Source organism: Electrona antarctica (genome assembly GCF_951216825.1).
Source record: "Electrona antarctica genome assembly, chromosome: 10".
Lineage (NCBI taxonomy): Eukaryota > Metazoa > Chordata > Actinopteri > Myctophiformes > Myctophidae > Electrona > Electrona antarctica.
The window spans coordinates 28,478,738-28,550,826 of NC_136791.1; the positions used below are offsets into that span (position 1 = coordinate 28,478,738).

The 72,089-nt window shown below is 42.2% G+C and overlaps 5 protein-coding genes across 8 annotated transcripts in view; 1 reads left to right on the forward strand and 4 right to left on the reverse strand.

The window, feature by feature from the left end:
• Positions 1-1,528, reverse strand: part of slc30a6 (solute carrier family 30 member 6) — a 90,264-nt gene extending 88,736 nt beyond the window's left edge. Inside the window, exon 1 of one of the 2 annotated variants that reach the window (XM_079511553.1) lies at positions 1,391-1,528. The gene's annotated coding sequence lies outside the window, so the exon portion shown is untranslated. The remainder of the gene's footprint in view (positions 1-1,390) is intronic. The other variant, XM_079511554.1, reaches the window with a different exon arrangement.
• A 13,594-nt stretch (positions 1,529-15,122) lies between these two features.
• On the forward strand, positions 15,123-20,637 carry LOC306931442 (uncharacterized protein; the record flags this gene model as incomplete). Its single annotated transcript, XM_079512844.1, has 5 exons — positions 15,123-15,438; positions 16,087-16,365; positions 16,980-17,051; positions 19,551-19,679; positions 20,342-20,637. 5 exons carry the CDS (start codon positions 15,123-15,125, stop codon positions 20,620-20,622), a joined length of 1,077 nt encoding a protein of 358 aa, XP_079368970.1. The 3' UTR covers positions 20,623-20,637.
• Positions 20,638-25,126: 4,489 nt separating this feature from the next.
• LOC306930533 (uncharacterized protein) lies at positions 25,127-38,387 on the reverse strand. 3 transcript variants are annotated; one of them, XM_079511552.1, is made up of 4 exons: positions 38,274-38,387; positions 33,458-33,581; positions 30,031-30,145; positions 25,127-28,393 (listed from the first exon to the last, which is right to left on the reverse strand). In XM_079511552.1, the coding sequence occupies exons 3-4, from the start codon at positions 30,116-30,118 to the stop codon at positions 26,556-26,558; spliced, it is 1,926 nt and encodes a 641-aa protein (XP_079367678.1). In that variant the 5' UTR covers positions 30,119-30,145; positions 33,458-33,581; positions 38,274-38,387; the 3' UTR covers positions 25,127-26,555. The 3 variants fall into 3 exon arrangements, with proteins under 3 accessions (XP_079367678.1, XP_079367676.1, XP_079367677.1); XM_079511550.1 differs by having other exon boundaries at positions 30,031-30,150; XM_079511551.1 differs by lacking the exon at positions 30,031-30,145.
• A 4,481-nt stretch (positions 38,388-42,868) lies between these two features.
• Positions 42,869-60,418, reverse strand: polr1b (RNA polymerase I subunit B). The gene is made up of 15 exons (XM_079512458.1): positions 60,132-60,418; positions 57,713-57,880; positions 57,079-57,225; positions 56,853-56,985; positions 56,615-56,751; positions 54,901-55,124; positions 54,324-54,495; positions 53,756-53,927; positions 49,958-50,239; positions 49,231-49,364; positions 48,107-48,277; positions 47,383-47,544; positions 46,868-47,059; positions 45,210-45,460; positions 42,869-44,005 (listed from the first exon to the last, which is right to left on the reverse strand). The coding sequence occupies exons 1-15, from the start codon at positions 60,306-60,308 to the stop codon at positions 43,123-43,125; spliced, it is 3,405 nt and encodes a 1,134-aa protein (XP_079368584.1). The 5' UTR covers positions 60,309-60,418; the 3' UTR covers positions 42,869-43,122.
• A 1,772-nt stretch (positions 60,419-62,190) lies between these two features.
• Positions 62,191-72,089, reverse strand: part of ret (ret proto-oncogene receptor tyrosine kinase) — a gene marked incomplete at both ends in the record, with an annotated part of 39,056 nt that continues 29,157 nt past the window's right edge. Inside the window, 9 exons of the mRNA XM_079511896.1 lie at positions 62,191-62,348; positions 64,202-64,349; positions 67,378-67,477; positions 68,214-68,351; positions 68,477-68,547; positions 69,709-69,831; positions 70,108-70,328; positions 70,422-70,529; positions 71,141-71,288. Of these exons, the coding sequence (XP_079368022.1) occupies positions 62,191-62,348; positions 64,202-64,349; positions 67,378-67,477; positions 68,214-68,351; positions 68,477-68,547; positions 69,709-69,831; positions 70,108-70,328; positions 70,422-70,529; positions 71,141-71,288 (1,215 nt within the window). The remainder of the gene's footprint in view (positions 62,349-64,201; positions 64,350-67,377; positions 67,478-68,213; positions 68,352-68,476; positions 68,548-69,708; positions 69,832-70,107; positions 70,329-70,421; positions 70,530-71,140; positions 71,289-72,089) is intronic.

Sequence of the window (72,089 nt, forward strand, 5' to 3'; positions counted from 1 at the left end):
GGATTTTTATGAAAAACAAGCTTGGCAGATTGAAAGAGGATAATTCAAGCTTGGACTACAGCTGCAATGTTGGTGAGTTTAACGTTGTTTAAGACCAGCAGATCGCAAACCCAATATGATGAGTGGGGAGTCAATGGAGGGTATTGCAACTCTATATTCATCCTAGCCCTGAAACATGACTGCCATGATAATCATGACAGTCATGACGCAACTGCAGCCTGTTTTACGCGATCGCTACATTTACAGTCCAAACGTGTATATAAACATTCCGTTTTCAAATATAAAGTACTCACAATTTGTCCCACGGGTGTTATAAATTTGCTGGTACAGCGATTAGCATTGCTGCATCCCGCGTTGTTTAATAAAAAGCATTTTTATCCGAGCTCCCCGGCTACTTTTCTCAAACGGGGTTCGTTTGGGAAATACAAAGTTGCACACCGGGAGCGCACTCGCCTATTAGTCTGTATTGGCAGTGCTGTCAGCGTGCCTATATCGAACACACCCAGTGTTTCAGACTGCCACACTCCTCCTGACCGATAGGGGCGCGTAGTTGAAAGCCAATGGCAAAAAAACAGCTCGGATAAAAATGCTTTTTATTAAACAACGCGGGATGCAGCAATGCTAATCGCTGTACCAACAAATCTCTAACACCCGTGGGACAAATTGTGAGTACTTTATATTTGAAAACGGAATGTTTATATACACGTTTGGACTGTAAATGTAGCGATCGCGTAAAACAGGCTGCAGTTGCGTCATGACTGTCATGATGATTATCATGGCAGTCATGTTTCAGGGCTATATTCATCCCATTGTAAAAAAATATAGAGTTGCAAATTGCGGCTATGATCTACCTGAATCTACAGAAACTCTTTTCACTGCATCTCTATCTTTCATCCAGCTTCTCAGCATTGTCAGCTTTTCATCTACTATTTTAAATATGCTTTGAAAATAACCTGAAATAATTATGAAAGTTTAAATTGTGTTGAAACATTGTAACAATACAAATGTTCTCTCATGGGGTCTATGCTGTCACAGACGGGGGTCCACAGACAAATAGATCATTTTGGGGTCCTTGACATGAACATGTTTGAGAAGCATTACGTTAAAGAGCCTCCATAATGTTCATATCCATCCTGTCAATAAACACATTGAAAAGCATTGTTGTCTGTTGTATGTTTTACTTTACAGGTGACACACATACTACAAACACAGTGTTCTATGTCACCAACAGTCTGTGTTGGATTTTACAGTTACTTGTATTGTAAATTAAAGAGCCTGTTGTATTATGCAAATCACAGAGCAGAGGCTAGACGGTCAATGACACATTTTAACAGCCCATTTCTGCACGGCGGCAGAAGCAGCAACAGCAAAACAATAATGTATGTCTTACCTATATTTGGGAGAAAGTGCCTTCCCTTTCCCCATGAATTAATCCAACCGAGCAATAGTTTATTAAATGAGTTTGCAACATGCTCTGCAGCTCATGTGAACAGAGGTGCAACCATTAACAGGTTCCTGTGTCACACAGTACCTGTTACAAAGGTTCCTACTACCTAAGCAACAGACAACCATATATTACATAGGCCTATTATTCTTTGTCAACATCTATTTTATTCCCCAAAGATAAATACATTATTGGTGTAATAGATATATTTGTGGATAACAAACAAAAAATGAAATAGAAATCTACAAAAAATATGCTTTTTACAGCCACCACCACCACCAGGGGGTGCTGCAGTGGCCTCAGCACCCCACTTCCCGATAACCTGTATAGTCTTTGGCTGTAGTGTATAGGCCTACTCTTTAGTCTAAGTGCTTGAGGGTGAGAGGCTGCAAGAGCTCCACATTGTAGTGAAAGGAATGGGACAACACTTTGAAGATGAGTCCGTCATTCATGACTTCACTTTGAAAACCCTTACGGCCCTTATTTACACTTAGTGCTTTAAACATATACAGAGGTAACAGTGAAAAGGTGTAGGCTGAAGCCCAGGCTTTATTATGCCTACCCAAGAGTAACTTTCTTACTTACAAAACCAGGGGGTCCCTAGCCAAATGATTGATTGTTGGGAACCAAATGGACCCTTAATGTAAATAAATTTGAATTGAATTGAAACTCAGCGTACAAAAGGAACCAAATGGACCCTTATATGAAGTTACGGGTCCATTTGGTTCCGTTTGCACGTTCGATACTACAGCATACAGGGTCTTCGATATCAAAACGGTATCAAATGAGGGTCCGTGGCCGCCTCAGCCTATGGCCTCTGTCTGTCTGTCTGTCTGAAATGAAATGAAATGAAATCTATATTTACCCAGGGTATCTGGGCTAAGCTCTAAGAACTTGTTTCCAGCCAGGCCCTGCTCATAGAACACATTTCATCGTAGTGGTTGATGCCTTGTTCAAGGGCATTTCAGCGGTGGTAATTTTAACGTGTCGGACGGCTGGTTCGAACTGGGAACCTTCCGGTATCTAGACCGCGCCGCTATCCGTTCGGCCACCGCTGCCACTGTCTGTCTGTCTGCCTGTCTGTCTGTCTTCATGCCCTCATTTTAATGCAAACAAAAGTGAAAAGACAGAACACATCTTAAAAGATACAAAATAAAGAAAAACAGCATATACGTACATGCTGTCAAAAAGTGGAGTGATAGAACATTGTGTGCAGGGTGGCAGCATGGCCTCTAGGTGGTGCTATAGTGAGGGATTTTACACTAGACTGCAGGTTCCCAAACGTTTCCATGTGAAGCCCTTTTACAGTCTATGGTGAAGCCCCAAATAGCCCCAGGCCCAAAGCATCAGGCTCTATGAATTCATTTATTTTCATAGAGCCATTTAAACATTCATCTTGTGGCTCTTGTGTTTTATGAAGCATCATAATTATATCCCTGGACTTCAGAGTTCAAAGTCTGAGCTTCAGAAACAGCTGTGTGTTCAGCTCTTTCCTGCCCAGAGTACAGCTCAGCTCACTGACATGACGTCCAGATAGTGGACCTTCTGCTCTCGGTGGCAGCTGTCTGCGTTGGCTTTGCTGTTTGCAGCAGCAGAAAAAGGTAAGAAACACATTATAGGCCTATGCAGAGTTACACACGCACGCACAAGTGAGCTTGTAGATCTGCTATTTGCACCAAAGGGTATAGTTAACTTAAAACCAGCTTGTGACAGAATGCACAAACTGCACGTTAGATCGAGCCAGGAAATGTCATTCCCACACCCCCACACTTCACAGTAGGCTGCTACTGCCACCCTACTGTACACGACTTTAAGCACTATTTTCACATCACGTTCAACATAAATGACATGACCAAAATTGGGATGCTTGATCAGATGTGGGGATTTAGTAGAAGTTTAAACCAAAGCCTTGTTGCCATTAATGTTTGTGTTTTATGAAGTGTGGATGCATTAATGGAGAGTATTGTCTATACCAGGCTGTATATGTTGCTGTGTTTATTGTGTGTTTCTGTGTAGAATGGCCTGATGTGGAAACTAATATATAGGCTGGGACGATAAAGTGCAGCTGTGTTTTGGTACGAAGTTGATTCATGTGGGCGAGACACGCATGAAGGGGGGGGGGGGGGGGGGGGGGGATATTGTCAAGTGGAAACACTGCATGTCTGTCCAAAAACCTTCATTTGTTTTGTAGTTATTGTACAGTAGTAATAGTTATCATTTAAGCATACAAGCTCTTGCTAATACTTTTCTTTTATTAAACATTTATAAAACACACAGGCACACTGAACCACTTTCAACGTCCTATTTTGGGCATGTCATTATTATTATTGTTATTATTATTATTTACATTTACTTTGCCTGGTAGCATAATAGATTCACTTGTAGATCTGCTACTTTTGTTTGACGCTGTAGTGTGATCAAGTAGGACGGACGTTAATTTACGAAAAAACACAAGTTCAAATATGGAGATAAGTAATTCTCTCTCTCTCTCTCTCTGAGTGCGTGCATGGTGCATCAGGTTTCAACTGGATCTTTGGCATTGTGGGGAAGATGGCAGCTGCAGCTACAGGTGCTGATGCAATTCTTCGGACCAGAGCTCCTGAAAGTATACCGTGTGTGTGTGTGTGTGTGTGTGTGTGTGTGTGTGTGTGTGTGTGTGTGTGTGTGTGTGTGTGTGTGTGTGTGTGTGTGTGTGTGTGTGTGTGTGTGTGTGTGTGTGTGTGTGTGTGTGTTAAATTTGAAAAGAAGGCCTGTACACCATCAGAAGCATGCTTTGAGCCCTGTGAGTATAGTGCACTCACATTGTGATGCACTCAGTCAGCCCAAAGGGCTCTATTTTCCTTACCCCTTACATTTCAATTCAAAAGGCTTGATTGGCATGAGAAAACATACGTTTACATTACCAAAGCAAAAAAGTGGAACAATACAATCAAAACTAAATGTATGTACAATTGAAAGTCAGAATCTCCAATAAATCAATTTCTATGTACCAAGATCACTCGATGCACACAATGATAGTCTTAGGGTTCCATTTGATAACTTATTTGATAACTTATCCCTAAACTTCTTTGCCTTTTTTTACTATAAAAAAAACATTTTGGAATAGTTCAAATAGACAATCTAAGCTCACAAAACGTGTCGATGTAGATCGGTTGGTCGTCTCTCAGCTGTCTCCTACACTGTCTCCTACACTGTGTCCTACACTAATCTGTCTCCTACACTGTGTCCTACACTGTCTCCTACACTGCTTCTTAAGCCCTAACCACACCAAATGGTGGAGACGGTTTTAGCGTTGTCCCAGCGGTGTGATGTGTCTTGTTGCACGTTGACCCACGTCGTCCCAAGTGATTCAACTGGTTGAATTCAATGGCCCAACCACACCAAAGGGTCACCAAGCGACTCCTCGCAACCGTTTTGACCCAAGGAGTTGCATGATGACCCTTTGTTGTGGTTTGGGCTTTACACTGTGTCCTACACGGTGTCCTACACTGTCTCCTACACTGTGTCCTACACTGTGTCCTACACTGTCTCCTACACTGTGTCCTACACTGTGTCTTACACTGTGTCCTACACTGTCACCTAAACTGTGTCCTACACTGTCTCCTACACTGTGTCCTACACTGTCTCCTACACTGTGTCCTACACTGTCACCTAAACTGTGTCCTACACTGTGTCCTACACTGTCTCCTACACTGTGTCCTACACTGTGTCCTACACTGTCTCCTACACTGTCTCCTACACTGTGTCCCACTGTCTCCTACACTGTGTCCTACACTGTGTCCTACACTGTCTCCTACACTGTGTTCTACACTGTCTCCTACACTGTGTCCCACTGTCTCCTACACTGTGTCCCACTGTCTCCTACACTGTGTCCCTCTCAGCTTGCTCTCTGTCCGTGTCTCTGTGCTGCAGGTGAGCTGGAGACTGGAGGAGGAGACACTTCACAGCAGAACAGAGTCTAGGAGGTGAGCTAGGAGACTGGAGGAGGAGACACTTCACAGCAGAACAGAGTCTAGGGGGTGAGCTAGGAGACTGGAGGAGGAGACACTTCACAGCAGAACAGAGTCTAGGAGGTGAGCTAGGAGACTGGAGGAGGAGACACTTCACAGCAGAACAGAGTCTAGGGGGTGAGCTAGGAGACTGGAGGAGGAGACACTTCACAGCAGAACAGAGTGCTGAGATGGAGCGGCTCTTCAACAACACCTGACAGGAAACAGGCTGGGAGACAAAGTCAACCAGCAGCTCCACTGTCAGTAGGGAACTCCAGGTCCAGAAGAAAGACATATTACACTTTGGTTTTTAACCACATTGACTCTATAGCAGGGCTACTTAACTTAAGACGGCTCAGGCGACACTCAGCAACTATAGCAGGGCTACTTAACTTAAGATGGCTCAGAGGCCACACAGCAAAATTCCAAAAGTCCAAGGGCCTTATGCTAAAAATGTCAGTATTGTTTTGAAATGTTTACACATTTATTTTGTAACAGACTACACGACTAGTCTAAAAATTAAGGAACCCCACAGTAAAAAGCCACATTTCCATCTCTATGGCACAACCCTCAATGAACAAAAACATGCTGATTAATGATGAAGTTACAAAATGAGGCTGTGAAGAGAACATATAATGAACAGATTATCACTGATAAATATTAATAAATAAGAAAAGTGTTTAATACTCAATTATCTTGGAACAAACAATTACAACAACAGTAGTGAGTAGTAGGGTGGAAGTAGATCATGGTGGGCCTTTATTAACAACTCGTATCGCTTTCTTTTGTAGCAGGATAAGGAAGGATAGAGCAGTGTTACTCAACCCGCAGCCCGTGGGCCACATGCGACCCCTGCTTAATGTGATCAGATGTCGTTGTTATATAAAATAATACGGTTGTGGTGAGTTTAAAATGTGTCTTGAGGTTTTCAGGTAAATGAAATGATCACTTAATAATATAGATCATTTCTTCAACAGACATAAAGCACAATGTTTTGTGTTCATGTACAACTTCTCTGTCTAAAGGTGTTTGTGTCGACACCAGTATTTATTCTGTCCACTGATTATTATTTTTTAATTAGTAAATATTATTGAAAAATCTAATACATAAATATCCCTAAATATAGATATATGCATTTATTATTTAATAAATAGCAAAAGGTACTATGGTTGGTATGAGTCTCTGTTCTTTACTATACTATATATCTATTTCTTTAAACAAGTATCTACCAGTGTAGTGTAGTTTGGCGGAGCCTGGTGGTGATACTATCATATTGCTACGTTGCGCAGGTCTATATTGACACTCAAAATGTATGAAATGAAATGATTACTATATTTACCCAGGGTATCTGGGCTAAGCTCAAGAACTATGCAATCCACATGTCCTTGTTTGTACTTTTCACACTTGGACTAGCAAACATAAGCAAACATAATTCGTTTTTCAGTTACTGCTAAATCAAAGTTTTGTTTAGGACCTTTTAAGACCGTTATTTTCTAAATTACCTTTTTGTTATGTTATGTACTGTAATGCATTGTTTTTAAAAGGATCAAAATAAACTAAAGTACTATTCTGGGGCAAATATTCAGAAAATAAATTAGCAGATCAACAAGCTTGTACAACTTGTAGGTTCACTATTTCTGACAACAAGAGTTTAGTGTTTAGAGAAAAAAGGAGCAAATCTAGTAAGGAGCCATGGGGGACCCCGGTTAACTATGTATACAAATTAATAATTTCTTATGATGACAGAACGACAGTACAAATTATTAATGCTGTAACCATGCACGCACGCACGCACGCACGCACGCACGCACGCACGCACGCACGCACGCACGCACGCACGCACGCACGCACACACACACACACACACACACACACACACACACACACACACACACACACACACACACACACACACACACACACACACACACACACACACACACACCTAATAGATGTACCTATAACCCTTTACATCCTGCACTGTGCAATTGATATTACACTGTAATTTTAGTATACTATTTAGTTTACTGTTTCTGTATTGCTATTATTTGGCTGTTCCTCTTGTTGGTGTGATGTCTAGGAACTGAAAGTCCAAGAATTCTACTCTTTATGCTCATAATATAATGGAATGTAACAATACACTCTCTCAGTAACATAAAATGGAAAAATAAATGACTTTAAAAAAGATGCACCTTTTACATTGTCTAATATTCAGTGGACAGAATAAATACTGGTGTCGACACAAACACCTTTAGACAGAGAAGATGTACATGAACACAAAACATTGTGTCTGTTGAAGAAATTATCTATATTATTAAATTTCATTTACCTGAAAACCTCAAGAGACATTTTAAACTCACTTTAAACCACACCATAAAAAACAACCCTATTATTTTATATAACAGCTGATCACATTAAACATATTCTCAGCCACTCTGTTCAGTGTTGTCAGATCTTATCAAAGCACACGTTGGAACTCTCAGGTAGTCCTTGACTTTATTTAGTGTCCAGTCATCGTGTAAGCGTGACTTTCCACTGGGCACTATGACCTAGATTTGATACCACTATTCTTCCACTGTTCCACGTGTGTGTGTGTGTGTGACATCTAAGGGTCCATTTGGTTCTATTTCTACGCACGCACGCACGCACGCACGCACGCACGCACACGCACACGCACACGCACACACACACACCTAATAGATGCACCTATAACACTTTACATCCTGCACTGTGCAATTGATATTACACTGTAATTTTAGTATACTATTTAGTTTACTGTTTCTGTTGTGATTGTATTGCTATTATTTGGCTGTTCCTCTTGTTGGTGTAATGTCTAGGAACTGAAAGTCCAAGAATTCTACTCTTTATGCTCATAATATAATGGAATGTAACAATACACTCTCTCAGTAACATAAAATGGAAAAAGAAATGACTTTAAAAAGATGCACCTTTTACATTGTCTAATATTCAGTGGACAGAATAAACAACCCTATTATTTTATATAACAACGACAGCTGATCACATTAAACATATTCTCAGCCACTCTGTTCAGTGTTGTCAGATCTTATCAAAGCACACGTTGGAACTCTCAGGTAGTCCTTGACTTTATTTAGTGTCCAGCGTCTAGCTACTGTAGCTGACCCCTGGGCACAATGACCTAGATTTGTTACCACTATTCTTCCACTGTTCTGTGTGTGTGTGTGTGTGTGAGAGACATCTAAGGGTCCATTTGGTTATATTTCTACGTTCTCAGCTGAGTTCAAATACATGGGACTTTACAGTAGCCTATAGACTGGGGTCCCTGGGATAAACATGGTATCAAATGGTTAGGTCTGTGGTCTTATGCATATCACACTGAGGGTCATAGAAATTCAAAGGGTTGAAAATGACTGCTGTAGACCAGGGCTTCTCACAGTGGGTGCTGTGACACCCTGTAGGCTAGGGCTTCTCACAGTGGGTGCTGTGACACCCTGTATAGGCCAGCTAGGGCTTCTCACAGTGGGTGTTGTGACACCCTGTAGGCCAGGGCTTCTCACAGTGGGTGCTGTGACACCCTGTAGGCCAGCTAGGGCTTCTCACAGTGGGTGCTGTGACACCCTGTAGGCCAGGGCTTCTCACAGTGGGTGCTGTGACACCCTGTAGGCCAGGGCTTCTCACAGTGGGTGCTGTGACACCCTGTAGGCCAGCTAGGGCTTCTCACAGTGGGTGTTGTGACACCCTGTAGGCCAGGGCTTCTCACAGTGGGTGTTGTGACACCCTGTAGGCCAGGGCTTCTCACAGTGGGTGCTGTGACACCCTGTAGGCCAGGGCTTCTCACAGTGGGTGTTGTGACACCCTGTAGACCAGGGCTTCTCACAGTGGGTGCTGTGACACCCTGTAGACCAGGGCTTCTCACAGTGGGTGCTGTGACACCCTGTAGACCAGGGCTTCTCACAGTGGGTGTTGTGACACCCTGTAGACCAGGGCTTCTCACAGTTGGTGCTGTGACACCCTGTAGGCCAGGGCTTCTCACAGTGGGTGCTGTGACACCCTGTAGGCCAGGGGTCGGCAACCTTTTTGACTTGAAAGGTCAGCGACCATTCATAGTCATAGTCAGTCTGCCATATCCACATTCAATTTAATTATGACAGCACATCAAAATTAAAAATTTCCAAATGATTTTCAGTTGATAGGCTATACATAACTTTTATTTTATTTTTCTTCTTCTTTATAAAGATTCTCTTTGATGATCGTTAGACTCAGCAATAACCCCACCTACCTCCTGGACTCTCTCTTCAGTCACAGTTAGGACTTTGAATGAATGTAGAATTATGTGCAGGATGGAATTCCTATATAGATGTGAGGGGACTTCATTTAACTGACTAAACCATTTTTAATATTTAATTTAGGAAGAAAAATCCTCTCTCTCACACATGTGGCAGTGATCACCATCCCCTGTGCCAGTGTGCCAGTGATCACCCTCCCCTGTGCCAGTGTGCCAGTGACCACCCTCCCCTGTGCCAGTGTTGGCACCATGCCTAAGGTTGCCTACCCCTGCCCTAGGGCGCCATGACACAAGTCCAGTCCAGGTCTGTCTCAGAATACTGTGATCATTTATTTGAAACATATCAATGTCACTTCAGTTTAACCACTTATATAGGCCTACTGTGTGTTCTTTTATACTTAGGACCCGAGTTAAACTGTAGGCCTACTGTGTGTTCTTTTATACTTAGGACCAGAGTTAAACTGTAGGCCTACTGTGTGTTCTTTTATACTTAGCACCAGAGTTAAACTGTAGGCCTACTGTGGGTTATTTTATACTTAGGACCAGAGTTAAACTGTAGGCCTACTGTGTGTTCTTTTATACTTAGGACCAGAGTTAAACTGTAGGCCTACTGTGTGTTCTTTTATACTTAGCACCAGAGTTAAACTGTAGGCCTACTGTGGGTTATTTTATACTTAGGACCAGAGTTAAACTGTAGGCCTACTGTGTGTTCTTTAATACTTAGGACCGGAGTTAAACTGTAGGCCTACTGTGGGTTCTTTAATACTTAGGACTAGAGTTAAACTGTAGGCCTACTGTGTGTTCTTTTATACTTAGGACCAGAGTTAAACTGTAGGCCTACTGTGTGTTCTTTTATACTTAGGACCAGAGTTAAACTGTAGGCCTACTGTGTGTTCTTTTTCAGCCTCATCAAAACGTGACGCTTTGTGAGCTTGTAGATCTGCTATTTTTGGTGAATGTTCCCCCCAGAATATAGGAATGCTGGGGCTTTAGCGGTTAAACACCAAGTATAAAAGTTGTTTTCAGTGTCCTAAATGGAAACAAATATTCTCTCCAGTTTTCATCGTGACATAAACTGTATCTTTGGGGGAAGGATTTACATATTTACATACCGTTAGTATGACAATAAAGTGCTATAAATTAACATTTCTGTTGAAGCCTTAAATGTATCAACTAAACAAGACTGAATGCTATTCACTTCACAGCAGAACAGTAGGTGCGTTTCCATAAAGCCTTTTTTTTGCGCATTAAGGTTCTTTCGCAAAATCTCCTGGATGGAAACACCTCAAAATGCGCATAAGTCTACATTTTTCGCAAAAACACTTTTTCGCTAGAAGGTGGCGGATTTTGGGGCTATATCGAAAAAGTGAAATGCGCAAATGGGTTATGGAAACACTTGCGGAAAATATTTCTAATTAGAAAGCATTGAACTCGCATTATATCGCTTTTAACAGTTGGAAAAGAAAAATAACACACGCGATGGTGAGTATAGTGGACTTGTGGAGTGATCGAACGGGAGGGTGGGTGGGATGTGGATACATAAATTATTAAATTTACACACTCGAGTCTCAAAGCCTCTGTTTGCAGGCTGAGGCTCTTTTGCTCTCCCCGGTGAGGGCGTTCGCCGTTGATCATGAAGTTAGATCGGTGATATTTCTCCTAAACAGCTCGGAACGAAACGGACGAGAGGAGACTATAGTCAAAATGGAAATGTACTGTCAAGTCGCAGGGCAGGGGTCCCGATCGTCCCTGTACTTTGAAAACGAAACTATACCAGCCCCTGTCTAGACAAAAACACACGCCTATTTATTTAACAGACAGCCTGTTTGAAAGACAGCCTGTCCCAGTGGCCCATCTGGACAGCGGACTTCATGCAGACCAACTTGAATAGCCTAAAAGAACGTCAAATGCACCGTAGTGAAGAACAAATCAGAGAAGTGTGTGTGTGTGTGTGTGTGTGTGTGTGACATGATCAAATAATCGTGTAAGATTATCCTGTAGTGTGTGATGCAGATGCTATCAGATTTCAGACATCAAACGGTAAAATAAATGTCAGATAATATGCGCCTCTCTGCGCGTCTCACTTGACTGGCAAAATAGCGCCATCTAGGCCTACTGCTTATTTAATATCTCCAAAGAAGCGCATTTTGTCAGTGGATGGAAACAAGAAAAATACGCTTTTCTTTTTTCGAATTACTTACTTATTCGCATCCTATTTTCGAAATGTTTTGATGGAAACCCACCTAGTGTCTCTGTGCTGTAGGTGAGCTAGGAGACTGGAGGAGGAGACACTTCACAGCAGAACAGAGTCTAGGAGGTGAGCTAGGAGACTGGAGGAGGAGACACTTCACAGCAGAACAGAGTCTAGGAGGTGAGCTAGGAGACTGGAGGAGGAGACACTTCACAGCAGAACAGAGTCTAGGAGGTGAGCTAGGTGACTGGAGGAGGAGACACTTCACAGCAGAACAGAGTCTAGGACAGGCCTGTCGAACTCAACTTGGGGTGAGGGCCGCATTGGTCAAAAGGTCACTTGATGGGGGCCACAGCCAGTTGCGGACGCGCGCTCGATGTCTCAGTCAGTCACTGCTATAACTACATATATGTGTGTGTGTGTGTGTGTGTGTGTGTATATATATATATATATATATATATATATATATATATAAATATATATATATATATATATATATATATATATACATATACATTCTACTGTAATTATTAAACAATGCAATAAGGATCCCCAACAAAACATTTGAAAGTAAAACATTTCAATTTGAAGTAAAGACATTACTTGTCAACCAAACATTTACATCTGCAAATATGCAAAGTATCTGAAGTTTCTGTTCAGTAATGTGTGGCTTTTGTTATGTTTCAGCTGTTGATCACCTGAGAGCTATTACTTAGCTAGGAGACTGGAGGAGGAGACACTTCACAGCAGAACAGAGTCTAGGAGGTGAGCTAGGAGACTGGAGGAGGAGACACTTCACAGCAGAACAGAGTGCTGAGATGGAGCGGCTCTTCAACACCTGACAGGAACCAGGCTGGGAGACAACCAGCAGCTCCACTGTCAGTCAAGGTATATGAAATGAAGGTAAGGTCACCAACGTCATTTTCGCTATCACGCAATTCCAGATTTGTCGCACCATGGGAGCCAAACTGCACCCGGAAGTACGTCAGAATGCACTGGAGTCAATGAGAGCACAGTGACCAGCTCATGAACAAACACTATTTCTGAATGACATTATTATTTTGTAAAGTAATCGCTTCTGGCAAATAACAGAAGACATATAACACATTATTGTCTGCTGTGTTGCTTTTCGATGTGTACACCGTGTAATTTTATAGAGGTATCTAAAGAGCAAAAAGTACGTTTCTGAACGTGCCAAGTATCGCGAGACTGTCCACCATTTCCTGTCTGGCAGCCAAATCTTGCGATACCCCCGGGACAGAAACCTGCTGCTGTTTAAATCCTCAAATAAAATGATGTAGCCTACTGTGCACTCATCGAAAAGCAAGTGATTAGAAAACAAACTGTGATATGTCTTCTTTTATATGCCTGAACCGATTATATGACACAGGTCTCAATAGTTCATAAATAATGTTTGTTATGAGCTGATCAATTTGTATTCATGTAACTTCCGGTGCGAGATTTGGCTCCCATGAAAGTGTCCTTCTCTAAACTTCTTTGCTGTCAGTAGGGAACTCCAGGTCCAGAGGAAAGACATATTACACTTTGGTTTTTAACCACATGTACTCTATAGGCCTACCAGGGCTACTTAACTTAAGATGGCTCAGGGGCCACTCAGCAAAATTCCAAAAGTCCAAGGGCCTTATGCTAAAAATGTCAGTATTGTTTTTAAATGTTTACAAATGTTTTTTTGTAACAGAGACTACACGAAAAAATTAAGGAAACCCACAGTAAAAAGCCACATTTCCAGATATAAGGCAAAACCTAAATGAACAAAAACATTGTGATTATCCACATGTCCTTGTTTGTACTTTTCACACTTGGACTAGCAAACACAATTAGTTTTTCAGTTATTGCTAAATCAAAGTTTAAGTTTTGTTCATTGATTTTGTGATATTTTATTTTGTATTCAAGTGACAACTTGTAGGTTGACTATTTCTGACAACTAGAGTTTAGTGTTTAGAGAAAAAAGGAGCGTATCTAGTAAGGAGCCGTGGGGGACCCCGGTCAACTATGTATATTACAAATTACTTATGACAGAATGACACACACACACACACACACACTTTACATCATGACACACACACACACACACACACACACACACACACACACACACACACACACACACACACACACACACACACACACACACACACACACACACACACACACACACACACACACACACACACACAACATCCTACATTGTGCAATTGATATGATACTGTAATTTTAGTATACTACTACTACTACTACTGAGCTTGTAGATTTGCTATTTGTTGTGAATGTTCCCCCCAGAATAGGAATGCTGGGGTTTAAGTGGTTAAACACCAAGTATAAAAGTTATTTTCAGTGTCCTAAATGGAACCAAATATTCTCCCCAGTTTTCATCGTGACATAAACTGTATCTTTGGGGGAAGGATTTACATATTTAGATACCGTTAATATGACAATAAAGTGCTATAAAGTAACATTTCTGTTGAAGCCTTAAATTTAACAACTAAACAAGACTGAATGCTATTTTAATTGTTGGTGTTTGGTTGACATATTGTATCAAAGACAACATTATAACATGAAATCTTAATGATTGTAGGATAAACTATTACAACTACTGTACCAGCATCACATCTCAGCAAAGCTACACTTTCCATTTTAAACTGGGTTTCTTGTTCGTATTAAATGTTTATATTAATATTGAATCAGTTCAGAGTGTTTCCACTGACAATGGATTGGTTCAGAACCCTAAAAGACTTGTGTTATATAAATAAACTTGTCTCGTCTTGTAGTGGCTATCCATCATACTATTGTACATACTATTGTACTATTGGATCCACCACACCTGGTGGATCAAACACCTTTAGACAGAGACAGAGAAATTGTGCTTCATGTCTGGTGGAGAAATAATCTATTTTTAATTGATCATTTCAGTTATATAATATCTCAAGGCACATTTTAACCACATGGAGCACATCACACCATACTCTTACTTTAAAACAACGACAGCTGATAACATTACACATATTCACAGCCACTCTTTTCAGAACCAGGATATGCAACGTTGCCAGATCTTATCAAAGCACATGTTACAGTTCTCAGGTGGTCCTTGACACCATTTACTGTCCAGTACACTAACTTTCCACTGGGCACGGTGACGTGTCTAGTGTTGGTGGACGAGCAGGTAGGGGATATAAAAAGCAGGTGCACGATATCAAATAGTGACTCGGCTTCAGGATGAAGGGCTGTGTGGCTTTGCTTGTTTTACTGTTCTGTCTGTCTGGGGCTGCTGGGGCTCCGGGAGAGAACGGACCGTTCAGCGAGAGACAGAGCGATGCCGGACCAGGTTCCCTCTTCACACCTGACCTCTCGGGGGAGCTGATGGAGCTTAGAGACATGGTGCACAGGCTGGGAGCCACCGTGGTGCTACAGACTGGTACGCTGAGCAACACAGAGACCAGGCTGGGAATCAGCGAGGAGAGGCTGGCCGCCAGCGAGGAGAGACTGGCCGCCAGCGAGGAAGAAGCCAAGAAGCAGAAGGTGTTCATGACAGGTTAGCATGGTCACAATGGAGCTGGAAGAAGTAGTAAAGGTATACAGGCTGAAATGTGTTTAAAATGTTTCATAGTTTAACATAATGTTGCTCTGTGATGTTTTTCAGTAATGGCTGCCAAATTGAGTGCTAGCAATAGCCTCGTGAAAGACCTCCAAACCAGACTCGGCACCAGTGAGGTCCATGTTGCAGACCTCCAAACCAGACTCAGTACCAGTGAAGGCCAAGTGGAAGTTCTCCAGACCAGACTTAATGCTAGTGAGAGTCAGATTGAGGGCTTTGAGACCAGACTTAGTGCTAGTGAGAGTCAAGTTGAAGGCTTTGAGACCAGAATTAGTGCTAGTGAGAGTGTAGTTGAAGGCTTTGAGACCAGACTTAATGCTAGTGAGAGTGTAGTTGAAGGCTTTGAGACCAGAGTTAGTGCTAGTGAGAGTCAAGTTGAAGACTTTAAGACCAGACTTAGTGCTAGTGCGAGTCAGATTGAAGGCTTTGAGACCAGACTTAGTGCTAGTGAGAGTCAGATTGAAGGCTTTGAGACCAGACTTAGTGCTAGTGAGAGTCAAGTTGAAGGCTTTGAGACCAGAATTAGTGCTAGTGAGAGTGTAGTTGAAGGCTTTGAGACCAGACTTAATGCTAGTGAGAGTGTAGTTGAAGGCTTTGAGACCAGAGTTAGTGCTAGTGAGAGTCAAGTTGAAGACTTTAAGACCAGACTTAGTGCTAGTGCGAGTCAGATTGAAGGCTTTGAGACCAGACTTAGTGCTAGTGAGAGTCAGATTGAAGGCTTTGAGACCAGACTTAGTGCTAGTGAGAGTCAAGTTGAAGGCTTTGAGACCAGACTTAGTGCTAGTGAGAGTCAGATTGAAGGCTTTGAGACCAGACTCAACACCAGTGACGTCCAGGTTGAAGACTTGAAGGAAGAAAGTGAAGGTAATTTGATCAAGATGGTGTTCAGTGAATGCAAGTATAGATGTGTAGTGTTGAAAAGGGACTTTGGGGTTAAAAAGGTTAAAAACCTTGAAGCCTTGAATTGACCACAACTCAGCCGGTCATCACATTATATGCTTATTGGAATGCGACAAAAACTTTAAAAAAGAAATCACACCCGTGTTATCATCATACATCACATTCCGTGCTCAGCCAATCAAATCATCACAAATGTCATTCCGGCCAATCACGTTGGGCGTCTTCACTTTTCTGCCGTCACATTTTATCCTCAATATGTACTTTGCTCGGCCAATCAAATCATCACTATGGGGTGATCAGCCAATCAAATCATCAAGTTGGGAAAAGGAGGGGCTAGGGCCCCTCAGAAATCTCCATGAATTCAAAGTTCCATGCGGTGTGTAATTAAGTCACATTTTGGGTGAACTACTCCTTTAAGTACTATAATTGATCTAAAAAATAGATAACTTTTTTTATCATGTATCCTTACTGTACAGTTGATCCATAATCCATAATGGAAAGCTTACTCACTCAACAAACAGTGAAAGTGCATGAGTATTTACTGTATGAGTGACTTAATGCTAATGTACTGATTTCAGCTCATCTTGCTCAGCTGACCACCATAGAAACCAGGCTGACTGCTGCTGAAAGCCAAGTGCACCAACTGTGGAGTAAGTATGTTTTATAAATATAATATATACTAACATTAAGTATACATGTATATCAAAAGTAGGAATTGAAAAAATCCCAAAAGGTTCAATTAAATGGAGGACAGAGTACTCACATTTCCACTTTTTTATTGGCACACACTAATAAATAAACGCTATTTATAGATGCTTACTATAAGGATGTTCATATACTTGTATATATCAATAATTCTGATATACTAATATAAAATACTATTCGTATGCTCAGTAAACATACTGTATATGTTCAGTCTTCCACATTATTCCCCAAATATGCATACACAATTAAATTATCTACTATTCTTTGGCACACATTTGGTAAAAACAAATTGCAGATCTACAATCTCACAACGTAATGTGACATGTTGTGAGCTTGTAGATCTGCTATATCTGTCAAAGATATTTGGTGTAGAGGGAAATACTGTGCAAAAGGATGCTACGCACACTAATCCTTGTAGTGTTGCTGATCCAAGGCAGAATGATCGGAAAGGTAGTCTTTGAAAGACAAAAAAGTGGCCGCACACACTGGTATAGCCAAAGTGCCAAGAATGTATTATAGGATGAAGAGAACACAGAGACCAACGTTTGGGTAGAGAACTGCCTGCTTCAACATTTCAAATGACCATATAGAGCCTGGGCTAGTCTTACAACCAATCACATTCTGATGAGTGCTGAGAGCAATCAGAGGGAAATACCAGCAGCCCTATCATTGAGATTTTGACACCTGATCTTTCATTTAAATACCAGTAAGACGCCTGAGGGCGAGAAGCGACCTCGCCCTTGCACCCATCTGCCTAGTCAGCCTGGGTGACAGCAGACTGCTGGGCGAGCGCTGGCGCTTTGGCATGGGGGGTCAGATCAACATATGGAATTAATTCTGTACTGGCCATATATGGAATGTGTCTTGAGTGTACAGGGTTTGATGAGGTCAGATCAACATATGGATCTGACCTCATCAATGATTGAGGTTTGAGGTCAGATGTAGAGTTGCTGGACAATATTGATGAAAACAGGGATCTCCATATGGGCTTAATGTGGATGACATCACATGATGTCACTAGGCATGACCATATATGGAGGCTGACCAACCAAACAACTGACGGGAAATTGACGATTTCATAGTAAATGCGACCTGTGGTCGCAATAACCAGTAAGACGCCTTGAGGGCGAGGTTGCGTGCACCTGCTGGGCGAGCATTGGTGTTTTGGCATGGGGGGTCAACATATGGAATTAATTATGTACTGGCCATATGGAGTGTGTCTTGAGTGTACAGGGTTTGATGAGGTCAGATGAGGTCGAATGTCAGAACAGGAAGGACGGGTGGGGTAGGATCAACATATGGAATGTCAGAACAGGTCAGCTCCATATATGGAGATGTAATGGTTTGAGGTCAGGTGTAGAGTTGCTGGCCGTTAGTTTTAATAGCCTACTTTGTCTTGTTGGAGGCGATAAGCTGCTTTACAGCTAGATGGATGTATAAAGGGTATGCGCATGCATAAAGTGAGTGGTAAATCGAGTGGCACAGTGAGTTTAATGTCGTTTAAGTTCATTTAATGTCAGTCAGGACATTTCTGATTGGATGTATGGGCTGTCAATCAGATAGGACTTTTCTGATTGGATGTATGGGCTGTCAATCAGATAGGACTTGTTTGTTTGCATGCATGGACTGTCAAGGCCAGAAAGTAGTGTTTTGCCACTCCGTAAGACAAGTGTCCCTGCGTAACTTCCGGGTATGATGATGATGTCACAGTCACACGCATTCCCTCTATTGGCTTAATTGCGAAGGTCGCAGTTAACTATGAAATCTCACATTTCCCGTCAGTGTGTCACATCTTGTGACATCACACCTCCATATATGGTCACACCTTGTGACATCATGCCTCCATATATGGTCACGCCTTGTGACACCACACCTCCATTTATGGTCACGCCTTGTGAAACATCACGCCATCATATATGGCCATCTCCATACTGACCTCATCTAACCCAGCTGGATAACCATACATGGAGAAGACTGGATCATCACCTAGACCTACATATATGGAGCCAGCCAGCAACTCTATATCTGACCTCAAACCTCAAACCCTTAGATCTCCATATATGGAGTTTACCCGTTTTGACATTCCATATGTTAATCCTTCCCCAACTGTCCTTCCTGTTCTGACATTCCATATGTTGACCTGACCCCATCAAACCCTGTACACTCAAGACACGCTCCATATATGGCCAGTACATAATTCATTCCATATGTTGATCTGACCTCATCAAACCCTGTACACTCAAGACACGCTCCATATATGGCCAGTACATAATTCATTCCATATGTTGATTTGACCCCGCATGCCAAAGCGCCAGTGCTCGCCCAGCAGTCTGCTGTCACTCAGGCGGATGCATGCACGCGACCTCGCCCTCAGGGCATACTGGTATAATATTATGCTTTAATAATATTTAAACTGTTTGATAATGCTCCTCCTGTGTTGACAGACAAACCGAAGGTGGCCTTCAGTTCTGCTGGTTTGGGTTCTGGACAAGTTGGACCGTATGGTTCTGACACTACTCTGATCTACAAGAGAGTCATCACTAACATCGGCAACGCCTACAATCCATCTACAGGTAGGTGGTGACAATCACTACAATCAATCTAAAGTTTTTACCTAAGTAAAAGTATCAATACTGCAATATAGAACTACTCTGTTACAAGTAAAAGTCCGGAATTCAAAATTCCTTCTGCAAAAAGTAAACAGGTAAGTAGTACAAGTAAAAGTACTCATTATGCAGAATATACGTGCCATTTCAAGTTTTCAAATGTATAAATATCTTTTGAAAATAGCAGATCTACAAGCTTGTAGATCTGCTATTTTCAAATGGTCTAAATATAATTATATAGGACTGAAGTTGTTAATATATGTTTTGTAATAATAATCTAAATCTACAAAGTAACTAGTGACTAAAGTTTTCAAATAAATGTAGTGAAGTAAAAGTACAATATTTATATCCGAGTAGAAGTAAAAGTAGTGGAAATTGGAAATACTCAAGTAAACTACAAATACCAAAACATTGTACTTAAGTACAGTTCTTAAGTAAATGTACTTAGTTACTTTCCACCACTGTGTGTTTCACATTGAAAGCAACAGTCCAGAGGGGATGAGGAAAGTAACCTCTTAACTCACACAACTTGTAGACCTGACTTTTTAATTTAGGTTTTAATTTTTACAATTGTATTTTTTATTTGTATTTCTATGAATTTAATGTTTTCTCTCATCCTGTGTTCTCAGGGGTCTTCTCTGCACCGGTCAAAGGACTCTATCACTTCACATACTCTGCATTTAACAACTGGTCATCAGAGCAATTCTGTGTCGACATGTTTAAGAATGAGCAGAGACTCTTCCGTAACTGTGGATACAGTAGTGGAGTAAGTGAACAGTTATCTAGTGGAATGATGGTAGAGCTGGAGGAGGGAGACACTGTTGACATGCGTTTATATGGAAGGCACAGGCTCAATGATAACACAAGCAACCTCAATGTGTTCAATGGTGTTCTGCTCTATGCTATGTAACACTGTCTGGTACCATTACCAGTGGTGGAAAGTAACTAAGTAGATTTACTTAAGTACTGTACTTAAGTACAATTGAGGAATTTGGACTTTACTTGAGTATTTCCAATTATTTTACTTCTACTCCACTACATTTCAGGTCCAACATTTGTACTTTTACTTCACTACATTTAGTGGATTACCCATGATTTGATCAGCTGATTGAGAGAGAGTACTCCAGCATTCTTACCATCATGCATGTATAATTTCTACAATTCTAGATTGGTAGTATAGGTTTTTTCCTGTCTATTTAATTTGGTCACTTTGTTTCTTAAAGAGCGATATGCTAGCCAGTCCTCTGATCTACCTGAATCTACAGAAACTCGTTTCACTTCATCTCTATCTTTCATCAAGCTTCTCAGCGTTGTCAGCTTTTCATCTACTATTTTCAATATGCTTTGAAAATAACCTGAAATAATTATGAAAGTTTAAATTGTGTTGAAACATTGTAACAATACAAATGTTCTCTCATGGGGTCTATGCTGTCACAGATGGGGGTCCACAGACAAATAGATCATTTTGGGGTCCTTGACATGAAAATGTTTGAGAAGCATTACGTTAAAGAGCCTCCATAATGTTCATATCCATCCTGTCAATAAACACATTGAAAAGCATTGTTGTCTGTTTTACTGATTAATATTAAGACTGTGATACATTCTAGAAGAGCAGAGATGATGTGTTGATGTCCGTATATATATGACACATTATGAGAACTACAACGACCATGAGTATCACTGAATATTAACAATATGAGAACTACAACATCCATGAGTATCACTGAATATTAACATTATGAGAACTACAACATCCATGAGTATCACTGAATATTAACATTATTGTAGAAACATTTAGCTCATGTTGACTAATCTAACTGATGCTCTGATAACACGAGCTCATTGATAGAATTACGGTATGTTTCTTTTACTATAGATATAAAAAATAAATCATGTATTCTTCATTTTCATCACACAAAAAAGAGCGGGGTAAAAAATAGAAAAAAATGGAAAGACAACGCCAAAAGGCCAGAACACATGTTTCAGCCTGTATGTCATATCCCCAATGGGTAAGGACTAATACAAATTAAAAAGATTGAATGGTTTTGGACATGAGCTAAAAGTTTGACTCCTTGCTCTGACTTATAATAGAGCATTGTTACATTATGGAATTGCTACCTATATTAGTGTAGCCTTAGTGACACTAATATCACTTTGTGGATATTAGTCTCGTCCCTCTCAGCGTTAGGTCTTTGTAAGGTGAAACGTGACTAGTGAAAGCTGATGAAATGTAGAAGACCTAGTCATACATGAGTCATACTGAGGACCTAGTCCTGATTGGCTGCCACAGACGCTGCTGTCATGTACTGGTTACTCAGGTTTGATTGATTGATTTGATTGATTGATTGATTGAAATATTTATTAACAGTTTGCAGAATTACAGTACATTTTAAGCATAAACTCAATACAAAGGCTGTTAACTGTGAGTGAACGACCCAATTAAGCATTACACTTGTTTACAAGAGGGTCCACCATGTTCAATTCATCAAAACATTTAAAGACGTACAAATAGACACTTCTATATAGACAAAGAACAGAACAGGAATTCATCATAATGGAGGTAAAAAGGGAAAAGAAACATATGCAGTGAGGGGAAAAGGGGGTGGGGGGGGGATTCAGATTTTACGGGGGCCAGTTTCGAATGGCAGCCATCCGTAGGTGCCCTTTGAGAGCGGTTTTGAAGGAGTCAAGGGATTCGCATGTCTTAATGACTGTTGGTAGGGCGTTCCACATTTTGGTGGCATAGGAGCGAAAATAATTTAGTCCCTTGTTTGTGCCAAATCTGGGTTGTACATGGTTCGTTGCACTCCCTCTGGTGTTGTGGGTGTGGACTTCGTTAACATTAAGGAAGTATCTAGACAGGTACATGGGTATCTTGGTGGAGTATCGAATCTTGTGGACCAGACCCATTGCAAGATGCTGTACTCTGTCGTCGACCCTAAGCCATGCCAGTCTGTCAAAGTGGGCAGGGGTGAGGTGGGTTCGGGGGGTGAGGCCAAGTAGGAGCCTGACCAGTTTGTTTTGGGAAGTCTGGAAGCCTTGTACGAGGGCTCCTGTTAAGGTCTTCAAGGTGTTTTTGTCGACCAGTGAGGAGATCCTGTAAAGGAATCTTGTTCTTTGGTTGACTTTTTTGATTACGTTGGTGGCCATTTTATCACCGGAAAGATTAGCCTCCAGGATGGAACCTAGGTAGGTAATTTCATCTTTACGTGTGATAACATTGTCACCCACTCTAACCAAGAAGCCATTTGCCTTGCTGAGATTACTATTAGAACCAAAGAGAATGGATTCAGTTTTTCCCAGGTGTAAAGATAGTTTGTTATCAGCGAGCCAGGTGCAGATTCTACCGAGTTCAGAGCTGAGGGCATTTTCAACCTGCAGTTTGTCCCTGTACGAGACCAGCAGTGCCGAGTCATCTGCGAACAGGAACAAGTTGCAGTCACAAGCTGAAGTCATGTCGTTTACATATATTAGGAACAGTAGAGGCCCTAGTATGCTTCCTTGTGGAACGCCACAGCTCACTGGGAGGGGGGGGGGGGACAGTGTTCCGTTCACTTCCACCATCTGTTCTCTCCCCTCCAGGTAGGATTGCATCCAGCTCACTGATGTGCTATCGAAACCAATTGCTTTTAGCTTGTTAACCAGTATGGAGTGGTTCACGGTGTCAAAGGCCTTTTGGGGTTCCAGCATGACCATGCCGCAGTATTTGCCAGCATCCACCTCTTGTTTGATGTGGTCGCTCAAATAGAGAAGGCATGTGTCAGTGGAGTGGGATGTTCTGAAGCCAGATTGGAACTCCCCATTCCCCATCCTGACCAGCCTATTATTATCGCATTTTTGCTATGTGCAATAACTAACTGCAAGCCAATGAAGAATTAACTAATCAGTAGCATTGTCAGTATTTGTCTTAATTTCTAATTCATATTTATTTAGTTGCCAATAGTTTAACTGTTGACTGTTGAGAGACATAGGCTATTGTCTTGTATTGCTATAAAATTAATGGTAAATTCTACATGCATTAAAATAGTGGCCAGTGGTTACAATGATGGGGCCAGTGATCTTGAAAGTGGCAAATTTCAGTGGTGGCGTAAAAACAACAAGGTCACATGGCTTTGGGGAGTTTAGGCAGAAGATCTACAAGCTCTCATGTCAATGTGCTGTGGGCTTGTAGATCACCAATTTGGCTAAATATTGAAAAAAATAAACAGATTATTTCCCCCTGATTTTTTTATTCTTTATGTTTGAAGCACTTCATACAGCACTATGTTCCATATTCTGCTACAGTACACGTTTGATGGGGGGGGGGGGGGGGAGTGTTACTGAAACGATGTTGGTGCTTCTTGCACTTCCTTTTCATAAGCAATAAATGTTATCCAATGCATTTAAAGGAATTATTGTGTTAGAATTTATGTTACTGTAAAAAAATATGTTTTACTTAAATTCATATCAGCTCATAATATCATGCTTTTTGATTCTCCACTAATCGGTAATCGGACATATCGGCCAAAATCCATTCGATCACTAAACAGATAAGCCTCCTGAATCATAACCACGTTGATGTTTGTAGCCTAATAACCAAACAGTTTGTAAATGTCATTAACATATTTATTTTTGCAAAAGAATTCTGGCATTTTTGTGTTGAACCGGGGCCACAAATGTATGCTAATTAGTCAGGCCCGGCAGAGCCATGAAACACATTTATAGTGCCGTGATATATGTCAGGTTGTGGCTTCCTGGTGGCGCTATAATAGACCAATGTGAAAAGGGTGGCATTTCTTCTTACACCTTGGATGGCAATTGGATGATTTTGTTCCAAAAATGTGTTTTGCAAAAGTCCACCTGTTGGTGGCGCTATAACAGGCCAATGTGAAAAGGGTGGGATATATTCCTCAGCCTAGTAGGAAAGTCCGTGAAAGATTTCACGTAAATTGCACACTGCGTTCATGATTTGAGGCTTTTTGTTCAAAACGGGACAATCCTGAAAACTTTGAAAGCCAATGTTAGCCAATAAGGATAACAGGTCCATCTTGAACACATGACTATAGAGATAGGCTACTGTGTAACGATTTGCGATTTCCAAAATCTGGAGGAGTAATTTCAAAAGTCGGCCTCCTGGTGGTGCTATAACAGGGCAGAGGTTCATCGTTGGCATCTAGGGAGTGTGCAAAATTTGGCATAGACCGGATTAACGGTGCCAGAGATTAGCTGGTAACAGACGGAAGCACGCACACACACACAGACCGAGTGCAAAACATCCTCTCTCCCCATGCCTTCAGCCTGGTGGAGACAATAATAATTCTGCTCTCTGTTTGTGTATTCAAATTTATATATTATGAAGATGGCGCTGACTGGCGTTTCCCTTTTATTAACCGGAAGCTAAGCAGTCCTATCACAAACAATCCCCCCCCCCCAAGAGCAGAGCATAAGATAAGATATGAACAACATTTAATTGAATGCCATATACCACATAAATACATATCACATGTAGAACAATCCATGAATTCATCACTTTAACGCCCATTACAGAACTAGATACCACATATAGTATACAACCCATAATCACATATAATCATAGAATCACCCATTACAGAACTAGATACCACATATAGTACAACCCATAAATCACAGAATCACCCATTACAGAACTAAATGGGTGCAATATGAACGGATTGAACGCCGACATCTGAAAAACTACCGTCTCTTTATTCTTTATTCGGATCCCCATTATAGCTTCCACAAAGTGGTCGCTAGTCTTCCTGGGGTCCACACAAAAATGTATGCAATAAAAAACAGATAATTGAAATTTAAAACATAGCTAAAACAGTGAAATCTGCATTTAACAGAGACAACAACGACCAATAGTAATATAGTGTTTACACAAAAAATAAATACAATAAGAATAAGGTACAAAACAGAGGAAAAAAAAACTTAATCTATAAAGGACTCATCAATTTATGTTTAAGTAAATCTGGCAGGCATGTAAAGTGAACGCAGAATAGTGACTGCTTAAATAGACCGCCTGATGTACTGTGGTCGTGTGTAAGCGAATGAGAAACAGACAGACTGATTAGTGGGAGTATACATGTATATGAATTAACTATTAGCGAATGAATAGGGCTGCGCTTGATTTTTTTTTGACAGGTTATTTTTTCGAGTTTCCGGGCCTAAACTTGTGTTAACAGTTCAGGCCTGGCCCAGTTAGGGCCGGCCCAGTTCATTTTCAGGCCCGTTGAAAACTCTACAACAAAGAGTACATAGAGGAACAGGACATGGAGGGCAGTTTGCCACTAAACCCCTATATGGGTCCCTGGAGTCCCTCAAGGCTCTATTCTGCATGTTTTATGTTATTATGGGGAAGGCTTTCACGACAATTTGGTTTTGATTTACAACATGAAATTAACATTAAAAGTAATCACATTTCACATGACCGATGTCATCAGCTTTTTGGAGTTATTAACCAAATCTATGCCAGCATTGGAGTCAGTGCTCTGGAGCAAGTGCCAACAGAATTCACGAAAAAGGCAACAAAGAAGACCCTGTGATTTGTCCCCGTGAACCGGAAGTAGTAATCAGCCATTTCCGAGTCCGAGTCGGGACCCCAATGTAGCCACAGAAACGCTAATATGCTAACCGGGAGGTCGCCATAATGTTTTATTAAGCTCCTAGCATCGTCCCTCACCCCATATCACCTCAATCTGAGGCTCTAAAGTCACTAAAGATCACGCACGTGTGCACAAAGTTGTTGGGTTTCGATGACGTCACACCATGGAAGCGAGTGTTGGCTAGCGACGGGAAGCTAAAATTCAGTATACAATATATATTATTAATTCTGGATGGTGTGTTCTATGTCTGTGTGTGGATGGATCTCTCATGATTTCGCAGATGGCTTGATGTAGTAAAACTACTCTCACACTCACTACAATGAAAGGGTTTCTCTCCAGTGTGAATTCTCCGGTGGGCTATAAGGCTGGATCTCATATTAAACTTGCTCTCACACTGGTCACAGTGGAATGGTCTTTCTCCAGAGTGGATTTTCTGGTGTGTTCTAAGGTTGGATAATTGAGTGCACCTTTTTCCACACTGGTCACATTCATAGGGTTTCTCTCCGGTGTGTATTCTCTGGTGTTTTATTAGATCAGCTTTTGCCATGAACTTGCTCTCACACTGGTGACAGTGATATGGTCTTTCTCCGGTGTGTATTCTCTGGTGTTTTATTAGATCATAACTTCCCTTAAACTTGCTCCCACACTGGTCACAGTGGAATGGTTTTTCTCCAGTGTGGATTCTCTGGTGTGTTCTAAGGTTGCCTAGTTGAGTGAAGTGTTTTCCACACACATCACATCCATAGGGTTTCTCTTTCATGTGTGTTCTCTCATGGCGCTGTAGATCGCCTGATCCAGTAAAACTAAGACCACACTGACTACAATGAAAGGGTTTCAGTCCTGTGTGAATTCTCTGGTGTAGTTTTAATGCAGACGTCGTCTTAAACTTGCTCTCACACTGGTCACAGGGGAATGGTCTTTCTCCAGTGTGGATTCTCTGGTGCGTTTTAAGGCTGTGCATTCTAGTGAAACTTTGTCCACACTGGTCACATCCAAAGGGTTTCTCTCCCGTGTGAATTTTCTGGTGCTGCATTAATTCGGTCTTTGTCTTAAACTTGCTCTTGCACTGGTCACAGTGGAATGGTCTTTCTCCAGTGTGAATTCTCTGGTGTGTTTTAAGGTGGTCCATTCTAGTGCATCTTTTTCCACACTGATCACATCCATAGGGTTTCTCTCTAGTGTGAATTCTCTGGTGTTTTATTAAGTTGGATCTGACAGAGAACTTGCTCTCACACTGGTCACAGGGGAATGGTCTTTCTCCTGTGTGGATTCTCGTGTGTGTTTTAAGGTTGATTAATTGAGTGAACCTTTTTCCACACTGGTCACATCCATAGGGTTTCTCTCCAGTGTGAATTCTCTGGTGAATTACTAATGCGACATTTGACTTAAACTTGCTCCCACACTGGTCACATTGATACTGTTTAAGTTCTGTGTGCACTAGCTTGTGACCGTTTAAAGCATTTGATTGACTAAAATCCTTTCCACACACATCACAGTGAAAGGGTTTCAGTCCAGTGTGAATTCTCTGGTGTGATATTAGTGCAGATGATGTCTTAAACTTGCTCTCACACTCGTTACATTGATAGGGTTTTTCTCCAGTGTGGATTCTCTGGTGTGATTTCAGGTTGGACTTTACACTGAAGTATTTTCCACACTGGTCACATCCATGAGGTTTCTCTCTAGTGTGAATTCTCTGGTGTATTTTTAATACAGATGTTGTCTTAAACTTGCTCCCACCCTGGTTACAGTGATATGGTTTTTCTCCAGTGTGAATTCTCTGGTGTGTTTTAAGGTGGGCTATTTGGGTGTACTTCTTTCCACACTGGTCACATCCATAGGGTTTCTCTCCAGTGTGTATTCGTTGGTGTCTTATTAAATCAACATTTTCCTTAAACTTGCTCCCACACTGGTGACAGTGGTATGGTCTTTCTCCAGTGTGAATTCTCCGGTGTGCTGTAAGGTGGCCTTTACTAGTGAAGTGTTTTCCACACTGGTCACAGCCGTGATGGTTTGGTTTAGCCAAGCTCCTTTGTCCCTTTACTGCTGATAGGACAGGGAAGCCAGATGAAAGATGCAACACTGGATTGAAAACAAAGAGAAAGGGAATCTAGTTGAGAAGTAATGATTGGTACTTACATGTCCACACATGTGCTCCACAGCCCTCCCTTTCATTTAAATTACCCATTTAAAATGGGTGCCTGTTAGTTTTAGGATTGATTTTAAATTTTGAATTACCACTTTTAAAGCACTGCATGGCTTGGCCCCCAGCTACATTAAAGATATGCTGGAGCCTCATAGGCCTTAGATCAGCAAACTTTTCTCCTGAAAGTTCCGGCTACTCAGCTTGTCACAATGGGTGACCGGGCTTTCTTGGCCTGGGCACCTAAGCTTTGGAATGCCCCGTCAGAGGCCCTAAGAGATATGTGACCGAATACAGTGGTTTGAGACACAAGTAAGCCATGGTCATTTGTCAGTGTTTTACATATTATGAAACTACAGACTGTAAGCTTTCATATGATGTACTGTTCATTGAAATTGGAAAATATTTGAAGAAGATATGACTCTTTTAAACTTGTTCAAAAAAAAAAAAAAGTACAGACAAGATTTCACTTAATTTGCAAATAATGTACAAATGCCTTATTACATTATTATTATTATGTACAGTACGTACAAAGGTACCTTTTTACCCCTAAAGGGATTCCTGGAATCAGCCGTGCACTGATGTGAAAAAGTAACAACCTTACCAACAGAAAGTCAGTGGAAAAAATACCTTTGTGACGTTTGTTATGATCCTTTCCACTATTTAAGAAGAATCACACCATGATTTGTACTACACTTGTAGTGACCAAATGAATAGAAAAATCACACCTGTGTGAACTGAGTGGTGCAACTCCCCTCTCCCCCTGCCTCTCTCTCTCTCTGTAATTAGCACTAGGCAACAGTGCAACACTATCTCTCTCTCTCTCTGTTTCTGGCACAACAGCGTCACTTTTGCCCCTACTGGTACTCATAGTCACATAGGTTAACACAGACATTGCTGTTCCTTGGAGTGGTTGCACCACTCAAAAATACAAATAGAAAGTATGTCATGACATCACAGGTCCTCTCAAATTTCGGATGGCTGGCTCCCTGGCTATAGCTACGGCCAATCGAAACCACACTATGTAAATACGGTGGAGGAATGTTCACATCCCCAAAATACGCAAAGAAACTTAAAAAAAGGAATCAAATGTATTTTGGCCAATCGTGGAGTTCCATTAGCGCCGACTTGTGTCTTCAAACGTTGGAACTGGTCACTTGTGTCTTCAAACATAAGCTTACCGTGTTCTTTTAAATCACAGCTAAAAACTATACAATGGCTTTCACTTGATTTATTGATTGATTTATTTTGTGTTCACCTGTTTTAATTGTTGCCGTTTTATATTGCTTCACTGTATTTTATTCTGCTATTGGAAAGCACTTTGTAACATTGTTTTGAAAAGTTCTTTATAAAAGTTTTATAAATTATTTATAAAGTTTATTATTATTATTTATAAAAAAAGAAACATCATTCATAATTAGAACTTCCCTTTCAACACACGTTTCCGTGGGACCCTACTGCAGTTATGAGTATTGTTGAAATCTCTCTGCAACACTTATATTTGTTTGAGACCAGAGAGTGGTATACCAACCACTCCAACCAGCTGAATGAGAGAATGCATCAAGATGAAACTTACCGAGGTCCAGGCGTTCTTCTTTAACTTTAACCTCATCTTCAGGTTCCTGTTTAATAGAAACGGTGCTGGTTGGTTCTGGAGAACCCATCTTCACCTGCAGGCTGGACTCCACACACTGTTCTGGAATGAAGGAATAGAAGTTGAATATATAACGGAGAACAGAGGGTTGTAGATGAAGGTGTGTTATTTTCACAGTGATCCAGCATATCTGTAGCTGTAGCCCATTTTGGGCGGGAACGGGGAACCCATTTGTGTTTTAAGCATTATGTTATACTTTAGCTATTGAAAAATAGCAGATATACAAATCACCGAGTGCCACGCTACGAGCTTGTAGGTCTGCTAATTTGTTTTAGCAGAACGGAATGTAGACGGCACCCGGGAGCAGTATGGGTTGGCGCCCCAGCCTGTGTCTTCCGTGAGGAAGAAGCCCAACAAACCCATGGTGAGGCCTTTAGGAGGGCCATTCAAGCCACAAACGGAGCCTGCGGCACCACCATGGGCTAGGTGGAGCCTGCAGAACCATTGCGGCTCGAGAATCCACCATTCTTCAATGAAGTGCCTGGTGCTGGGAGTCTGGTGCAACGCACAGGGGCTGGATCTGGTGAGCGCAGGAGTGGACCTGGTGAAACGTAGGAGGGGCCCGGACAGGAGTCAACAGAGCCTAGTCCTTCCACGTGCCAGAATAGTAACTCCCAGTCCCGGCAGAGTAGTTCGGATTGTGTGGCCCTGGTTTTTCCCTAATGGGACTGATCGAGGGTAGCTACTGGGACATAAGTCGGGACTTGATCACCCCGGCTGGGTCACCTGAGTGAGGGGTATGATGTTGGGAGACCCGAAACCCTGATGACCTTGGGATACATCACTGAGGATAAGTCCAAGGTGCATCCATGCAATGTATTTTTGTTTTAATTTCTATCAAATGTCATTGTCTCCACCAGGCCGAAGGCATGGGGAGAGAGTATGTTTTGCACTCCGTCCGTGTGTGTGTGTGTGTCCGTCCTTCCTTCCTTCCGTCCGTCCGTTACCAGCTAGTCGATGCCAAACTTTGCACACACACTCCCTGGATGCCAACGATGAACCTCTGCCCCGCATTTTGAAGAACGGCCTGTTATAGCGCCACCATGAGGCAGCTTTTCACATTTTTTACCTAAAACTGCACCGATCTGCGTGAAACGTTGCATGCACACTCCCTAGAGGCCAAGGACAAATCTTTGACCTGCATTTTCCACATCTGCCTTTTATAGCGCCACTAGGAGGCTGACTTTTGTAAAACACATTTTTTGATATTACTCCTCCAGATTCTGTCCAAAAATCTCACAAATCGTTACACAGTATCTCTATGGTCATGTGCTCAAGTCGGATCGGTCCGATATTTCATATTCCATCCTAATTGGCTATAATTGGCTTTCACAGTTTGCAAGATTGCCCCGTTTTGAACAAAAGCCTCAAATCTTGAACGCAGCATGCAATTTACATGAAATCTTTCACACCTTTTCTTACTAGGCTGAGGAATATATCCCACCCTTTTCACATTGGCCTGTTATAGCGCCACCAACAGGTTGATTTTTGCAAAACACATTTTTGGAACAAAATGCCTCAAATCATCCAATTGCCATCAAAGGCAAACATGTTTATATTACTCCTAAACATTTTGCCAAACATCTCACACAGTCCTATCCTCCTGGTGGAGACCTGTGCCCAGAAGGGCACTTGTTCTAGTTTACCATGAGATGGCGGAACATGGCGGAACTTCCAACACTTGCGTTTTGTTTGTGTGTTTGTTTGGCAAACGTTGTCGTATAATGTTGGAGGCTTTGCGTCGCACCAGGTGGGCAAGCATTAGTCCGACGTGTGACATGCGGTCCGACATACCGTTAGTCCGACTACGTGGCTGGTTAAGATCGACTCACCCTGTGGCAGTGTTGTTTTTGGCAGCACATTTCTATTTTAGTTTAGTCAGTCTTTGGAATTAAACTTAATTTAGTTTTAGTCACATTTTAGTCACCTGGAATGTGTTAGTCTAGTTTTAGTCGACTAAATGTCATAAGATTTAGTCGACTAAATCTACGGTTGATTTAGTCGACTGAAATGCATTTTGGCGGGCCTTGATGCCGTCGTAATTACTGTTTTTACAGTCGTGTTGTGAGCTTGTAGATCGGCTGTGAGCTTGTAGATCGGCTGTGAGCTTGTGGTTTCCGCATGCGGTTATGCTTAGGCTTACTGTCGGGTGTCTGATTATTATGGGTGTCTGATTATTGGGACGTCGATTAAGGCTACCGTCGTGACTCGTGCCTCACTACTCTCAGCCATTATAAAATAAAATCACACTTGTGTGAAGTTAGGGGCGCTCAACCAATCAAATAATTTCCGTGGCACTCACGCACACGCACACACAGACACGAAGGTAGACAGGAACGCCCACAAATGTCACATCCGGTTTTAGCCTGGGATAAAGTAAAAGGTCTAGAAATATTGACAGCCAAGAAAAATCCATCAGAAGGACATCTGGAACGCAATCGTTCACTCGCCCTCGGAAAGTTCAACCTGTTTTTCCATTTACAACATTAACGACATTTATGTAGACATAACGTCTACATAAATGTTCAGATTTCAAATATAAAGTGCTCGCCCCAGAGCCACGGTTGTTACAATCCTCCTCGGGTGGGTTTAAGTACCCGTATCTTCCGCATTGTTCAATAAAAAGCGTTTTATTGATCGGTGGCCATTTTATCACAGCACCAACCGATAGGGGCGCATAGTTGAAAGCACATGGCCAAAAACTGATTAAACGTTGCTTTTTATTGAACAATACGGAAGATACCGGTACTTATATCCGCCCAAGCAGAATTGCAACATCCATGGGTGAGCACTTTATATTTGTAATCTGAACATTTGTGTAGGCGTAAACCGCAAGGGCTGTAAATGGAGAATGTGCATAAAACACTTAGTAAGGGCTACCATGAGCTCAGCTCACAGTGCACTGCGACGCGTTGAGTTTGTAGATTTTGGACAACAGGCAAAGTTTAACATTGTTTAATGTTGTTTAATGCAATCAGATAGGACTTTTCTGTTTGGATGTATGGGCTGTCGAGGCCAGAAAGTAGTTTTTTGCCACTCAATAGGCGTTCCTGCATAAATTCCGGGTTTGATGACGATGTCACGCGCATACCCTCTATATCAAAACCCAACAGCCATTAAGACAGTTGGCAGGGAGCCATTATGGTTTGGCAAAGTGCCGTTCACTATTTAATATCATGCAGGATTTACACACTGCTTTAGCTCGTATTCATTAAAAGGGGCTGGCTCCACTCAACAAGGTAACCTGATACCTCGTAGCTTATTGCTTTAAAATAAAACACTACATACTTATCCTGTAAAACTTCACTACAGGTTTAATTTAACTCACAGTAAATAAAACATGACATACCTATCCTGTACAACTTCACTACAGGTCTCATCCTTGCATCAATCAGTCCACATCTCTGGTCCATCTCTCTCTGTTCCTCTTTGGAGGCCATGTGTTGATCCAGTAGATCTCTCCCTGTGGTCATCTGTGGAAATCACCAGTAGAAAAAAAAAACCTTTTTGTACTCATAAAGTAACCGTACATACAGTACCTCACAGAACGGTGGTTACATAGTCACCACGAAGGCTCAGTCACCTCAGTTTTTAGGCTGACCACTGGCACAAGCAGCAGCAACTGATCGACTGACCTTCAGGCCTCTGCATGGGGTATGGTTATACACAATTTTGAAAGTGATGGGGTAACGTTCTACTGCATCTACAGACTACTGTACTGTAACTAGTATATAGTAGGGCATTCGTCAAAAGGGTCGACTTCATTAACACGAGTCGACTCCCATCAGCCTGAGCCGAAATGTGATTGTATAGGTGGGCTGTTAAAAAAAAATCACACCCGTGTGAACTGAGTGGTGTAAGGTTTTATATAGCATGATCAGCTGTGGTCTGACGTAATGATGTGATGATTTGTGACCATGAAGTTGATTCAGCTGGAGTTTTTGTCCGATGTGAGGTATTATATAAGGTAAGGTATTATATAGCCTGATCAGCTCTGATCTGACGTAATGAAATCACACCTGGATGTGATTTCACAACTGGCTTTTTTTGTGCAGAGAAAATGAGCATGGTTGCTACGGTCATCCAGTTCACCCGGGTGTGATTTAATTACGTCAGAAATTATTTTGAACATAGCAACCATGCTCATTTTTTTCTGCACACAAAAGCCAGTTGTAGGAGTGGTTTACACCACTCAAAATATATATATATATATATATATATATATATTCACCACCTGTCCACAGGAGACTTTTCAAAAAAACAAAACAAAAAAAAAACACTTTAGTTTAAAAGACCCAATCGAGTAAAAAACTATTTGATGGTAGAAAAAATAAACAAACGAATAAAAGTTGTATTTTTTTTTATCTTGGCCATCAACTTTGCGCACACTATGCGCAAGCAGTTCGCTACTGGCCAATCACAGTGGGGCTGTGATCCGCTCTCTAGCTATGTTATAACGGGCTGCGGTGGGATCCAATCACAGCGGGGCTGTGATCCGCTCTCTAGCTATATTATAACGGGCTGCGGTGGGCTCCAATCACAGCGGGGCTGTCAGGCTGTGATCCGCTCTCTAGCTATAGAGACACACGGGACTACAAATTTCACGCCCCCAAATGAGACAGCGGCCCCACTTCTGGTCCGTTTTAACGCTGTACTGCAGCTGTCAATGCAATCCCTATGAGAGGCATCATGAAATACCCTAATTTCACTGGTTCATTACTGAGGCTGTAGCGATTTTCTTTGTGTTCCAATAAAGTGTCCCATATGTTTGATTTGTCCTTTTCAATGTCACATACCTGCCATCTCAATATACAACCCACAATGTACTATAATATAAAAAAAAGTGGTCGCACGGTAATAGTATATACGTCACGGTTGCATCCCTTGAGGTTTTCAATACCCATATATATTTGTTGTATTTCGTTTTATATGCTTGTATTTGTTGAAAATTATCTAAACAGCATCTTGCAAGACTAATTATTAATACTCATCTGGAGAATTCACTAGGTAGTTGAAAATGTCAGGATATGCCACTCGTCCATTTAGCTGGGTTATTTTCCCAACTATTCAGCCAAGTTAACTTTATACAACAAGTTGACAACGGTAAAACACACCGTCGGAGCTCCGCAGTAGGTAGAACATGACATACATGTTCAAAATATAGACATGAATAACAAGTCAGTCGGGATTGGGATGTATTATTGAGAATTCCACTCTTCAAAGTCGGCACAAGTAGCCTCGTAAAGGCAGTGACGTCCCTTAAAAGCTTCAGGTTCTCTGTCTGCAGTCTCCCCTCTGCTCCGTTAACATTATGGGTAACTCATTCAAGTGGTAAATTAAATGTGAAATAGATCCTCTATTGAGAAAACAACAACATATGTTGACAAAGACACTTAATTTCATATTATTTTAAAAGTAGGCTAACTACAGTTGAATTTCAATGGACTTCTATGGGCTGGCCTGCAGTACACTGGTCTAACGGACCAGAAGTGGGGACGCTGTCTAGACGTTATTTGGGGCGTGAAATGTGTAGTCCCCGTGTGTCTCTATATTATAACGGGCTGCGGTGGGATCCAATCACAGCGGGGCTGTGATCCGCTCTCTTGCTATTATAACGGGCTACGGTGGGATCCAATCCAAAATAATGCCACGCCGAGTCATAACAAATGCAGACAAGAGACATGCAGTGTGCTGTGCACAGAGATACACACTCGTACAATTCCCTTTTTGGAATACATTTGATCATTGTTTACATTACAGTAACATTTATAACGTTTTTGAACAAGCCATTATACAAAAAAGTCCTTCTGCACACCTACAAAGGACAGGTGCGTCGGATAACAGGAAAACTGATAGGTAGAAAAAAGAGAACAAGCCATTACAAATATATAGCTAACGCCCAACGTTGTGTCATTAATGTAAACGGGTCCACATCCAACGTGTCCTACAGATGTCTGTAGTGAACGCAGGCAGTAAAATGATCCTGCTGTGAAACAGTTTAATTTGGATATTTATTTAGACACGCTGTGTATCAAGCCGTTAGCATGTCTGTTCCTAATTCACCCGGTGACACAACACTAACAAATGGAACCAAATGGACCCTTACAGGTCTGTAACTCTGTGACATGGAACCAAATGGACCTACAGGTCTGTAACTATGTGACATGGAACCAAATGGACCTACAGGTCTATAACTCTGAGAGAGTAACAAATGGACCCTTACAGGTCTGTAGCCCTAGAACGGCTCTTGTTGTTTCATACAGTATACAGTATTTCACATTCATGAGCCATAGAACTCTTCCATCCGCTCCTGGTTGAAATGAATTAAATGTGATAAATGCTCTGTTTGTACTCACCCATTAAATAATTCCAAAGACGTGGAGTGAAATATGGTCCTCTAGTTTTATATCCATGTGAAAGTTCTGGCACAAAACGTGTATTTAGTCAATTATCTCCACTTTTTCAAGAGATGCACACGGACGAATACGTCCTGTTTACCGCAGACGTCATCAGCAATTGACCAGGGAAGTTTGGGTCACATAATTGGCAGGTGCCTTGCGATAGGTGCTGGGTAATTAATCACACCACCTGCCAATTGTGTGACCCAAACTTTTGTGTTTCCCTGGTCAATTGGTGATGACGTCTGTGGTAAACAGGACGTATTCGTAAAATCAGTCCATCGATAATTCCGGGCCCCTTTGCCCGGAGAGAAAGACGTCCGTGTGCATCTCTTGAAAAAGTGGAGATAATTGACTAAATACACGTTTTGTGCCAGAACTTTCACATGGATATAAAACTAGAGGACCATATTTCACTCCATGTCTTTGGAATTATTTAATGGGTGAGTACAAACGGAGCATTTATCACATTTAGGCCGCGCATAATTAATTTCAACCAGGAGCGGATGGAAGAGTTCTATGGCTCATGTATGTGAAATACTGTATACTGTATGAAACAACAAGAGCCGTTCTAGGGCTAGCCCGTCTCCGGACCCCCCGGGTTGAGCTCCTTTGGACCCCTACCCCGTAGGGTCCGGTATCACCGGCTTCAAGCGACATGGGATGCAATCTGACTTCCCCTTCTCCGACGGATCTCTGCGCTGTGGGTGTCACGCTGACATATTCCAAAAGAAGCATATGAACGCTATAGGAGACAACGAACCCTCTGACCCCCCCCGCGAACGGCTCAGAAGCCGTTAAGTATTTTTAATGTTTGTACGACCGTTTTGGCAGCTCTCTTCCTTCCTTCCTTGACTTCCTTATTGACATCCTATTGTACCGCCTCCATCACCGTGGCTGGCTACCTGCGACAGAGCGCTGGAACTGGCTATCTGCGCGTTCCTGCCTCTGTCGCAGGTAGCCAGCCACGGTGATGGAGGCGGTACAATAGGATGTCAATAAGGAAGTCAAGGAAGGAAGGAAGAGAGCTGCCAAAACGGTCGTACAAACATTAAAATACTTAACGGCTTCTGAGCCGTTCGCGGGGGGGGTCAGAGGGTTCGTTGTCTCCTATAGCGCAGAGATCCGTCGGAGAAGGGGAAGTCAGATTGCATCCCATGTCGCTTGAAGTCGATGATAAGGAACCCTACGTAAAGTCATCAAAATGACAGAAACTTTAACGTAGGGTTCCGAAAGGAGCTATTCTAGGGCTAACAGGTCTGTAACTCTGAGAGTGTACACATGGAACCAAATGGACCCTTACAGGTCTGTAACTCTGAGTGTACACATGGAACCAAATGGACCCTTACAGGTCTGTAACTCTGAGAGTGTACACATGGAACCAAATGGACCCTTATGGGTCTGTAACTCTGAGAGTGTAACACATGGAACCAAATGGACCCTTACGGGTCTGTAACTCTGAGAGTGTAACAAATGGAACCAAATGGACCTTGCGGGTCTGTAACTCAGAGAGTGTAACAAATGGAACCAAATGGACCCTTACAGGTCTGAGAGACTGAGAGACACACACACACACACACACACACACACACACACACACACACACACACACACACACACACACACACTTCTGTCTCTAGGACTAGCGTTAGCAGCTATGCTAGCACACTATGATATAGTAGTTGTTATTGTTAAGCACCGTGCGTGTGCATCACGTGACACAGTAACACACATCATCCTCCAGCAGTGAAAACAATATGTATTTACCTGAAATCAGCGTAGCTCTGCTTGGAAGTTGGAACTACTCAGGTCCAACTCCAATCCGCTCCCTCACTGATGCAGCCTCGGTGGGTGGATGCTGACAAAGAGACGAAACCCCGCCGTGAGTTTTTGGATCACCACTAGATGGCGCACCACAAGATGGCGGGCGGCAGCGCTTCTTCTTCTTCTCTGAGTTTTTTGGCGGATCGCAACCAACGTAAAGGTGCATACCGCCACCTACTGTACAAGAGTGTGCAACATCATGTCAATTTTCTAGCGCTAGATCCTACTACTCAGGTTTGTAGTGTACAAAAATGTAAGTCTTCCTCACCATATAGCTACACCCTTTCCCTCTGCTCCAAGAATCCCTGACAAATCCCATTCCTGTCCTGCATCATTAACTTTCAGTAATAGGCTACGTGCTCTACATTTTCTATTTCCCCACAACTTCCACATTTAAAGCTCTCTGCCTTACCCATAGTAAAATGGGTGCTGTTTAACCCAGTGTGGCCTAGCCTTGCGATGAATCGTTCTTCCCTTCTATTCCTTTCATTATACTCCTTAGTCCTTAGTGGCTACTGTTTTTTGTACCTTGTAGTACCCTCGTCCTTTTAGGTCTTCGTCCCACCTTTTCTGCCAAATTTCCATCCCTTTCTTTTTAACCATTGCTTTCCCTTCACCCTTTCCTAGTAACGCTCGTAGTGCTACCTCCTGCTGACTGCTGAGTTGCCCTTTTGGCAAGCTTGTCCGCCCTCTCGTTCCCTGCCAGCCCCTTATGTGCTGGCACCCAACAAAACTGAACATCCAGGCCACCTCTGTGTAGCCCTAGCAAGCACTGGTTAATTTCAGTAACTAGGTCCTCTAACTGACTTTTCGGACTGAAGGCTTTTCAACACTGCTAGTGAGTCTGTGCACACGACCACCCGCTCTGGTCTGACCTCCTCCACCCATTGTAACCCAGTGATGATTGCCACCGCCTCTGCTGTAGGCTATATACTGACAAGTGATCTGGTATCCTCTTTGCTATAGTGACATTGAACTCTGGTATATACACTCCTATTCCCACCCTGTGCTGCTCATTCTTAGACCCGTCTGTGAATATGTGCAAGTTGCTGATTGATTGATTTATTAACAGTTTGCAGAATTACAGTACATTTCAAGTACAACAACTGTTAACTGTGAGTGGACGACACCATAAGCATTACACTTGTTTACAATAGGGCCCACCATTTTCAATTCATCAAAACAATTAGAGACATACGAATATACACAACTATAGTCAAAACAGGAAATCATCATAGAGGAGGTAAAACAAGAAAAGAAACATATACAGTGAGGGGAAAAAGGGGGGGATTCAGATTTTACGGGGGCCAGTTTCTAATTGCAGCCGTCCGTAGGTGCCCTTTGAGGGCGGTTTTGAAGGAGTCAAGGGATTTGCATGTCTTAATGACTGTTGGTAGGGCGTTCCACATTTTGGTGGCATAGGAGCGAAATTAATTTAGTCCCTTGTTTGTGCTGAATCTGGGTTGCACATGGTTTGTTGAACTCCCTCTGGTGTTGTGGGTGTGGACTTCGTTGACATTAAGGAAGTATTTAGACAGGTACTGTACATGGGTATCTTGGTGGTGTGGACCAGACCCATTGCAAGATGCTGTACTCTGTCGTCAACCCTAAGCCATTCCAGCCTGTCAAAGTGGGCAGGGGTGAGGTGGGTTCGGGGGTGAGGCCAAGTAGTAGCCGGACCAGTTTGTTTTGGGAAGTCTGGAGCCTAGTTTTAAGGGCCTTAGAGGTGCTGTGGTACCAGAGGTGCAAGCATAGTCGAAGAAACCTTGTACGAGGGCTCCTGTTAGGGTCTTCAAGGTGTTTTTGTTGACCAGTGAGGAGATCCTGTATAGGAATCTTGTTCTTTGGTTGACTCTTGATTACGTTGGTGGCCATTTTATCACCGGAAAGAATTGCCTCTAGGATGGAACCTAGGTAGGTAATTTCATCTTTTCGTGTGATAACATTGTCACCCACTCTAATCAAGAAGTCATTAGCCTTGCTGAGATTACTATTAGAACCAAAGAGAACGGATTCAGTTGTACCCAGGCGTAGATAGTTTGTTATCAGCGAGCCAGGTGCAGATTCTACCGAGCTCAGAGCTTAGGGCCTGGCCTTTTCAACCTGCAGCTTGTTCCTGTCCCAGACCAGCAGTGCTGAGTCATCTGCGAACAGGAACAAGTTGCAGTCACAAGCTGTAGGATACTTCTGTCTGAGGTAAAGGTTGGATGGGCTCCTATGTCCTCTGTTTGCCAAACACTTTTATTTTCAATAATGGTCAGGCCCTTAATGAATTGTATTGAATTGCAATGAATTGAATGGGGCTATGGGGTAATAGTATCCCAAGCGGCACACTTTACTACTTATTTCGATGGAAATAAGCAAATTAGCACAAAAACCCAACCCCCTTTGAGGTCTTATGGTAGGGGAAATAGCCAATAATGCACTTTTGCATAAAATAACACCTAGACCTCTTTGGTGGGGACGTAACAACTACAAATAAAGGTAAGAAAGCCTTCTAGCATGGAATTCTCCTTTAACTTCTGGGAACAGCCAAGGTGGGATATTACTAACTGGGGAGGTCATAGTGAATTCTGCCGTCTCCAAGTCATATGCGGCTATGCCCTCACTCTCTCTTGCCATATCCATCCAAAACCCCTCCCCTGGAAGCTGGCATACTCGAAGCAAACAATCAGTGCCCTCTTAACTGGGTTTCCTTCTCCACTACCTTTGATTCTGATCCAGTATGCAAGTGTAAGCTGCCTATATTAACACTGCATTAATTGGGGTTGATCTAATGGCTCCAATACAGATCCGTAGTGCTTTGTACTGAACTCTGTCTATTCTTTGCAGTGCTGTTTTAGCTGCTGCTCCATACACTATAATAGTCTATTGTTGATCTCATAATTGCCCTATAGATCCCCATTAATTACTGTTTGTCTGCCCCCCAATCACATCCGGCCACTGCTCGTAGTAGGTTGATTCCTTTCTTACACTTGGTCTCTAGGTTATGGCGGCAGCGCTTTCTATCAAAGATTGTTAATATACGAAGATAATACGAACTTCATTGGAGCCACTAGAAGCGCAACTACAAATCCTACAAATAGAGGGTATGCGCATGCTTAAAGTGAATGGCACATCGAGTGGCAAAGCAACAGGCAAAGTGAGTTTAACATTGTTTAATGCAATCAGATATGACTTTTCTGTGTGGATGTATGGGCTGTCAAGGCCAGAAAGTAGTTTTTTGCCACTCAGTAGGCATTCCTGCATAACTTCCTGGTTTGATGATGTCACGCGCATACCCTCTATTGTTTCCTAAGTAGGCCTGGTTTGCTCCTCCCAGACCTCCTCACCAGCCGCAAAGCAGGTGCCTATTGGCTATAGTTCCAATCACTGAATATACCTTTTTAAGACGTAGGCTACAAATATACACTTCTATGCAAAAAAAAAAATCACACCCGTGTGAACTGAGTGGTGTAAAGTCTTATATAGACTGATCAGCTGTGGTCTGACGTAATGTCGGACGTAATGAAATCACACCCGGTTGAACTGGGTGACCGTAGCAACCATGCTCATTTTTTGAGCACAGACAGACAGACAGACTAACAAAGCCAGTTGTAGGAGTGGTTTACACCACTCAAAAATAAAAAATCACACCCGTGTGAACTGAGTGGTGTGAGGTCTTATATAGCCTGATCAGCTGTGGTCTGACGTAATGTCTGACGTAATGAAATCACACCCGGGTGAACGTAGCAACCATGCTCATTTTTTCTGCACAGACAGACAGACAGACTAACAAAGCCAGTTGTAGGAGTGGTTTACACCACTCAAAAATCATCGTATATAATATATCGTTTTAAAAAAATCCCACCCAGGTGATGTGAGGGACTCTTATCATTACACATCATCATACATCATCTCATGTAGAACTGAATTTATGTGATTGGTTGGTTAAATTTACGACATTTGACCTAATTTCTCCTTTCATTGTCAATGGCAAACATCGAGACGTGTGGGAACAATAGCTGTATATAGGAGGGGCATCATACATCATCTCATTCCGGCCAATTGGAATTTGCATCCTCACCTTCGTCATCAATGTGTTACGCAATGTTTGTTTCCTTTACAACATTGTGTTAGGACAAAATCTGGGTTACATACGCCAAAAGCTGGACATACTGTAGGAGAGGATATCGCCCCTCAAAAACAGAGAGAAGGGCTGCTGGGGAGAGTGGTGGTTCCCTCTTCACCGCGACTCAGTGACGTCATGTTGTAGTTTTCGGTAATAGCGGTGGTCACCTAATCACCGAAAACTGGACTATGAATAGGCCTTAAAAAAGAAAGAAAACGTGTACACACTACACAGTATGGAACAGGCCTGGACTGGCCTCTTGATACCAAAAATGCATTTATTATCGTTTTATTATTGCGACATTATTGTTCTAGGGCTGGAACCAAGCGATATACGTTAGATGCATTCCCCCACCCCCAAGTTTCTCATTGCTCCTACCGCTACAGATGTGCTAGTTATATTGCATCAACATACTCTGCCACACAGATTGGTTAAAATAAACTTTTATTCATTAAAGCAAGTCCCAGATTTCAGCCTTAAACAAACTTAAGACACAAGTAAATGTCAGGCCTGTTCCATTACAAAATGACATCAGGTTGTTTGTTCAGCCTTGCTAATGAAGTTCTAACAGTACTATTGGGTATGGAAAAACATTTTGCATACATGAAATGGAAAATATTTCCATAATAGAACATTCTGGGATGCATACAGGGGGCATCTTCATTCACTGTCCTGTGGCATTCATTTTACATCTAATTTGACTTTGATATTCATTGCGGAAAGCTCGGCTACAAAGTAGCGGAAGACGTAAGGCACAGACACGGTGTCGATGGAGTCGCTTTTCCCACAAAGGGTGCAGACAGTCTTGCGGTGACACGTGGACGACCACGAGGGTGGCGGCTTCTCTAGCAGCGGGGACAGCAGGCTGCCACAGTCCAGGCACACCTGGGCCACCGAACGGTCCGAACAGTTGAAGAGGCGGTCGTGAAGCAGGAACGACGTGCCGTGAGCCAGCAGCGCGTCCCGCTCCATCTCCCCGAAGCGGATGCCTCCCTGGATGTTCCTCCCTCCCACCGGCTGGTTGGTCACTCTGTCTCGAGCTCCCGTGGTCCTCACCTGGAACTTGTCGGAGACCATGTGACGCAGCCGCTGGTAATAGACGACGCCGATGAAGATGTCCGCCTCCAGCTCCAGGCCACTCAGGCCGCTGTAGAGCCGCTCGGTGCCGTAGAAGTTGTAGCCCGCCGCCTGCAGCATGGTGCCAAAGTGTTCCAGCGCAGAGCTGTCTTCGGAGAAGGTGAAGGGCGTGGCGTCGTGACTCAGCCCATGAAGGGCGGCGGACTTTCCAGCCATGCTCTCGATCAGCATTCCGATGGTCATGCGGGAGGGGAAGCCGTGAGGGTTGAACAGGATGTCGGGCGTCATGCCGCTCTCTGTGAAGGGCATGTCCTCAACGGGCCACAAGCGGCTCAGAATGCCCTTTTGACCGTGGCGGCTGGCAAACTTGTCACCGATGGTGGGGTTGCGTGGCACGCGTACGGTGATGCAGATGCGCTTGAAACGGCCGGAGCCTGCGTCATTGCTGCAGATCTTTATGTTGTCGACGACGCACGTCTCTTGGTTCCTGAATGCAAGACAGACACACACAAAAAAAGTAATTTGTTGACTTTTGTTCCAACATGAGATTTTGAGCTACTTGTCTCAGATGCGGGCTGTGGACAGCTCAAATAATTAACATTGGTGGGGATTTCACACTAATGGAAAAGACAGCGGTTCTCTTCCTGGAATGTTGCCACACTAGAACAGCAGGTACAGCCAGTGTGCTCATTTTCCTGGACAAACTCGAAATCTAGGTAGAAATACACCCTGATGGTGTCATTGGGAATAATAATAAACTGTATTTATATAGCACCTTTCATCTTTTTCCCTCTCCCCCGGATCTGTTGATGTTTTTTTTGTAAATCTTATTTCTTTCTATATGAAAAGGCTACTGTATACCCATAGCCTAAAACACTTGAAAAAATGTTTTTTTGGTGATCCTTGTATTTAAAGACCTACAGAGGGGGCACCGATGGCCTAGCGGTTAAGGCACAACCACATATGGCTCTGGAGCAGCCTGACGACGTGTTGCGGGTTCAGTTTCTGAGCCCGACGACCTTTTCTGCGTGTCACTCCCTGTCTCCCGTCGCACGCGCTCTCCAAAATTTACATTTTTCAGGAAATTAAGAAAACCTTATATTTTGAAAACAAAGCAATACTGCCTCATCAAAGTTAGTGTTGTGACTTTATATATTGTCAATTACTACATGAGAGGGGGAGATGTGGTGTAGTTAGTTGCTTTAGCAGACAGTTAGAGGGTACAATGGAGTTAAGAGGTTTTGTCCTCTTTCCATTTGTTTAATATTTTCAAAACAACACAGGGGTGTTTAATAGCACTGATTCAAAAACCTCAAAAATGGAGTTAGGAGGTTTCCGCCAGACAACGAGATATATATTTTTTTTTTATTTTTGTCGGCCTGTAGAAGCAGAAAGCTGCTTCACCGTATTTTTTGTTGCATTTTGTTATGCACTTTGAGGTAGGAAGGTGCTAGACCATTGAGAGCTTTATAAACAAGTAAGATCATTTTAAAAATCAATCCTAAAAAACAACCGGGAGACGATGTAATGAGGCGGAAACTAGGTAAATGTTCAAGCCATTCAGTGTGTAGACAGAAATGATCCCATTATATAGTAAGCCTTAGTGAGGACCGATATGTGGCGATAATAACTTAGAAACAAATGAACAAAACTGATGCAATAAATAGACAGCGCACAGCACTTTGACTTACTTATAGCAGATGACATGGCTCTGGCCAGTATTGAGGTTGATGTAACTGTAGAAGGGGTCTCCGTACTTTATCACAGCCCCGATGGAGGGTAATCCATCAGCGTCCAGTTTGCCATTCACCTTCGGGTCGTCCGGTTTGGTACCAAACACGACGCCGTCATCTCCTTTCACCTTGTCACTCAGGTCCACCAGCTCCGTTTTGTAGACAGAGCCGTGGGCAAAGCCCCTCTCCCACGACGACTTGTTCACAATCTAAGCCAATAAGATATCGTTAACACCCTGAGCGGCATAAACAGAGTTCTCCGTCCTATCAAATAGTAACGCCCAGCGCTCAGGACGGAGATTAATAAAAGGACGGAGATTTATTGATATCAAAACCGATCGCATCGCTCCACAGGCTGGGAGCGTCTGTTGGGCAACATTCGATGTCATTTCCGGTTGGGACGTCATCCAAAATGTTCCCCCCCATTTTAGCGGATCAAATCGAAAAACGTGAACGTGAATAACTCTTGATCTAAATCATTCCGTCCAATTCTAATCAAAGCTGATGTTTTAGACCAATGGTGGAAAAGGTACTCAACTGTTTTACTTAAGTAAAAGTATCAGTATATAGTACAGTATATAGAAATGCTCTCCGTCTGTTACAGGTAAAAGTACAGAATTCTAAATGTACTTGAGTAAAAGTACAAAAGTATCTGTATCAACATGTACCTAAAGTACCAAAAGTAAAAGTACTCATAATGCAGAATGTCCCATTTCAAGTTTTCTTTTGAAAAGACAGATCTACAAGCTCACAATGCGACGCATTGTGAGCTTGTAGATCGGCTATGGCCAAAATATATATAGGGCTGAAGTGGTTAATCCATTCATGACGGGAACGGGGAACCCCTTTTGGTGTTTTAAGCATTATGTTATACTTTAGCTATTGACAAATAGCAGATCTACAAGCTCGTAGTGCAGCACCGAGTGCCACGCTACGAGCTTGTAGATCTGCTATTTTTGAAAAATCATGAAAACGTGGCGCAAATCTTTGAATATATATTCTTTCAGAGCGAACGTTTTTAACTCAAATCTTTGCTTCTGGGGGGTCCCTGGACAACATTTTCAGATGCGAGTCGGTGGCCAATTACATATAATTTTTGGGGTCCTTAATATTGAGCACCACTGACATAGAAACATAGGTATTTCAGAAAACTGTCAGGCCTAAATGGGTTAATGTATGTTTTGTAATAATAATCATCATCTACAAAGTAGAGTAGTAGAGTAACTAAAGGTTTCAAATAAATGTAGTGGAGTAAAAGTACAATATTTGCCTCTGAGATGTAGTGGAGTAGAAGTAAAGGTGCTAGATATTTTAGTATTTCAAAGTGTCTGTGATATCATGGACACTGGTCTCACTTCCTTCCTGGACTACATGTTGTCACAGTAAGACCAAAGAGATTCTATATAAAGAGATGACAGTCCTCAAATACTTGGAATCAACACTAGATGGCGCACTAGTCCCTTCCTAACATTTTAGTCTAGATTCTATCTGTTGACGAAATTGTCAATACATTTAGTCTTAGTTTTAGTCATAATAGCTTAGTTTTCATTTAGTTTTCGTCAGTGAAAAAAGGCAGTCAACGAATATTTTTCATCTTAGTTTTAGTCACTGCTCACCATAGCATCCTCCATGTCGTAGCCAGTGTAAGAGATGACGGCCACGATGGCGTTGGTGCCAATGGGGTAGTTGTCCATGTTGTAGTGGTCGTACATCAGAGGCCTGACCAGAGGGCTCTGGGGAGTCTGAAGACGGTAGAGTTTGTTATCCGAGCGTTCCTGGAACGTGTGGAGGGGGAAGCCCATGGTCTGCTTACCTGCGAACAAAGCGAAGAGAGTGTGAGTGCGAGCAGTGATGTAAATAGGGTTTCAATGTAATGAGTGCAGGGATGTCATTTTGATTTGTCCCAGGGACATTTTATGAGTCCCACTTCAACGACAAAACTGTGTGGAACATCATATTTTGAGACGGGGGGACGGGGGACGGGGGGGGTCTGCGGCCAAATACATGTCATTCTGGGGGTCCTTGACATGAAAAAGTTTGAGAACCACTCGACATAGAAACATAAGAGTTTTTCAGAAAACTGTCACGATTTAGAAGACATTTTGTAGTTAATCTGGTCCCCTAGCCTAACCTTACCCATCTGACACTGGTACATGTTCCTGGGACTCTGGTTGTGGTCTGAGTAGGGGATGAAGCTGGCCACAACGCTCAGCATGCTGTGGGGGAACAGCTCCTGGTGTGTGCTCACTCCAGGTTCAACCTCATCTTCACTGATGGCAACATTCATGTAAAGCTGGTATCGCAGAGTTGCCACATCAGCATCCACCATGAAATGCAAAAGGGAAAAAAACGGTAATACAATCAGCCTTGATGTTGTGGTTCGGGAAAGCGGTTTCATGCGCCTGGTTGGTGCATACTAACTCCATACCAGTGTTGATTTTGACAGCACTTTTTGATTTTAGTTTTAGTCATAGTCTCTTGAATAGTTTTCATTTACCGGTAGTCACATTTTAGTCATCTGGAATGTTTTAGGGTTAGTCTAGTTTTTGTCGACTAAATATCACAAGATGGGCCTTGATGCCTTGATTTTACACATGCTGAAAATAGCCGATCTACATTTTCAGCATGGAAACAGAGTGTAAAATGACTTATTGGATTTCTTGTCCACTAGACCCCTAACATTTTAGTCTAGTTTTTATGTGTTGACGAAAATGTCAATATATGTTGTCTTAGTTTTAGTCATCATAGCTTAGTTTTCATTTAGTTTCTATTTAGTTTTCGTCAGTGAAAAAAGGCAGTCGACTAACATTTTGTTTGTCATAGTATTAGTTGATGAAATCAACACTGCTCCATACCTGTTCAAAAACACCAATCAACTCTTCTTTGCCGAGCGCTAGGTTGCGAACAGGCCGCACCATTCGGCAAGGTGTTGTGAAGAGGTACAGGCCAGGATACAGGCTCGCCTTTCCCGTTTTGGGAACTAGCACTATCTCAGTGGAGGGGGGGATCTTCTTCTCTTTCAACACCTACAGCAGAGTGGTACATGCATAAGAAACACCTACAGCAGAGTGGTACAGTACATGCAGAAGAAACATGCATACAATCTTTCCATTACCCTATTCATTAACCCATTTAGACCTGAGACCAGATTCTACTAAATGTCTTCTAAATCATGACAGTTTTCTGAAAAAAACGATGTTTCTATATCAGTGGTTTTCAAAATATTTCATGTCAAGGACCCCAAAAATGATATGTAATTCGCCGCCGTCCTCCGACTCCCATCTGAAAATATGTTGTTCCAGGGACCCCCCACCCCCAGAAGCAAAGATTTGAGTTAAAAACACTTGCTCTGAAAGAATATACACATTCAAAGATTTGTGCAACATTTTCAGGATTTTTCTAAAATAGCAGATCTACAAGCTCGTAGCGCGGCACTGACTGCCCACACTGAATTTAGTACGTTTTCGGATTTCTGCATTCAGACATAAGATCACAAAGTGTCAAGAGAGATGATGCATTGTAAGCTTGTAGATCAGATATTTCCGGTGTGTCCAGGCTGAGACGTATCTTTAGAAATCAGATTTGAATGATTTTTCAAACAACCTAGCAATGTGGTTCAAATCCGATTCACAAAGATCTATTTGTTTTAAATGTATTGTACAGTGACAACTAAAGTCTCTGTAATGTTTATGTTGTACTATTACTAAATAAAATGATTTAGGATCATTAAAGCTGGGCTGTGGCCCGAGTCCAGTGCATTCTTCCAACTTCCGGTCCAGGACTTTTTTCACACTTCGTCTAGCACTTATGCCAATATAAGTATATGTAGAAGAGCCGCCATTGGACCGGCCCCGTGAAGTGAACGGAGTCGTCACAACTCTCTCATCTATACGGTGCTGGGTACACTGACAATAATAATAATAATAGCCTTAATACTGATTATAGATACCATCATAGAACACATAATGCCTTGCTATACCTTGAATGTGCGCAGTGACTCGACGAGGACAGGAGCCAGTTCAATCTCAATCCAGCCCACCACAGCTCCGTCCAGGACCACAGGGTAGCAGTCAGAATAGGCTTGAGTGGGAGAACCATCCACAGGTGTCACACCTTCGTCACAAGAATGAAACAGACACACTTATGTTACCCAAAGACTAATTGAATCACTTTAATTTGGTCCATTTACACCTGGAAGACCTATACTTTTCTTTTTACTTTATTGAGTCAGACACATTACAATTCCTTGTAATATGAGTCTTCTTTTTTTTCTTCACATGTTCTATGTCACAGTTGTTAACAGACATTTACCCTTTTTGTGTGTGTGCATGCCCCCCAGGAACGCACCCAGGGGGCCGGAACGGTTCCGGCGTGCCGCCCCGCGTCCGAAACGGTTGAGAAATGAGTTACCGTGTGCCGGTCCCTCTACTGTACCCTCTACTGTACTGTACTGTACTAGCACACCCAAAATCATCATATATACAGTTAATATGTGCGTGTGTGTTTGTGCGCACAGGTGGTGAAAAACAACCATGCTGTTTTCGTGCTCATACCCAGCCAGCCAGGCAGGCACCCAGCCAGCCAGCCAGCCAGCCACACAACTCCGTAAGGGAGTGGTTGCACCACTCAAAAAAGGAAAAAAAGAAAGAAAGAAAAAAGAAAGCTCTGTATGCAATTCCTGTAGTGGGCACAAGAGGGACACTCACCCAGCGAGCAGAGCAGGGCTGGCAAGGTGGTGGTGGGCAAGGCCTGAGACACGATCTCACAGCTGGCCGTCATGTGGTTCATGAGGCCACAGGGCTCTCCGTCCGGGGTGTGGACGGGACACAGGAAGCCCCAGGACTCGGGCAGCAGTTTGCGCACCGTGGTGGTCCTCATCTTGGCGAAGGCTGCACCTCTGTGCACGCAGCGGAAGTGGGAGAGGTAGCGGATAAAGTTGAGCTTGTCGGCCACCACACATAAGCCTGTGTCCTGGAGCATGCCCAGACCTGAGGATGACAGCACAGAGACAAAATAGAAAGTAGAAAAGAGATTTTCTTTATCCCACAATTTTTGTAACCCATTTTTTTTCACCCGGCCAGTGTCAATTGTCTAGTGAAATCCTGGACGCTACACTCCCTATGGCAACCTGGGGAGAGCAACGGATTAACCTCATGTTTCCCTCCAATGCATGAAGAGTTATTTTCACCTGACAGGGGGAAGGAACCCGTTATTCCAACCAGTTCCTTTCCCCTCCATCAGGCGTATTCATTTATGATATATTTTTGCAGTCAGTTTGTATTGGTGGTGGGGAGGCGGTCGTGCAGGGGTCGCGAGACATGGCCAAAGCATTTCCGGGGGTCCCCAGCCAAAAACATTGAGAACCCCTGCCCTAGGGCAGTGTTTCCCAACCTGTGTGCCGCGGCACTTTACTGTGCCGTTTGATGTGTCCAGGTGTGCCGCCTGATTTGACCGAAAATAACACTAACCCTCCCCCGAAAGCAATATTATAGCTACTGGGCTGCAGGCTTCCTATTGTTGCGTCGTTGTTGTTGTCACACGTCTAACCATTAGACGTGCGATAACGACGGAACAATAGACTCTAACGACCCTCGGCCATTGAAATGTTAATGCAAAACAATTTACAATTTACAATTTAGGCATTTAGCAGACGCTCTTAATCCAGAGCGATTTACATTAAGCAATAACAATCACATATATAACTAGAAAAAGTGCCCTTCTGGGCACAGGTCTCCACCAGGAGGATAGGATTGTGTGTGATGTTTGGCAAAATGTTTAGGAGTAATATAAACGTGTGTGTGTGTGTGTGTGTGTGTGTGTGTGTGTGTGTGTGTGTGTGTGTGTGTGTGTTACTCCTGAAAACTTTAGAAGCCAATCGTAGGCAATCAGGATGGATAATTATGAGAAATCAAACAAATCACATGACTATGGAGAGCATGTGTACCGACTTGCGTGACATTTGGATAAAATCTGAAGGAGTAATATTAGAAAATGTGTTTTACATATGTCGGCCTCCTGGTGGCGCTATAAAGAGCAGATGTGAAAAATTCCAGGCAAAGGTTTTTCCTTGGCCTCTAGGGAGTGTGCATACATGGTTTTACACAGATCGGTGCAGTTATAGGTAAAACACAAATCGGTATAGCGCCACCATGAGGCTGAGTTGAAAATATTGAAGTGGCATTTCTTCCTCGACCTAGTGGGAATGTGCGTGCAATATTTCACGGAAATCACACCATGTGTTCATGATTTGCAGCATTCTGTTTGAAACGGAGCACTCCTGCGAACTTTGGAAGCCAATCTTAGCCAATCAGGATGGAGTCTGAAAAATCTGAAAGACCGGTTTCGTTGAATGGCTCTAGAGAGACTGTGTACCAATTTGCGTAATGTTTGGACAAAATCTGTAGGTGTACTGTCAAAACATTTGTTTTGCACAAAGCGGCCTCCTGGTGGCGCTATAACAGGCCAATGTGAAAACTTTGGGGCAGAGGTTCAGCTCTGGCATTCAGGGAGTGTGTGTGCAGAGTATGGCTGCGATCAAGCCAACGGTGCCAGAGATTAGCTGTTCACAGACGGACACACGGACGGACACACGCACGGACAGACGGACGGAGTGCAAAACATACTCTCTCCCCATGCCTTCGGCCTGGTGGAGACAAAAAGTAGTTATCATGAATCATAAACTAAGAACGTAACAGTGGAGTATCTATGTTAACTATACATACTATACTATATAATATATTATACATGTGTACTATAAAGTGCTATGACTACATAAAGTGCAATTCTAGAGCTGTCTACGTAACAAGCTATAGGTCTGTTTAAAATACTATCTAAGTCTACATAATGTGCTATCTAAGGGGCTAGGCTAGGGCAAGTGCTACGGGCCATGGTGGAGTCTGAAGAGGTGGGTTTTCAGACTACGGCGGAAGATTGGGAGTGAGGCTGCAGTTCTGACTGTGATGGGAAGTGCATTCCATAGTTTTGGAGCCAGAAGGGAGAAGAGTTTGGGACGTGTGGAGCGTTGTCCCAGCGTTTTTAGTGAAGGTACCTCCAGCTTCCCTGCGTTGGCTGATCTGAGTGCGCGGGAGGGTTTGTAGGGTACGATCATACTTGTGAGATATGGGGGGGCCATGCCTTTGGTTGCTTTGAATGCCAGCATCAGAGTTTTGTATTCTGTGCGGGCAGCGACCGGGAGCCAATGGAGGGAGCGGAGAAGGGGGGTGACGTGTGAGAATTTTGGCTGGTTGAAGACCAAGCGGGCTGCGGCATTTTGGATCAGTTGGAGGGGCTTAAGTGCACATGCCGGTAGGCCGGTAAGGAGGGAGTTACAATAGTCAAGTTTTGACAAGACTGTTGTCTGGATTAGGAGCTGGGCTGACTCCTGGGTGAGGAACGGTCTAATTCGTCGTATGTTGTAGAGTGTAAACCTACAGGATCTAAAAGAGATGCATCCAGAAGACGTTACATTTCGCGCATATGCACGTAGACAGCAGACACATACAGTCCTACATGTCCCGACCCAAACACTGAGGAGGTAAAGTAAACGTGACGTTGTTGTGATTAAACATAATGTGCCACGAAAAATAGCTGTCCAAGTGTCCATACATGATCGCCTCGTTCGGCCAACACAATATATCTCCCTCCCTCCACAGAAGCGCAGTGATGCCTGATTTATTCTTCGTCGTACACGTGTTCCATGCTGAAAATGGCTGATTTACAAGCTCACAACGCGTTGCGGACGCAACGCGTTGTGAGCTTGTCGATCAGCTATTTTCAGCACGTGGAAATATGCAGGCTGTGAGAACTGAGACCCTTCACAATAAAAGCATGCATCTTTCACAAGTTGGCCCATAATAAAGACAAGGAAAAGGATTAAGAATTAAGCATTTCACATTGCATATGAGCTATTTTTTCTCCAAAATGTATTTTTTTTAAAGGAATTATTTTTTTATTATTAAATCCCCCAAAGTTTTTTTATTCAATAAAGTCTGAGGTTCTATATGGCTATGGGCTGTGGTACTGTGGTAATAATAATAATAATAATTCAAAAAAGAACGAAAAAGAACTAAAATAGTTTGGAACCATGCACTTTAGTTCAAAATATTGAATGATGAATATATATATATATATATATATATATATAGACTACTGTATATACACATACATACCCTGAGATTTTTAGGCTATGAAAAGTGTGCCCTGGGACAAAAAAGGTTGGGAAACACTGCCCTAGGGGACACGGGGAGAATAACATGCAAACTCCACACAGAAGTCTTTCTTAGATGGTGGGATTTGCATCACTTAAACCACTAACGTATTACTATATTTCCAGTGTCATGAAAGTATGCTAAACTCAATTTAGTTCAGGTTTTTGTGATGAACAGCTTGTCTGACATTTTTCCGAATTGTATTCATTATAATTTATGAGGCACGTTGGTACATGCTGTGATGCCGACAGTAAACGCATGACCTTGGCTTATGATCACTGAACAAAATGGTCATACCTGTCCTGGAGCTGAGATTGCCAGTGGCCAGGAGATATTCAAACGCCTTGGACACGTCTGTGCCCGTGTTGAAAATCTTGAGCAGATTGTCCGAGTTCACTCCGCCGGTCAACTTGTTGGCCCTCTTGTCCATGGAAAGCTTCACAGACACCAACCAGGCATTCATTCTCTCCTGTTAGCATATCAGAGATGTTTTAAAAAAATTAATGTGTCGTCTTTTCCTGTACATTTTATTATCTAATCAAAATGACAAAAGAACTAAACAGAATAAAACAGCTAAGATAAAAATAAATACAGCAACATTGAGAGCAAAATACAATCTTTATCGAAGGAAACTAGAGATGGCTATGAGAGGCAGTGGTGGCTTAGAATGTAGAGCATCTGTTTGAGGAGCGGAAGGTTCCCGGTTCAATCCCCAGCTTCTCCTGTTTTAATGTTTAAGTGTCCTTGAGCAACCTTACTCAACCCGTAACTGCCTCTGCTATCGGCATGTGAATAGGTTCATATAATGGATAAAGGCGTTACAGAAATGCAATTCTATGAGATAACTGCAACGGTCAATACATGCCTTCAGGAACATGAGGAAGAACTGGCCAGGAGTGAGCACTTCCTGACACATTAGACTGTCAGGGTTCTCCTCCATGCACTCCTGCTTGGCAAATGTGAAAAGCTTCCGGGTCATCAGACACAGCAGGTAGAACTTCTCAACATCTGACTTGAGGTGGATGCAGATGCACTCACTGAAGAAAACACAACACAGACTGCTTTTACGGCGGTGCCAAACCCAGAGGTTTTCAAACATTTTTTGACCAAGGCACACCAATGGGGGGGCCGCAGACGTTTGTCCGACGTGCAACAGTCCTAACATGCGTGAGCCTGACACAACGCATGGCTCCCGACACGCGTTGCTGGTTACGACACATGTGTGGCCGGTTAAAACTCACATGTGGGTAACCGCGTGCGGTTAGTGTTAGTGGTTAAATGGTGGTTAAATGTATCTTTTAGAATTTGCCTCTGCAAATGAGCATGCACAAAGTAGTGAATAAAAAAAAACACAACACTGTTCCTCAACACACAGTTGACGAAGCTGATGACTTGTGCTGTAGTCGTCCCACTACCCCGCCACCCCCATGCTGAAAGCTTACTCTAGCAGGAAGTTGGCACATTGCTCATGAGTGTACCACTCGGGCAGATTCATCTTGACTCGGAAACGCTCTCCCAGGTAACTGAGCACGCTGCTGCGCGTGGTACAGGCCTGCTCCATGACGATGCGCAGCATCTCCGACACACAGCTCTTGTAGAAGGAGTTGTCTTCGCGGCCTTTGATCAGCTCCTGGTATATCTGGAAGTCTGTTAGGTCCACCATGGCCTGAAGGACAGAAGCATTGTTAACCCATTTAGACCTGAGGTCGATTCAACGAATGTCTTCTAATTCCTGACAGTTTTCAAACCTATGTTTCTATGTCAGTGGTTCTCAAACTATTTCATGTCAAGGAATTACTGTATATGCATTTGGCCGCCAACCCCCATCTCAAAATATGAAGCACAGATTTGAGTTAAAAACATTCACTCTGAAAGAATATATATTCAAAGATTTGCACCACATATTCACGATTTAAAAAAAAAATCTACAAGCTCGTAGCAGGCACTCGATGCCGTGCAACGAGCTTGTAGATCTGCTTGTAGATCTGCTAGATTTGTAGTGTTCTGTGGTCCACTCTAGTGCAAGTTAGAGCCTTCTCATACTTTCTTCTGCTTGCCCTAAGATTTTCTCTCTATACTTCTAAGTGAAACTGCCTTAAAAAAAATCATCATAAAGAATAGACAAAATTACCATAGACATTTTCATGACATGGGAATTATTCGTGTGCATTTCTGAATTTCCAATGGGGATTTAAGATGACCACATTTATTAAGCACAAATGGACTTATATTGTCTTTAAATGGCACGTGCACAGTTCATAATCACACCATTGTCTACTATAGCATCTATCACCACAATTCTCCACCTTGATCTAATAGGCAATTCACACTGAGAGGGACTGAATCCGTTTCATTGGAACCGTTTCCGAATACGGTTGCCTGGTCCCCGATGGCCATGATTCACATTGCCCGAGATTCAACAGCGCACCCGGGTACACTTGCATAACACACTTTGATCCTCCAGATGGTGGTGTGCTTGATGACTGGTGCGCACGGACACTGACCATCAACTCTGCGACATTGTCTCCAATAAATCCAGACACTGCATTGCATTGCATTGCCTCTTTTGGCTCTTTGCCGTTATACTACGTCACTGTCAGCCTGCCTGCTATTCACTGTGTCAGTCAGTTCTGTGCTCCAGTGTCGTGTTTGATATTAGTTTAATGGATTCTACTTTAGCATTATTATTATTTTGTTTTACTTTGGAAACTATGCCAAGCAAAGCCCAAGAGCTACGTGTAGTCCAAGATCAGCGCGTACTGCGGTGCTGCGTGTATAGCAGATTCAACATAGCAGATCTGCAAGCTCACAACGCGTCGCAGATCGGCGACGGGCGGCGTTGAGAAATGAGCTGGTGTTACGCTTCGTGCAGCGTCTGTGTTTTTTTTTGTTGACGCTTGGCTCGTCGACTAGAGATCATGTCACGTTCTAAAAAAAAACAGTCCACTTCCTTCTTTAGGTACGCATGCATTCACATTGGAACGATCCGTATCTGAATACACTTCAACGGTCCAGAGACCCGCCCCCCATGCGGTCTCGGGGACGGTTGGGAGATCCGCTCCCGGGAACGGTACGCATCATTCACATTACCACAACATCTGACAAGTGGTCCCGAGTCCGAACCCGGGACCATAGTGTGAATTGCCCCTAAATTACCTTGAGTGCAAATCCCAGGGGAAGGAAGAAGAGCTCTTTTTGGTATATGAAGTTCAGCATCACTGTCCCATTTTCCAGGTAATGTAGGTTCATGTTGTTGGCAGTATGCTCTTCCTTCACACATCGCATGGAGATGCCTAAGCACAACGAAAATCACTTACTAAATATGTATTATTAGATAACCTAGCAGAAATGCTCAATAATACTCACAGGATCCTTCCTAGCCATCCTGACTTACCATACTGAGTGTACCCCTGGCCTCTGTTCTTCCATTTTGGTCTTGACATTGCAATAGGAAAGTTCCTCCTTGGCATGATCAGCATACGGACAACCTTCTCAATTCCGTTCACAATAAAATAACCACCCATTTCCTGTTGTCGTGCCAGGGAAAGTAGAGAATTAAACCAAGTTCATAAATCTGTATAACGGTGATTTAAAATAGTTTCTAGTAAGGCAGCTCTTACTTCCGCCTCTTCATGGTGCACAATGAGCTCTTTGGGGGACATGCCATGTAGATTACACAACTTGGACTTGACCATGATGGGTACTTGTCCCAGAGACTGTTTGATGATGCCTCTGGGAATGCCATTGACAGACCAGCTGACATCTGCCTGAGGAGATAAGAGCACACTAGACATGAAAATACTAACCTATGTTGCCATGCCCAATATTAAGAGGACTCCCATACACTTATAACTCTTGACTTTTAGTAGCAATGTGCCTGATACATTTAAAAATAAATAAGCACACAATTTAGCTAGCAGTTTTTTATAGCACACTACATCACGTGACCAGACTCCAGACACAGTTGCAGATTAAGACCAGTGTGTGAAAAATACTGTACAATTACGGATGTCCCGATCACGTTTTTTTGCTCCTGATCCGATCATTTGATTCCGATACTTATATTTTTATAGAACACGACTTGTGCCATATCACAATATCCAAAATCACAGACAATACCGGTAATATCCAGTGTGATATGGATGATGATACTAGGGATGTCCCGATCACATTTTTTCGTTCCGGATCCGATCATTTGATGGGCAGTAATAAAGGAATCAGAAAGTCACAATTGTATATTAATCTCAAACATACCACAATTTTCCCTTTGTATGAAGTTCTTCTTCCCCTACACTCTGCCGGGAACACCCGCATCTCCTTGCAGACGCCCCCCTTGACGACCACTGGTCTGTGGATGGTGGCCTCGACGAATTCAAGGCTGATGCGATCCTTTTTGAAAGAGAACTCCAGAGCCGGAATTGCCTGCAAAAGTGATACCACAATATATAAAGGCAGAGAAAGCTTCAACTAGATTGATTTAATATAAACATAATACATAAACCTGGGGTTATTTATTATAATGCTGTTGCTGGGTATCAATCTGTTCATGTTGTTTCCTTTGAGGGAGGTGTATAGTCTGTCCACCATAGTTATTGGTTAGGTTGCTCCAGCAGGGAGGGAAAAGGGGGTTCGGTTATGGGTTGTTACATTGTGCAGAGACACGCCTGTGACTGAAAGAGAAATAGACCTAGAACGCCTGTGATAATTTAATTAACTTCATAAATATTCATGCATCAGAGGCATAGATCCCTTCCTACTGTTCCTGGTTGAATTTAATTATTGGCGGCCTATAGGCTTGGGCGATATTGATTTTTTGATATCGATATTGATAACGTGAATAATACCGCGATAATCGGTATTATCGGTTTTATTAATAAAACATATATCACACTGACGGGCTGATTTCTCCTCTCCTCTCCTCTCCAGTCAAAATGTCCCCTCCCCTCCCCTCTCCTCTCCTCTCCAGTCAAAATTTCCCCTCCTCTCCTCTCCTCTCCTCTCCTCTCCTCTCCTCTCAAAATTTCCCCTCCCCTCCCCTCCCCTCCCCTCTCCTATTTACATGACGGTAAAATTACGATATTAGTATTATGACGGTATTCGGTATTATTGAGTGGTGTTTTATATACTCCGCGATATTACCGGTATTCGGTATTATTTATATACTCTGCGATATTACCGGTATTGATTTAAAATATCGCAGTAAACGGTAATATCGGTATATTGCCCAAGCCTAGCGGCCTAAATGTGATAAATGCTCCATTTGTACTCGCCCATTAGTGGCAGCGGTGGCCGAACGGATAGCCGAGCGGTCTTGATACCGGAAGGTCGCCAGTTCGAATCAGCGGTCCGAGACGTTATAATTACCACCGCTGAAGTGCCCTTGAACAAGGCATTGAACCACTACGATGAAATGTGTTCTATGAGCAGGGCCTGGCTGGAAACAAGTTCTTGAGCTTAGCCCAGATACCCTGGGTAAATATAGTAATCATTTCATTTCATTTCATTTCATTTCATTTCATTTCATTAAATAATTCCAAAGACGTCATCACCAATTGACCAGGGAAACACAAAAGTTTGGGTCACACAATTGGCAAGTGGTGTGATTAATTACCCAGCACCTATCGCAAGGCACCTGCCAATTGTGTGACCCAAACATTTGTGCTTCCCTGGTCAATTGGTGATGACGTTTGTGGTGATCGGAGGAAGTTTTGATAAAAGTCCAGCTGTCATTCCGGGCCCCTTTGCCCGGAGAGAAAGACGTCCGTGTGCATCTCGTGAAAAAGTGGAGATAATTGACTAAATACACGTTTTGTGCCAGCACTTTCACATGGATATGAAACTAGAGGACCATATTTCACTCCATGTCTTTGGAATTATGTAATGGGTGAGTACAAACGGAGCATTTATCACATTTAGGCCGCCCATTTTACGTCCGACCAGAAATTAAGCAGGACCGTTCTATGGCTATGTATGTGAAATACTGTGCATACTGTATGAAACAACAAGAGCCATTCTAGGGCTAAAAGAGAAAGACAGCACAGTCCAAGAGAGAATTGTCTTTTATCTTATTTTGGGATATCCACCCTGTTGTTGTCTTTGCCTAATGGCACACCTCTGACCTCTGAAAAGCACTAGTCACCAGTGCACCACATGGTGTCGCCAAACCACCACACATAAAGCCCTACAGAGTATAATAATAATATACGTTATTATATTTAAGTTAACTTTATATTATATGAATTACTTTATTATTATATTTAACTTTTTTATTATACTTTAATAATAATAGACAGTCTCTGATTGATTGATTCGATTGAAGTATTTAACAGTTTTCAGAATGGGTTATTGAGTTTGTGCTTGAAATGTACTGTAATTCTGCAAACTGTTAATACAATTTTCAATCAATCAATCAAAAGGGTACAGTAGTAACATTTCACATGAAGGCAAAGACTGTTACTGTCACTGTGGACGACACACTGATACATTAAATGGTGGACCCTGTTGTAAACAAGTACACTTGTTTACAACAGGGTCCACCATTTTCAATTCATCAGAACATTTAGAGACGTACAAATATACACTTCTCTTCTATACTCTGCAAGCGACGATGGAATATACATGTTTTAACAACTGACACATTAGAGAGAACACTGATAACAGCACAGCAACCGACCTGCACAGTGCGACTCAGTCCCTCTGTTACAGCCTGGTCAAATGAGTCAATGTGTGCCCTGGTCAGATCCTGGACAGCGGCGTGTTGCGTCTCATTTGGGATTCCGTATCCCTTTTTTGTTAAACCTTTGATGCTCGGCGCTTTCGGCAAACTACTCCATTTAGTAGAAAAATCCATGTTTCAGTTTCACAGAGGTACCGATGTACCGATGATATGTTTACCACATGTGCATGGTTTGGTGACACGGGAAGTACAACCCCCTCTGCCTAGGAAGTGAAAGACACCACATAAACCATGCTCGGAGCGAGCATGGTTTCAAAGATGGTCTATTTATGAAGATGGGCCAACTTCATTGGAGCTTACTCTAAGCTTTGGCGCCACTAGAGGCGAAATGGTACACAAAGCCTACCACTCAAAAGAACAGAATGGATTCATTGGAATATAGAACATGCATCTTGTATCATTGTGCACAGTAAAGCAGTTGATGGTCATCGTATCACGGGTACCAAAGTACTGTAGATGTATATTCACCATGTACTGTGTGTGTGTGTGTGTGTGTGTGTGTGTGTGTGTCAAACAGATAAAGGTCATCATTACACCTTATTAGATTTATTATTCAGGCCTTTTTCAGGCCAGTTTGATTTCATAGTTGTTTTTGTTTTTAGTTTTCTTTTCTTTTTTTGTTAACGTTTTGTTTAAAAAACAAAAGTAACCTTATTGCTTGAGCCAATGTGCCAAATGGTGGTTGGTCACAACTCACAATTTATATAAAATGTACAAATACTTGTTCCGATGCTTAATGTAGGCTACAGTATAGTCTACAAGCTTGTAGATTGTAAATTATAGTATAAATCAGGCTAATCTACTTAACTTTGAAGAGTCTTGTAGTACTCTTCGAGGTGCACACTGTCGCTATAGCAGGGTGGATGTAGCCTACTGTATGTCTAATACCAAACAAATCTAATCTTAAATTAACTAAAAGCATTTTCTTCCCCATTGAACTTCAAGACAAATCTGACCCTGAACACTAACACAAAATGTAACATAAATGAACAGCTAAAATGATAATGTATGCAAATACCAAAGCTATAGCCTATTAACCTCAGAACATGTACATACATTAAATAGTCATTTTGAAAGTGTGAAACCTAATTTAAAGTTTACTATCATATCACATGACCTCTATAAAATACTTGACATGGCCAAAAATACTGCACATTTCAAAATGTTTATTAATTCCAACATAATCAAACCATAACAACATAACAATGATAACACTCATTAGTTTACATAATTATACGTTTTTTTGTTTTGTTTTTTTGCACAAAGATCATTGCCATTATAAGGAATCAAAAAGTGATCTGCAATTTAACATCCGACATGGCCACAATCTACATTACGCCTCATGTCCTTATACTGGAGTAGCACTCACTGTTTGATATTTTTCTGTGTACAAAAACAAAGAAATAAAAACATTCTTTTCACGGAACGTGAATCTTTTCTTTCTTTGGCAAGTACAGTTTGAAAGACTACTTGGGGGGGGGGCACAAAAGTGGTGTTTACATTTGTCAGAACACGATCCTCTCAGGTAGAAACTTTACATTTTCAGAACAAGTTCAGCATTCTCCCTTTTTGTCCACTCAATCCCAGAGATCTACAACATGGTGATGGTAAAGGCGTCCCCTTTAATTCCTGGGCTGGAACAAGATCTTCACAGTCGCACATTAATAATTGGAGGCTATTGTAGAAGCGGCACAGGCACTTGAAAGACATTAACATTGACATACAACCTGGTACAATAGTCATGCAATGATACAACTTGGCCAACATGACCTCGAGGTAATGATTAACATACCGGTGAGCTGCATGAAGCATGGTCTATGTTATTCCAGCCCTTTTGCAGCAAATAAAAGACCCCAGTTTAAATGCTGAATACCCGTGCAACAGAAATAAAAGGGAACCAACTTTAGCATCAAATTGTATACATGTATGTACAGTATTTTTATAGAAATATACACATCTACTGATAGGTCATCTTTTCTACAGTGTTGCTTTGTCTTTAGCTATCAAGCTTGTCCACAATTTTTGCGGGTGAAGGCAAAGCCATCCAGTTTGCATAAACACTATCATTGGCATATCTTGTAAAGACTGGGTTAGTGGCATCGTGTCTGTTGAGCGGTACCGGGCTCTTCTCTGGCCAGTTCGGGTATGACATGCCTAAAAATGAGAACATATCATTTTTCTGCACTCAGTGAAAGAAATACAGTGTGCAGACAGTAAGGCTATCAAAAGTAACTCTATGCTGTTACTTAATATGAAGTAAATCCTCCTGGAAGCATGAAGTGACTGGTATCCTAAGGATGAGTAAAATATATGATTAGTTTTCTATGTATTGTATCAGTGGTGTCTTTTGCACAGGCCCCATTGATTTTGGTTTCAGTAAAAATTAGATCAAATGGTTGCCTTACTGTAACCATTTGAACAAGGACAGGTCACTGTCATTTCTGGGATTAACTTCCTTACCAGCAATCAGCGTATTGCAAAAAATATATAAATATACATCCAAACATGTTCCCTTAAGTCAGATGATTAGTAATAATACTTTTTAGTTTTGTATCAGTCAGTGTTACCCAAGAGTTAAGTTCAAAAGCCTTACTGTTTCTCTGTTCAGCATTGTGGAATAGTTATATATTTATAGCAAATGTACATTGGAAATTCAGGAAATGTAAGACAATCTGGAATTCAAACCACAAAGAGTGATTGATTCAGCATAGATCTAGAATGCCTGTGATCATTTATTTAACTTCGTAAATTATCATGTATCACAGGCATAGATCCCTTCCACCTGTTCCTGGTTGAATTTAATTATGGGCGGCCTAAATGTGATAAATGCTCCGTTTGTACTCACCCATTAAATAATTCCAAAGACGTGGAGTGAAATATGGTCCTCTAGTTTCATATCCATGTGAACGGTTTGGCACAAAACGTGTATTTAGTGAATTATCTCCACTTTTTCAAGAGATGCACACGGACATCTTTCTCTCCGGGCGAGGGGCCCGGAATGATCGATGGACTGATTTTACCAATACTTCCTGTTGTATACCGCAGACGTCATCACCAATTGACCAGGGAAACACAAAGGTTTGGGTCACACAATTGGCAAGTGATGTGATTAATTACCCAGCACCTATCACAAGGCACCTGCCAATTGTGTGACCCAAACATTTGTGCTTCCCTGGTTAATTGGTGATGACGTTTGTGGTGATCAGAGGAAGTTTTGATAAATTAAGTCCAGCTGTCATTCCGGGCCCCTTTGCCTGGAGAGAAAGACGTCCGTGTGCATCTCGTGAAAAAGTGGAGATAATTGACTAAATACACGTTTTGTGCCAGAACTTTCACATGGATATGAAACTAGAGGACCATATTTCACTCCACGTCTTTGGAATTATTTAATGGGTGAGTACAAACGGAGCATTTATCACATTTAGGCAGCGCATTTTGCGTCCGACCAGAAATTAACCAGGGTGTTCTATGGCTCTATATGTGAAATACTGTACAAACTGTATGAAACAACAAGAGCCATTATAGGGCTAGATTCAGCAAGGACCTGTTTCAAATGTTACATACTGTACATTGTCTTCAATGGAAAACAAAAAAGTGTTTGTATGTGAAAGGAGACGTTATAGAATGAAAAATGAATTTACAAATAAAAATGCAGTTGAATCGTGTATATATCAATAGTGTCGTGAATGAGAATAATAAATGGAATATTTAAATATTTACAAAAGTACCATTTTTGGTCAGGTTTCATGTACATTGGAAGCAGGTCCAAATAACAGAAGAAAGGTCAAGAAAGACACGAGATCTTTTTTTCACTGAGTCTCTCTCATTTACGATGAAATGGGAGTTATGTCAGCAGTATCAGGAAGAAAAGGCATGCCTAGATCCCAGTCACACACACACGTACGTACGTACTGACTACAGAAACAAAGCCAATCAAAAACTTGCCAAATAAAGAGAGCTTGTGTGTCCCTGTCTCTAAAATCTAGTAAATGCGTGGGAGATTCTACCATAGAGCTTGTTTTCAATCCATGTGGAGGGGAGGGTTCGAGGGAGAGGGGCGTTATTACAGTCCACAAGGGGCGTGTCCTCTTCAGAGAGGGTGTCATCGTACAGGAGGGCGTCGGCCGGCGTGGACGCTGCCAAATCCAGGTAATCCTACAGGAGAGGATTTTCAACACAAACAAACCCACAATGAGCAGTGGTGGAAAAAAGTACTCAAATGTTTTACTTAAGTAACAAGTATCAATACTGCAATATAGAGGTACAGGTATACTAGTCTGTACTTAAAGTATACCAAGTCCAAGAGTAAAAGTACTCATTGTGCAGAATTTCAAATGTATACAAATCTTTTGAAAATAGCAGATCTACAAGCTTACAATGCAGATTTGTAGACTATTCAGCCTATCTTCATATAATTGGTCCTCACTAATGTTCATGATAAAATGCCGCCACTCGGTCTGTGTCTCATGGGAGGGCTGCAGTTCAGAAACCTATTAGCTTGGAATCCAAGCTAATAGAAACTGCAGGCTTTCTATTCCTGAAAAGTTGGGTATTGGGTGAAATCAGCCGTCAGCTATTCCTGTAAGAAATATTGGGAGGAGATGGGGAGGGAAACCCTCCCCGTCTCCTCCCCTTACTGGGCAAGGCTTTTCTTGTCCCCTCCCCTACTGGGCGGGGTAAACCCCTACTGGGTGGGGTTTTTCCTTTCCTTTTACATGAGTTTGCCGTGTTATAATCTAGTAGACTCTGGAAAAGCATTCCAGCAGCCATGCAGCTCGTAGCATGGCTCGTTACCCAATAGACTTTCAATCCATACCTATAGGGTTCAAATCCTGCTCACGGCATCATTTTTGTGTCCACCGCAAACAACCTTTTTTGTTTTGCAGATAAAGTAAAGTTTGCTTTGGTCCGACATGCGTTGCGTCATGCTTGTGGTTATGTTTAGGTTTGGGGTTTGGGGTAGGGTTAGTAATAGTAATGTCTTGCGGTTATGGTTATGTTTAGGTTTGGGGTTAGGGTTAGTAATAGTAATGTCTTGCGGTTATGGTTATGTTTAGGTTTGGGGTTAGGGTTAGTAATAGTAATGTCTTGCGGTTATGGTTATGTTTAGGTTTGGGGTAGGGTTAGTAATAGTAATGTCTTGCGGTTATGGTTATGTTTAGGTTTGGGGTAGGGTTAGTAATAGTAATGTCTTGAGGTTATGGTTATGTTTAGGTTTGGGGTTAGGGTTAGTAATAGTAATGTCTTGCGGTTATGGTTATGTTTAGGTTTGGGGTAGGGTTAGTAATAGTAATGTCCGACATACAGTACATGTTCACCCGTGGCTTTGTGTGGTGCCACTCAAAGTGACTACTGGGTTGGGCTTGCTGGATGCATGGCCCAATAGCTGAGGGCTGAAAACACCCGCGTGCGAAAAGTTGCAATGCGTTAATGGAAGCCATCGTTCTCACGATAATAAAAATCTAAATATTTAAAAAAAACTAAATCTTGTTAAAAAAAAAATCTGCCTAATGATATTGTCACTGGTGGACTGGTTTCTGAACTGCCCACAGCCCTCCCTCCTATGAGACAGACTGAGTAGGAAAAAATGGTGGTATTTTATCATGAACATTAGTGAGGACCAATTAAATGAAGATAGGTTGAAAAGTGGTGAAGTGGTCCGTTAATTAAAGACACTATATTATACTGTATAATATAGTATAACTACAGTCTAACTGGAATGCTTTGTGTCTGTCTACCCAATCCCAAGGCCCAGCAATTATACACTTTCAAACTGGCGTAACTATTATAGACAACAAAAATATTCAAGAAATGTTCAACAACTTTCCAAAATATCAAAAATAGCTGTGTGTGTATATATATATATATATATATATATATATATATATATATACATCGATGTACAAGCTCACGACTCGTCACAATTTGTTATTTGTGCGTGATACCGTCGCACGACGAGGTATAAAATATGGCTTAAGTGGGTATGGGTGTTGGCTACAGTTATAGGCATTTAGCAAATAAAGAAGCTAAATCCCCAGTGGTGGAAAAAGTACTCAATTGTTTTACATAAGTAAAAGTACCAATCCTGCAATTTAGAACTACTTTGTTACAAGTAAAAGTACGGAATTGAAAATGTACTTGAGTAAAAGTACAAAAGTATATCGGCATCAAAATGTACTTAAAATACTAAAAGTAAAAGTACTCATATTGCAGAATGTCCCATTTCACAAGTTCAAAATGTGTAGAAAATCTATTGAAAATAGCCGATCTACTAGCTCTATAAATCGCCATTGTAACTAGTAACTAAAGTTTTCAAATAATTGTAGTGAAGTAAAAGTACACATTTTGGCTCCGAGATGTAGTGGAGTACTTAGTTACTTTCCACCAGTGTAAATCACAATATGTGACGAGTATAACATTGTGTGTGTTAGTATGCGTGCAGTATATGTGTATGTGTATGTGTAACTTTATATGAGCCTACAGTAAATGATATCTCCCATGTTTGCTACAATACTTCCTTCACAGCAAAACAGTGACAAGCTCTCTATAAAAATCCTCAGCTTCTGGAAAGTGAATTATTGGAAACAGGTAATGCTATAGATGTCAAATCACTATGTGAAGACAGCTAATTCACCAAGGTTTCATCACCATTGGAGCAGCAGCACCTTCACGGAAAGCACATGTGGCTATAAGGCATACGTTGCTGTCGGGAGGAAACCTCATAACTCCCATTTTTGAGGTTTTTGATTTGTTTGCCATAAATCAGTGCTATTGAACACCCTTTACGCCTGTGTGTTGTTTCGAAAATATTGAACCAATGGAAAGTAGTAAAAAGTGCTTTGGACAAAACCTCTTAACTCCATTGGACCCTCAGAATGTCTGCTAAAGCAACTAACTCCACCACCTCTCCCCCTCTCATGGAAGTAATTGACAATATATAAAGTTACAACACCAACTTTGATGAGGCTGTATTGCTTTGTTTTAAAAAATATATAAGGTTTTCTTGATTTCCTGAAAAATGTATATTTTTAATTTCCTGAAAAATGAACATTTTGGAGTTATGAGGTTTCCTCCCGACAGCAGAGAATACAGTAGACAGCAAGAGACAAGCCGCTTTCCCAACACGTCACCAGTGCGTGATATAAATAAATGATTTTTTATTCATGATATTCGATCATCATACCCGACTTTTCACCATCATTTTTTCCAGTTCTTTGCTGATGTCGGAAAATGTGGGCCTCTTGTCTGCCTCTTGCTTCCAGCATCGAATCATCAGACTATACCTGCAGAGAGGAATTCACAGCACAGATAGCCTCAGCACCACATCAACTCTCCCAGCACTGACATTTTCCAGCACTGAAATGACTTAAGCCATTCTGGGCGGGAACCACTTTTTGGTGTTTTAACCATTATTTTAAACTGTATCTATTCAAACAAAGAGGTAGGAGCGCACACCAAGAGTAGGGAGGTGCTGACCACGGGAGATATATTTAAAAAAGGAAAGGAGAGGTCGCACAAACTCGTGCGACCTCTATTTTACCAACGTTTCAACAAACAGGTTGTCTGCACAGACAACCTGTTTGTCGAAACGTTGGTAAAATAAAACGTTTTTTGGCATTGGGACTACAAGTTTGTGCGACCTCTCCATTCCTTTTTAAACTTTATCTAGCAGATCTACAAGCTACGAACAAGCTTGTAGATCTTTTGAGTGCGCAAATCTTTGAATATGTTCTTTCACAGTGAACGTTTTAACTCCCTGGAACAGCATATTTTCAGATGGGGGTCGGAGGCCAAATACATATCATTTTTGACATAAAATAGTTTGAGCACTGACATAGAAACATAGGTTTTTCATGATTTAGAAGAACATTTTGTAGAATGGAGCTCAGGTCTAAATGGGTTAATGTGGCGGAGTTAGTGATCGCCCTCGGTATAGCGTTGAATTGTTGCACACCAGAGACTTGTTAAGTCTCCATATGTTGCATATGGTAAAGTAGCAGTAGAGGAGTGTGAGCTCACATTTCCTCCGTGCAGTTATCTGGCTTCTCCATCCTGTAGTCAGTCTTGAGGAGGTTAAAGAGGCGTTCGGGAGCAATACCTGGATATGGGTTTCCTCCCAAAGTCACAATCTCCCATAAGAGCACGCCAAAGGACCAGCTGGTGGGACAAAAATTAATATAGAAATAATACATATGAGGAATGTATAGTATACCAGCTATTATTCATATAGAAATAGTGTCTGGAATAATGCATGTGATAGTTTAGGGAGTGCATATACTTACACGTCACTTTGCGTTGTGTAAATGTGATCAAACAGGGACTCGATTGCCATCCATTTAACAGGAATGCGGCCCTTGGAGGAGTAAGAGAGAGATCATGTTGATATTGTATCGTTCCATTCGAGAATTCTTCTTAATGATAATTTTGTACGCATTTTTTACTCAACTAGAGGTTTGACTCCATACACTCATTTGAAGGGGGCTATATGTGCATTTGACGGGGGCCCCAAGGACCGTGGTGACCATTTACGCTGTGTCTGACATCCCTGCTGCTGACAAGGGGCCCCCCAGGAGCCACAGTGGTGCTCAGACCCATTGTAATATAGCATTACCTCCGCCAACAAAGTTCTAAACATTCTGTTTGTCTCTCTGTATGACACTGTGGTGTGGGAGGTTTGGTCAACAAGAAAGAACGGATGAACACTTCACACCAATTAACCATTTGTCAGCCTTCTGATTGGTCCCTGACTGACTAACCAGCAGGCTCTTTCTGCCTTGTTCCGCCCAGGTTCTGCCTTGTTTATGTTGAATTTGCTAAAACCACATTTTTGGGGAAAAAAAAACTAAAAACAAACACGTGTGATGTTCCTTTTTACTGACACCAAATTTAAAATAAGGATTGAGTGCACAGAATATCAATACGAAGCAACTGAAATACACCTTATTTCAATGGTAGTGGATGGAAAGAAAGGATTTTTGTCCAACCACGAAACGGCAACCAATGGGTGCGAAGAGGGACACAACCACGGGCGGGACTTGACAAAGGGTGAATTGGCCAAAGGTGAGCGTGGATCTTCCCAGTCTCACCCAAACGTATGCAATTCCATACATACACACCTAGAAAACCCCAAAATCCATACATATGACAGTGAAATCCTCCCCGTAGACAACGACGGATGGGCTCCGTCTCTACCGAACATGAGCCACGGGAGGGAGACGCCACCGAGCGGCCCCTAAAGGGCCGTGAGTTGCCGTGTCGAGCGTTGCGAAGTTCGGTAGAGCCGACTCAGCCCAGTCCGAGTTGTAACTGGACAGAATAGTATATAATGTCAAACCCGGTGAAATAGCACTTCCGTACGAGAGAGAGAGAGAGACAGAGACAGAGACATAGACAGAGACAGAGACAGAGACAGAGAGAGAGAGAGAGAGAGAGAGAGAGAGAGAGAGAGAGACAGAGACAGAGACAGAGACAGAGACAGAGACAGAGACAGAGAGACTAACACCGTTAGTTTTACCTTGCTCCTCTTCACATAAGAGTCCTCCTCATACACGTCTCTGGAAAGCCCAAAGTCAGAGATCTTCATCTTCCTCCCCTCAGCGACGAGCACGTTTCTGGCTGCCAGGTCTCTGTGAACAAGCTGTTGAATAAAAGCACCAACATTGTAAAATAAACCGTGTGTTAATTATAATCTAACTAATACAAGAGTGTACAAATATGCAAGTATACATTTGTGCACTCTCTGAGTTACATGAGATAAATTAACACTTTTACTGCGATACATTCATTGATGCTTTATACATTTTTATTTTGAACCAGGCATAAAATAGACACATGAAGTGTCACATGACGGAGCGACCAAGGACAATTCCTTTTAATAGCTAGTCACACTGAAAAGACAAATGTACCAAAATACCTTCATTTCTGCCAGATACTGCATGCCTCGGGAGATCTGCCATGCGAAGGAGATCAGGTCTCCCATGGTGAGCGCCCTGTCGTCTGGGTTTTCCAGGTAACTGGAGTTGCGGTTAGCATCGCCGCCGCCGCTCATGTAGCTAGGCCCCACCTTCCTGCTCTCACGTAGGTAGTTGCGGAGCGACCCAAATTTGGCATATTCCACGATCAGATATAATGGACCTATCGTTGAGAGAAACGCAGCAACTTGGACCACTTATTGCTGAGGCACACGCAAGGCAACATGAAGGCTGGCGGAGAGGAGCGTGGACTTACCGTCCTGACTGCAGGCACCAAACATCTTAATGACGTGAGGATGATTGACTTGCTTCAGCAGCGTGAATTCTGACAGCAGGTCACGGAGTTCACTATGCGAGGCATGATCTGCATGTGGACAGAAAGAGGGAATCGAAGGGGTGTGAGCTCTTTTCATGCCACTCCACACAAAATGTCGGTATTAGTCGGTGTTGATTTTGCCGACTAATACCATGACAAAAAATTTTCACTGACGAAAACGAAATGGAAACTATATGAAAACTAAGCTATGATGACTAAAACTAATGCTAAATAATATTGACAATTTCGTCAACAAATATGAACTAGACTAATATGTTAGGAAGGGACTAGTGGACAAGAGATCCAGTATAAGTCATTTTACAGTTGATTGCATGCTGAAAATAACCAATCTATAAGCTCATGAACTTGTGGATCTGCTATTGTCAGCAAATGTAAAATCAGTCATTACGACGGCATCAAGGCCCGCCAAAATACATTTTAGTTGACTAAAGCAACTGTAGATTTAGTCGACTAAAATCTTATGATTATTTAGTCTACTAAAACTAGACTAACACTAAAACATTCCAGGTGACTAAAATGTGATGTGACTATAACTAAATAAACTATTCAAGAGACTATGACTAAAACTAAAATCAAAATGTGCTGTCAAAATCAACACTGGTATTACTTCCCAGCAGCCCCGTCTGGCCCCGTCTTACCTTTAAGCATTTTCACAGCCACTGTGGTATAGCCGGCCTTTCCCTTCAGCCGGAATGCGGTCGCCTTGACCACCTTCCCAAACTCTCCCTCTCCCAAGGTTTTGCCGAGCACGAGGTTTTTACGAGGAAACTCCCACTTGGGGTCCTCCTGTTAAAACAATAGAACACGTCTGATTTCCCAAACCCATCCATATGGAAGCACATTTCTGCCACTCGCAATTCCAATATATTTTTTAGACAGACAGACAGACAGACAGACAGACAGACAGACAGACAGACAGACAGACAGAGACACACACACACACACACACACACACACACACACACACACACACACACACACACACACACACACACACACACACACACACACACACACACACACACACACACACACACACACACACACACACACACACACACACACACACACACACACACACACACAATTGGCAATTATTTTTGCCAACGGCTGATTCGGTCTGGCTTATTAGCCAGGCTAGCAGACATGCGACCCCCACCTTCACTTAATGTGGCCCTCAGGTTCATATCAGAATACTGACATATTAGTGATTTGAAAACATGACCCGCTTTAATTACTTCAGTCTAAATTAGTAGCTTAATGAGTAGAATTAAAATGTCATTGTCTTTTTTTCTGTCCAATGTATTTGTATTTAGTTCATAAATGTAACATAACTATAATTAAAGGCATTTGAAATTCAATAAAAATGTTACTTTTCAGGATTCTAATTAGAAAAATAGCATCTACAAGCTCACAACACGTCGCACTGCGCCGCGTTTTGAGCTTGTAGATCGGCTATTTTTGATACGACAGAAATATCCAATGTGGCCCTCTGGAGTGAGTGTGGAACTACAGTATAATAGTGGCCCTCTCCATCGTCAAAGCTACCCATCCCTGATCTAACACGCAACGATGAGGAATAATCTG

Bases quoted from the DNA above. Each gene is read 5' to 3' on its own strand.
- LOC306930533 (XM_079511550.1), bottom strand. From the start codon at position 33,581: ATGACCACAGGGAGAGATCTACTGGATCAACACATGGCCTCCAAAGAG. The intron at 30,151-33,457 runs GTATGTCATGTT...CCTTCATTCCAG, and splicing joins AGTGAAGTTGTACAGGATAG to AACAGTGTGTGGAGTCCAGC. The intron at 28,394-30,030 runs GTAAGTTTCATC...TTTTCAATCCAG, and splicing joins AGAAGAACGCCTGGACCTCG to TGTTGCATCTTTCATCTGGC.
- polr1b (XM_079512458.1), bottom strand. From the start codon at position 60,308: ATGGATTTTTCTACTAAATGGAGTAGTTTGCCGAAAGCGCCGAGCATC. The intron at 49,365-49,957 runs GTGAGTGTCCCT...CTTGTGACGAAG, and splicing joins AGCCCTGCTCTGCTCGCTGG to GTGTGACACCTGTGGATGGT. The intron at 44,006-45,209 runs GTAAGTCAAAGT...TCTTGCATTCAG, and splicing joins AGCCATGTCATCTGCTATAA to GAACCAAGAGACGTGCGTCG.